This window comes from Cyprinus carpio, chromosome A16, assembly GCF_018340385.1.
Source record: "Cyprinus carpio isolate SPL01 chromosome A16, ASM1834038v1, whole genome shotgun sequence".
Classification (NCBI taxonomy): domain Eukaryota; kingdom Metazoa; phylum Chordata; class Actinopteri; order Cypriniformes; family Cyprinidae; genus Cyprinus; species Cyprinus carpio.
This window is the reverse complement of record NC_056587.1, coordinates 13,268,588-13,340,676: the sequence shown is the minus strand read 5'-3', so window position 1 is coordinate 13,340,676 and position 72,089 is coordinate 13,268,588. Positions and strand designations below refer to the sequence as shown.

The 72,089-nt window shown below is 36.6% G+C and overlaps 2 protein-coding genes and 1 long non-coding RNA gene across 5 annotated transcripts; 1 reads left to right on the top strand and 2 right to left on the bottom strand.

Moving 5' to 3' along the window:
* Positions 1–12,085: 12,085 nt before the first annotated feature.
* Positions 12,086–23,030, top strand: LOC109053008 (F-box/LRR-repeat protein 4-like). Its single transcript, XM_042772796.1, has 9 exons — positions 12,086–12,241; positions 14,066–14,682; positions 15,563–15,899; positions 16,531–16,775; position 16,811; positions 16,870–17,082; positions 18,826–18,897; positions 21,305–21,617; positions 21,758–23,030. The coding sequence occupies exons 2-9, from the start codon at positions 14,177–14,179 to the stop codon at positions 21,919–21,921; spliced, it is 1,851 nt and encodes a 616-aa protein (XP_042628730.1). The 5' UTR covers positions 12,086–12,241; positions 14,066–14,176; the 3' UTR covers positions 21,922–23,030.
* A 2,278-nt stretch (positions 23,031–25,308) lies between these two features.
* LOC109053003 (POU domain, class 3, transcription factor 2-like) lies at positions 25,309–28,660 on the bottom strand. Its single transcript, XM_019070439.2, has one exon. The coding sequence runs from the start codon at positions 28,626–28,628 to the stop codon at positions 27,351–27,353; it is 1,278 nt and encodes a 425-aa protein (XP_018925984.2). The 5' UTR covers positions 28,629–28,660; the 3' UTR covers positions 25,309–27,350.
* A 5,672-nt stretch (positions 28,661–34,332) lies between these two features.
* On the bottom strand, positions 34,333–69,826 carry LOC109062582. Of its 3 annotated transcripts, XR_006162002.1 has the most exons (6): positions 69,047–69,826; positions 62,499–62,641; positions 45,370–45,442; positions 39,484–39,592; positions 36,254–36,373; positions 34,333–34,778 (listed from the first exon to the last, which is right to left on the bottom strand). It is a non-coding gene; the product is annotated as an uncharacterized LOC109062582 (long non-coding RNA). The 3 variants fall into 3 exon arrangements; XR_006162001.1 differs by lacking the exon at positions 34,333–34,778 and having other exon boundaries at positions 35,729–36,373; XR_006162003.1 differs by lacking the exon at positions 34,333–34,778 and having other exon boundaries at positions 35,729–36,349.
* Positions 69,827–72,089: the final 2,263 nt, after the last annotated feature.

Sequence of the window (72,089 nt, the reverse complement as noted above, 5' to 3'; positions counted from 1 at the left end):
TCTTGAGACTCCTATAACTCTCTCTTGTAATCCCAAACACAAATTTGCAATAAACGATTTGTACATCGCCCTTTATTCTTGGCGTAACGCAGAGACAGATTGCACCATAGCTGTCAACTCTCTCACTTCGGTCCTGAGAGACAGAAAAGGTCTGCCCTGAAGCAGCAAGTGTTCCTCCCCACATATAAGCTGCTGCATTGTCACTGTGTACTAAGCCATTCCTCTGAGAGCTTATAATGTTCATTAATCTAATTAAATATGTCTTATTGCCCAAATGAAAGGCTGGAAGCTTTGCTTTAGGATAAGTGTAGAGTAAAACTGGGTCCCAGCAGAGAGGCACACAGTCAAGTCGCACTAACGGTGCTGTGCTTCATTAGGCTCCTAATTACCTATTGTTTCTCAGTAGTTTGTGCTGTTTTAATGAGAATCTACAGGCACTTAGATCTAATCTGAATTTTCTAATCTACTGGTCCATTCCCGGAGAGTCAAAACGTTATTGGTTTATTACTAATCATACTTTTAAATGGTGGAGAAATGACTCCCCCTGGGGCTATCGCAGGGTTTTGAGTGAATAATTGAATTCTTGGCTCCCAGACGCTATACTTGGGTGTGAGTCAGAGATGAGTGCTCAGTGAGTGCTCAGTCAGTCAGTTAAGCGAGAGAATGTGCATGCAGCTTCGGTTATGCTCTTTCGCGCTGGATCAAACCCTCAGAACTCAACTTTTAGGGTCTCCATGGCAACACCTCTCTCTCCTGAGGAGTGGATGTTCAGTGTTTGTAAATAGCTCAAACTAAAGCAAACCTTGTAAACTTTAGCCAGAATGTGTCCAGTAATACTCCTAATCTGTGACAAAGTGATTGTTAATCTTCTTGATGTCCACATCCACATAAACATACTAAAAATAAATTTTGACCTTCTTTCTTTAGTTTACCAACATTCTTCAAAATACCTTCTTTTGTGCTCAACATAATGCTCTCATCAGAAACAGAAGAGTAAATGATGACATAATTTTGGGGTGAATTATCCCGTTAAATTAATAGCAAAAAGGCAGCAACAGATCTTTTCTGTTGTATTGATGCACATGCGAGTGTAAACTTTAAATTCTTTCTCACCTCTGCTGATGTTGGTGATGCTGCAGGGAACATTATGGAATAATGTGCATACATAACTATATTAGCATTTTTAATGACAAAACTGGTTCTAAAAATAGAAAATAAAGAGTGGACCCAAACACCTTACTTGTGAGACATCACAAACATGTGCTATTCTATACGCCAGATGGTCAGAATATACACTCTTTTGGAACTTTCATCTCTTTATTAGTTTATGGTAAACTGTGTGTGTGTTTATCTATTAGCCAGAGTTTGCAGTGCCAAAGTACTCATTTGATATGTGACCTGCCACTAAAGAGTCAGGATATTTATCATCTGCTGAATTGCCTTTGTGTGGTGCGGCAAAATGGCAGCAATACATTCTCAAATGAAACTGCTTGAAGGTTAATGAGTGGCAATTGCCCAGTGAGGACTAAATCTATTAACGTTTCATAGAGGAAATCAATCAACATGACCAACTCTCACTGATTTGTCATTTTGAAGCATTGCCCGTTTGATTTCAACAGCGCATTCTGTTACATGGGATCATCTGTGATGGTTTGATTTGCTCTTCATTAGGGTGATTAATGCTCTTTATTCTGATTTTGGATCAGTAAACAAGCTCTTTCATCCTGTGGTGCTGTATTAGGTCACTTCATCTCCTTGTTTGACGTCTGTCAAAAAGGAAGAAGAATAAGTCTACAACCAGATTAACCTTAGTACTAGACCTTTTACCTCCAACATTGGCAATAATCTATAGTGTTTAATTTTTTCCCTATGTACTCCAGACAAAAATCATCAGTTAATGTAGCAGTTCAAACCACTGAGCCCTCACACACAAACACAGTGGAAATGTGGCGGGAGATTTGAGGGATGACAGAGGAGGAAGATTCTGCAGACTGTGTGATGATGAAGAGCTCTGTGCCGGGAAATCTCCTGTTATCATATGTGCTCAGACTGTGCCTCCCTCTCAGTCTTATACGCTGCGTGTATTATTGATTGATGTGCTGTGTAGCTGGGGTTTCATTTGCCCCGTGGGCTCTTGAGAGTATGTACGGCCAGACATACACTCAATCAACGACTCAAAGCACAGATGGGTGCTGGCTTACAAGATTCGCTCTCTCAGTTTTTTGCTTGTCTTATCTGTCTTTTTGGAAGGAAATTGCTTCACAAATTATTATATATACAGTTCTTGTTTTTCAAATGTGACTGATTGCTGAGCTCTTTTACAGTATAGAAGAAAAAGTATCTGTATTGAAAACTGATCCTGTGGCAGAGTTTTTAAGCTTCCAAAACCTATTTAGCTATACCTATTTTTTTTAGATGTTAATAATTTTATTGAGAAAGAATCTTACAAAACATTTATATTTCAAAGAAATTGCTGTTCTTTTGAACTTTCTATTAACCAAAGAATCCTAAAAGAAAGTACTACAGTTTCCACATAAATATTAAATTAAAATACATAGTACACACAAATATTGAGTAAATTACTTTATTTTAATTATACAAAACTATTTGTTGTATACTTTTAAGTATTTAATAAAATAAAAATAAATAATCTAATTTATCATCAACATTTCTTTCAACTCATCCGCTATCGTTCTCTTTTTAGTATATGTACAATGCTGCCTTATAATTTGGCCAAAACAAGCCATCTTGAGAGGCACCCTTCATGTCTATGATGCCTTAAAATGCTGTCTTCATAGGCACTCTGTAGGTTTTGGAACACAGCAGTTGTAATGTTTGTGCCTAAGAAAATAACACACAGATTCATGCCTTTTCATAGCAGTAAACTGCATCCATCTTTGATTGATGACAGCTTTCAGACACGATGGGCTTGTTTTTTTATCATGCTGGCGCAAAATGACCGGGGACAGAAACAGGCAGAAGAACCACTTCAGTGGCTAATGAGAGGCATTATTCAAACTCCTGCTCATGTCCTGCATCTCTCACAGCCGCTATATTAGTACAGACAAGCAGCCCAGTGACTCTGACAATTAAAGGTATTCATCCATGCTTCATTTTAGTGAAAAAAACCCCACATATAAATAACATGGCAAAATTAGGCGCATAACAGTGCCAGCTGTCATGTAGGCATACCGTTGTGCCATTAGTTTGTCTTTTTGATCAGTTGTCTTTACTGAAAGTAATGGGACACTTAGTAAGACAGGTAACTTTGCTGTGGAAACCGCTGTCGAACTTTACATCTTTTAGCTTTGTGTTCAGGCTGCCTCCGTCACAAGCCATTGACACTGACTGTGTAAGTGCTCTCGAACCATCAGACCAGAACGACTCGAGGTAATGGCAACATGTTCTTGTCTCAACTTTTTGATGGAGTCTCCCTTTTGTGTGTTTATCACTGAGGGAGGATGCATCTGGGGCAGCTGTGGAAAGAGACAGGCCAACACACATGACAGAGAGAGAGAGACAGAGAAGGAATGAATGGAGAGAGCACGACGAGGAGGAGAGAGGAGCCCGTGGTGTTGGAGGGAGCTCATCAGACAGAGCCCTTCTCCATCTGTCACAAATAATTTCTGCTCTGGAAGTAAGGAAAGGCAAAATGTCAAAATATTTGAATACATTCCATGGGAGTGTGTCACGCTTGCAGAGGGAGATACTTGGCAGCAGTGGGGTGGAAAGAGAAAGGGTCGTGCAGTGGATGAATTGGGATTTTATAGCACTGTAAGAACAGTCAATTAAAAATAAGTGATAAATATATGAAATAAATATAAATATATTTGTGACCCATGGTTAGTATGAATAGATAACAATAATTACTAAAATTACTTTCAAGTACCTTAGTTCCAAGTGGCTGATATAGTAAATATTTTAATTCAGTTTCACAATAATACAGTATTCATAGAAGTAACAATTTGGTCAGTGTTAAATTAATTAAAATATAGACTTGTATACTCACCCAGAAAGTGTTACTTTTTACACATAGAATCTCTCAAACAATATTTTCCTTTGCAGTGTTTTTGATGACATTGCATGTCATTTTACACAAAATATTAAGCAGCACAACTCTTTTCAACATAATTAGATAATACCGCTTTTTTCTTAAGCATCAAATAAGCATAAAATAATGCTTTCTGAATGATCGTGTAACGCTGAAGATGGGAATTTTTTATTTATATTTTTTATCAAATTCATTCAGTTTGGTGAATAAAAAACTTCTTTAAATTTAAAAAATCTTACTGCCCCCAAACTTTTGAATGGTAGTGTTTTAATGTCAATGTTTTTTAAAGCAGCAACCTTATTTCTTATCTTTTGAAAAAGTGTGATGAAGTAAAATCGTTGATACTGATTTGAAGGACTAAGCTTTTAATTCAGTTCATTGTATACAACAGCAAAACCCTTGATCTTTCACTAGCTGTCTTTAGCTTTCGTTTGTATACTGCAGGTGTTACAAAATATAATTCATTGCAATTTTTATTTTCATTGTCTTCCATGGATCTGTCCTTTTTTCTCTCTCTCTGAGAAAGTGGGAGAAGAGTATATGTTTCACACTGTGTCCATTATTTCTAGTTATATATTTGTCTAGATTGTTCTTTTTGAAAATTGTAACTTTAAAGCTTTTCTCTAGAGTGAGTTCTAGTTCGTATTGACTGAAGAAGGACCAGGCAGGTGTGAAGGACGCAGGGATTTGATCTCCGTACCTCTGAGGAATAGTGAGATAAGTACTCCCAGAAAAGGTTTTGCGTGCCAAGATTGCAGAATGAAATCATTCAGTGTTTAGGTAACTTGTCCACATTTTTTTTTATCCTTGTTTGTTTTTGACAATGGATCCTTAAAATAAAATCTAAAATACAATCCTATAAAGATAGTAATGTGGTAGATATTACCTCAGTACTGTAAAAATTAGCCTACAATGTTAAAAATAATTATCATAATTTTAACTGTAAAAGACAGTTAAATGGTTACCAATAAGTTACCTTACCATACACAATGAAAAACTTAAATTTAAATTTAAATAAAGGTGGACAATAAAGTCTAATGTAATGTAATGTTTATTGCATTATATTAGTGTTGTGTGTTGCCACAATGGTGTTTTGTATTTGTGTGAACCTCTGTGCACCTTCTATAGGCCTATTAGTATTTAGCAGCTTTTTGAAAATCAACTTGTGATGAACTTTGATTCATCTTTTTGACACCTGTGCTTTTATGGTGGTTGTCGGTATATTATAAAGGCATAAAACAGTCAGGAATTATCTAAAATTAAACCTCTCTTGATTGAAACATTGCCACTTAAAGTCATAATGAGTATTTAAAGTAATAGTTCGCACAAAAATAAATTGCTGAAAATGTACTCAACCTCAGGCCATCCAAGATGTAGATGAGTTTTTTGTTTGTTTGTTTGTTTTTTTGTCGGAACAGATTTGGAAAAATTAAGCATACCAGTGGATCCTCTGCAGTGAATGGGTGCCATCAGAATAAGACTTCACACAGCTGATAAAAACCTCACAATAATCTGCAACTAATCCAGACGACTCCAATCCATTAAATTAATGTCTTGTGAAGAGAAAAGCTGTGTGTTTAATAAACAAATCCATTATTAAGACTTTTTCAACTTTCAACATTTGGATTTTTTCACTGGAGAAAGCATTATTGTAGACTCGTATTTTGGCCAGAAGCAACAGTTTAAAGTTAAAATGTCTTGATGGATTTTTTTCTTACAAACATTCAGCTTTCCTCTTCACAAGACATTAATTGATTTTCTGATTGATTGACTGACAGACACACGCACACAGTATATTAATAAATACATACATATATAAAAACAAATAACACTCTTGTTCTTACTCTGTTGTCAAGTGAAGTTCAAAGTTAAAGACATCAGTGGCCATTTCTCATCATAGTTGTTTTTATAGTTACAGTAGCGTGTTAGTCTATGCCACTAGATCAGTGCAACTCTTGTCTCTGGGCCACTAAAACACTGTGATTAATTATTTCTCTAATCAGAATCACAATGGAATAAAACAATGTTTGTCTGTTTACACTTCTCCCTGGCTGAGCCTGAAATTAGCATGCATTTGATGGCGAAAAAAGGAATCTCTTATCTGGGGGAAGATCAAGGTTATGACTTCCTCAAAGCAGAGTTCCTGAAACCAATTAAACTCAGTGTAGTGAAGTTTAGCTGGAGGACACAGCGCTGTAACAATAGGAGAACGTGATGACAGCCAACACCACTATCTCCCTTCTTTTCCACCCATGCTAATTATATTCACAGATTCTGTCATTTAGACAAAAAGCGAATAACTTTGGTAATCATCATGAAACATTTAAATCACTCCCTGGCCGGTGCAAGATATGTGGGGGTAATCAAATATAATTTTGATAAGCTAAAAATATAAATTAAATGTGAATAATTATAAGCCGTGTTTACAGCTACAATTTGCGGCAGGTATGATCTTCACGGAAAAGCAACGAATATGCCTTTTGAATGCCGCTAGGGATTTGAAAAGAACCAAAACAAAACAGGTGTGTATCATTTTGGATGAGAGGGATCAAAAACAGAAAGTGTTAAAGATGAATAATTCATATGTGCTCTCATGTTCTGAAGTTAAAATGTTCATATTCACACACGTGTGAGCAGTACATGTTAGTTTAACTCAAAGGAAAGCCATTGTGCTACGTTGAGTCATACCCAGTTTTGAGGCACTGGATTTACAAAAGCTTTTTTTTTTCAAGTGTTTCGCCGTCCATTGTTAACGATCAAAGCCATTCTAATTTAGATAATGTTGTTATAGCCACAGGTTCCTCCCCCTACTCTTGCTCCTGTTCAAAAGACTATCATGCCAAAGAGAGCTGGAGTAACTGCTTTTGATTTGAATGTGAAGTGTCATTCAGTTGCGTGGCTGCCGAGCGATTTGCCATGGTGATAGGCCTGCGTTTGAGAACACCTGGCAAGGTGGCAAATGTATTCTAATCTATGTGAATTGTAATGCTCTCACCTGGAGCCAGTGGGCCGGGGTGTGGGTGTGCAAACACAAGTGTGTATGGAAATAATCAGGCATTATTACTAAACACAAACTTGAGTGGATGAATCAGAGCGAGATGCATAGAAAGAAGGTGCAATGGAGAATTTAAGCCGATACTTTGTTTTTTGCGTCTTAAGTAAAAAATGTTTCAAAAAATGATAATGGATCAGCATTGACTAAAACCTTTGAAAGGTTACACAGCCACACGTTTTAAGACTTGAAGTGCATCAAATGTTTGAATGTTACATTATCAGGATGGGAAACAGGAATATTTTTAGCAGGCTTCAATTTTGATTGCTGCGATCCTGAAAATCGTTTCTGTTGTTAAAGGAGTGGGTCTCTAAAGGCAATGAGAGGATGAGAAGAGAAAATCCACAGCCTAGGCTGAAAATGGCAGCATTAAATGGTGTGTCCTCGTATGGAAATACTGAGAGTGATTTATATTTTAACCTTGTACATGTAACCATTATAGTCAATGGCATTCAGCAACCATAATGGTCTGTTATAGAAAAAATAAAAAGTTGTTATCCGGCTGTCTGGGATACTTAATTCTGATTAGTCACTGTAAGGGCATTTTCTGGAAGTGGTGTTTCAAGAACAAGCTTGTACAAAATCAAAAGCTTCATTTCATGTGTATTTTATTTACTAAATAATCATGTAGTAAGAAGTATAATGTGCACTTGGACACTCACTTTATTTATTTATTGGACTGTAATAATCAGGATTTTATTTTATTTTATTTTATTTACCACCTCACTGTACATTATCCCCTACTTAGATTACTGTAAATAAAGTAAATAAAATATTAATTATTTTAGTTTTATTGTAAACTTTTTAAAGGTTAGAGCTGAAGTTAAAAAAAAAATACATTAATTATTCAAGCCAGTATTCATTATCCACAATTATTTTATGTTTCAGAAATGCATGGTGGAAATTGGACACCTAATGCTCAAACAGTATTATATCTCTGAGGGATCCATAAAGGGAGCTTGATTTGTTTCCTCCTTCTTCCCTGTTTGTGTCTGGTTAGCACTGGCCAAGTGGTCTTTGAACGACAGAGAGAGGATAATGTCATAGCAAGTCTTATTTATGACAGCTGATGGAAGGATAGCTGAATTTTTGTTGATGCTGTTGTCTTGTTCCTCTGTGGCTATGAAGAGAGGGATTAAATGGACTGAGGTTTGTTTTTGGTTTTCCCTTGAGGATCCTCAGACTCATCTCTCTCTCTCTCCGTTTCCCCTCCCCGCTGCCTTTCCTTCAAGGAATATGGCCAGGTTCATTATTTAGCTGTGCTCTTTTTGACAGCTGGGTCGGAGGGAGAATAGGGCTTTGGTGTGTGTGTGTGTGTGTGTGTTTGCACGTGGGTATGGAACAGCAGGCTGGAACTGAGGCCTGACAGAAGACAGGAGGCCTGTCGGTGATGCCTGCAGGAGCTGACAGCTGATCACACTGTCAGTCAAGGGAGCTGTCCACGCTGGAGGCTAACAAACTCAACACCGTCAACCTTCTCTTTGTCGTTCAGACCATTCTTCCTGTCAGTCCTTCCACAATCCTCTTTTCTCCCCTTTTTTCTTTCCCGTTTCTAGGAATCCTCCAGATCATTGTTTTTCATGCATCTTTTTCCCATCATCTTCTCCTCTCATCAGATCATCAGCCTGCTCTTCTAACTGTCTTCTCATCAACCGTCTGATTTGTCCTTGTGCATTTGGACCCAAAAGATTTGTGTATTTCCAGGTGAAAACAAAAAAAACAAAACTAATAGATATCACCATACTTCCCCATTTGATTGATTACATTAAGAATTGAACATTTTTTGTATTACAAGTTTTCAGATTTTTTCAAATTAGCAAATTATGCATTATCTTAATAAATATGCACTAATTTACATACATTTCCATAACCGAAATCACAATTAATAAAGCCAGATTTAAAATTCTTGGTTCATTCCCATAAGCAAATGTAATATATAAACATATACCATTATTCAATTTCCATATATGAAATACATTGCCATATGAAAGAAAAACGTATATGAAACCTATTAGAAATTGGAATAATTTCAGATATTAACATGAATATCTAGCTCATATAAATGTGTTTGTTTATGTATGTATAATGCGTTTTTGAACACATACAGTATGTCATTTTCATGTATATGCATCCTAAAACTTGTCAATATATGTTATTATATAAGAAAATATAAAAGAAAGGCATGTATTTATTACAAAAACATATATCAACATACAGTATATATATATATATATATATATATATATATATATATATATATATATATATATATATATATATATATATATGTATATATATATATATGTATATATATATATGTATATATATATATATATATATATATGTATATATATATGTTGTTTAAATAAAGTTGCATATAAATAAAATAAATATTGTTGACATGTAGTTGCTACAAATAATAACAAAAAAAATCATATAGATATTATATATCGCCTTAGGTAACATATATGGCAATATCACGCTTGATATAGGACAATGTTGTATATTATATTTATGTATGGATTTTACTAACAAATTAGAGTTTTACATTAAGTTTTACAGTTTTAATGGAGTTTTAACTCCATAAATCAGAAAATACTGTTAACAGTAAAAAAATCACCATGTTTTTAACAATAAAAAATTGTGTACAATCAGGCAAATGATATCTGAACAAACTACCAATGTGAAAAATTTCAGAATATCGATGGAAAATAAAACTGGAATGTTTGGTATTTGTAAATGCTACTTAAGTGGAGATTTCTGGCTCAGTGTGTCAGAAAAATTTTTTTTTAGAGAAAACCGCTTTTAAATATATGTATTGCAAGTGAAATCTATGGATGCATAAAGTGCAATAAAGAATTTAAAAGTTACCTTTTTTTCACTAGTCTGAAACAACACTAATATTAAAAAGCCTAAAATCTCAAAATTAACCAGTGCATAAATATATATATATATATATATATATATATATATATATATTTGCCTGTAGTGTCTTGTCTTAAATTGTCATCAGTGCATTTGTAATAGAGACTGACAAGGTTTTTACAGTTTTTCATTTTAGTCATAAATTTTAGGCAGACCTCAAAAACTGATGGCAATTATGAAATTCAGTCATTCATAATTCACAAAACATGTATTTTTTAGGGTAAAATAACTAGGCAATCAAAGAAAAACCTGTTATTCAAAATCGGTTGTCTTTTCTATCCGCCATTCAGCACCACTCCTAATGAGAGTTTGGCCTGTGATTGCCTAGTGACACTTCCATAGAGACTCAGTGCTCTTTGTGGTGACAATGGGGCTTCAATTCACCCATGAGACAAACTGACTGGACAAGTCATTCATCGATGCAAATGCCAGCCAAGACGTGGTCATATGCATCTGTTTCCCTCTGTGAGCCCACCACTTGTCCATGATGGACAGCCAGAGGCACGTATTCTTTGGAGCCAAGCCTGCACGGCGCCTTCTATCCACCAGAGAGGCCAGCAGGACAGGTCATGAGGGAATGTGGCCATTTACGATGAAATAAATGTCACAATCGCCACATTCTCAGTCAATTCTAACAGACGAATGTATTATTCAGAACATCAAAACAATGTCTTTCTTCCAGCCTACAAAGGATTCCTTCTCAGTGCCTTTTACATAAGAAAAGGAGTAACCTACAGAATGAGAGGAAAAGTGAGAAATTATTGTGAAATTATAAGTGACCAAAAATTATTTTAGACCTTTGTGTATATGAAGAGTTCAGATGCAAAAGCCTCTAAGTGCCATCTGAAATTTTCTTCTAAAATTAGAATTTTTATCAGGCTCCTATATTTATGTTAGATTATTCCACTTTAATTGCATATAAAAGGACCTATACGTTGCCATTAGAGTAAAATTACTGAACCTAAACATAGGAGCCTGATAAAAAATGCCCATTTTAGATAAAAATTTCAGATGGCTTTTAGAAGCTTTTTCATTCTGAACTCTTCATATATTGTTCATATATTCTTATTTTTTTTTTTTTTTCAAAATAATTGTTTTCCAAAGACTTTGACTACAAGTCATTTTCAGCTGAATGTGGTGAATAATAATAAACTGTAAGTGACATTTAAGAAAAAAAAGAAAACATATTCTCCTTTCTAGTCATAAGTCTGTGAATAATTTATGTGCAGACATGATTAGGCATAATATTTAAAAAATATATATATATATTTTTGGTTAACACAAAACATTGACATCATCTTTTGCAAGTCGCTTCTAAATGTATAGCATCTGCTTTGTAAGGCATTAATGTAAATGTACATGTCACCACTATTTTTGGTAATGTTTTAAGTTAATTTTGACAAGTCAAACTAATCAAACCAATATTCTTTAGATTGATGGCCAACATAACTCATTAGGGTTTCCATAACTTTTTACAGCATTTATTATTCAGATGCCACGCTAAATGATTTTGTGTCCCACCATACTATAATAATGAGAGAATTAGAACCGAATGAGATCATTTATTGCATTTATAGCTTATTTTTTTAATAATACGTTTCCATAATAAACAGAAATAAAAATTGAATAATTTAACCGGGATTAATAATAGCCTGATTACCCAAATATACTGCTGCATATAAAGTTCTAAATGAATGTTTTCCATTTACTGTCTCGCTCTTTGTCAATAGATATTTTTAATCTTCTCTGCACCTTACATGTTTATGTTTATAATAGGCTATCTGTCTCTTTATGAGATTTAATTAGGAAATTGTTATAGAACGCCATATCACAAATCTGTTAAAAAAATCTATCAAACACTGTCCAACCATACCAAATATAGGCTAGGCGTACTGTCTTTATTGTGTTTATAATTTTAACATATTTTTAAATTCAAGATTTTTCTGGTGTTGTGAACAGAGAAGACATGTTTTGTTGTAATTTGTTGTTTAGCTCACAATTCTGGATAGTAATGTTTCAACTTTAATAAAATGTTCTATAAATGACGTGTGGTAGAACTCCACTTCCCACAATGCATTGTGCAGAGGTGAAGCGGATGTTTATATTCCGCGTGAACGGTGAAGAATGTGCGAGCAATGACAGCTGCATTGAGAGATGGATCGAGAACGCAGAACACACTCAGCACAACACTCCAACACACCATTGATTCGTCTGTAAGTTGACATTGTTTTTAAGTCCGTCAGTGCGGTGTGGCATGACAGCCTGCGTTCTTATTTGGCCGATTCATAACCCAGCCTAATGAACTATAGCTCAGCTCGCTAACAGTTCCTCTTTTCTGGTTACATTTTAAACGTTTCGATCACATAAAAAGCCACATAAGGCTGAACGACATGGCGATGATAGAGCTAGCAGCCATCAGCAACAGCTTTCAGACTGACATGACCGGGATAGTTCATAACAAATATGAAAATTCTGTCATTTTCTCATTTTGTGTTTAATAACAGACATAACGTTACAGGTTTTAAACAACATATATATTTTTACTTATCTGACGTAAGCTAAATATTGTTTTTTGGGTGAACTATCCCTTTAACTTGTTATGTTTGTATTTATTCATTGAATGGCTTTCACTATTTTTTATTTACTATTTGGCAGTAATCAGCATGATGTTAGTTTGCTGTTGTCTTAAACCACTAGTATATACTGTGGAAGTAACAGAAATACATATTAACTGGAAAAAAAATCTTATAAATCTCTCTCAGCAGGAAGACTTGAGACAAGAAGTATTCTTTTTTTAGACTTTATGGTTCATGCCAGATTTTTTGCAAGTTCTGGAATACAGTTTATGATATATATTTTACACATTAAAACATGCTGTTTGCATGTCCTTGGATTAAATGAATATTCTGAGTCATATGCAAATTAAACTTTCAGAAAGTAATTTTTACTAACTCATTTTGGAAAAATATGCCAAACAATCTGTACAGAAATACACTTACGAATGGATGTACAAGTGTCAGTGTTGTAAGAAACTGTAGTCTGCCCTGACCCAGATTCCACTCCACAATAGAAGTTTGATCATGCTCAATTCCCAAAATGTCTTAATTATTATAGAAGAGAAGAAAATCAACAGTTATGTTGTTTCTGCACCATTTGGGATAATCACACCCTGAGCAAATGGTGACCAATTGTAGAATGGAAACGGGTGTGGGACACCGAGAACCATCTCAGACAATGGGGTGTTGGAACTTCATCAACAAACAGATCACAGCTGTTACGATAGGAGCAACTTCATTTATATTAAGGGTAGTAAACTCTAATTGTATAAAAGGTTTGAGTTAAGGATGTTCAGAGGTTTATTCTGACTCCAGGTACAAGAAGTACTTTGTCACTGGTATGCTGCAATAAACATCTTCATTGAAATCTTCAACGCCCTCATCATTTTTTCTTATAGTGTTATTTTATTATTATTTTCTAATTATAATTGTATTAATATTTTTAATTAGCTTTTATTATTTTAAGTTTTCACTTTAATTTTAGTTGCATTTTTAGTAATTTTATGTGCTTTTGACTTTTTTTGTATTGAAGTTTTTTTTTTCATTTCAGTTTTAGTTTAAACTTAGTTAGTTGCCACGGCAACATTTCTAATTTTCGTTTAGTTTGTTTAATATGTATGTTTTAATTCAGCTCTGTTTTAAATGATTTTGCAGTTTTAGTTAACAATAATGACTCTGCTGTCAATGCATCTATCTGTATTTGTTTTTCTGCGAGAAATTATTTTTCTGAGAGTTTAGCTTGTATTTAAACCAGAATGTTTCCTTTAGCGTTTAAAACATATAAGGTACTCTATGTATATTGTTCATATATCTATTCTTATGTAAATTGTCATTGAATGCATTTATGAATAATATACACTATTGAATTTAACTTGTGTTTCATAAATGAAGCCCATAAAATTACTTATCTTCCTTCATATTTCAGGGTTCTCACAGTCTTGTGTGATTTTTTGTTTGTGTGTGTCTCTCTATAACCCACAGGTCATGCATGCTGTTTGGCCTATAGCCTGTTCTGTGTAGAGCCTATCGTGCTGCAGTGCAGGGAAGAGAAAAGGGCTGTGCTTCCTGACTCAAACCCAGTCCTGCTGCTCCATGTTTCCTATGCTAACCCTTCTGAGCATGTTTTACTATATCTGTCTGCGGCGGCGCTCCAGGAGTGGTACACGGAGCGAGGCGTTGGGTAGCCGGCGGGCGGTGGAGCTGGGCCAGCGTTCAGCGCTGCCCGTCACTGTTGAGGTCGAGCAGTATGGCAAAGAGGTCCTGGACTTCAGTTCTCACTATGGCAGTGAGAACAGCATGTCCTATACCATGTGGAACCTGGCGGGAGTGCCTAACGTCTATCCCAGCTCAGGAGACTTCACCCAGACGGCTGTGTTTCGCACATATGGAAGCTGGTGGGAGCAGTGCACCAGCTCTGCTACCCCGTTCCGTCGTACGCCGCCCAATTTCCACAGCCTGGACTACCTAGAACTGGCCTTCGAGGAGCCGGTCTATCCCACAGCTGTGGAGGTGCTTGAGACCTACCACCCCGGGGCCATTGTCAAGATCCTAGCATGCTCGCTCAACCCTTTCTCCCAGAATCCTCCAGCTGATGTGAGGTAAAATGTTATATGTGTGTGAGCGAATGATCTGAATTTGTAATCAAAAGGTTGTAGGTACTAATCCCACAAAACGTGATCCATGGCATTTAGCCCCTGGTTGCCCTGCCAGTTACTATAAGCTAGAGCAGCGGTTCTCAATTCCAGAACGTATATGTTCCTTTCAAAGTGTAATGAAGTCTGCGAGACTTGAATTTAAATTGTATTTATTTACAGAGGTATATGATGTCACACTTGTCTATGTGTGAAGACATTGCGCAGCGTAAATCTGTGAATGAATGTTCCCGAAGTGAAGTAAACTTCAACTGATTTCCTCTGCTCAGGGAGTAGGGAGCAATGAACACTGTGTAGGGACCATGTCAATCGGAACACAGTTCACGCACAGAGCTCACTTCTAACGAGCTGATTATCTGAATCAGGTGTCTTAACAAAGAGAGACATACAAAATGTGCAGAGCAGGGGATCGCGAGGACTGGAATTGAGAACTGCTGAGCTAGAGAATTCATCTTTTATATGTTTATTTATTATTATTATTAGGCTATGTTAACCATTTATTAGTCGTTAGTAGTCTATTAACAAATATTGGCTTATCTGAAGAGTACATTATCCCAAATGAAAAATCACACTCCAGTAAAGCTTGTTCAGATATATTTCACTCAGTAAATGTTCGTGTTTTTGCTTATTTTAACAAAATCCATTAATTCTAATTCATTGTAATGCATCAGTAGGACAATCACATTTTTATTCCTTAACTATGCAATTTCATAACCAATATTACTAAAATAGCACCCCTTTAAATTGATCACATTTTGTTGCTTTGCGGCCTGAAAATGCCATTGTTTGTGTTTTGAGTATGATCATGTTGTTGCATTTTTTGCAGGTGGGAGGTTCTATGGGCTGGCAAGCCCAACAAAGCTCTGACCCCTCAAGCTCGCCAGTTCTCCCCCAGCATCAGGCAGATTAGTTTTGCCAGCAACCTGTTGCGTCTGGAGGTGAACAGCACTCTGTTGGATTACTACACTGAGCTGGATGCAGTGATCCTGCGAGGTGTTCGGGAGAGACCCATTCTGGCCCTCTATAAGATCCCTGTCATCGACATCAACGATCTGAGTGACAGTGAAGAGGAGATCAGTGATGCAGGAGGCCTCTGCTGCAGGTCGGGTGGAGAAAACAGGCACAACCTGGGGAACGGCTACTTTGATAGGCTCCCTTATGAGGTTAGCATCGGAAACTCTCACTGTAATTACCAGTGGTGATGCCTGTGAGTTTTGGAATGCTTAGGAATATATAGTTTGTGCCATCTACATGATTAAAAAACATAATATGTAGGCCAGATAGCAAAGATTGTTATCAAGAATTGTGGAAAACAGCACATGTTGGACCACAGAATGTTGAAATCTTCTATATACCAGACGGATATTGAAAAGGAATACTTGGGATTTGGTCTAGTTCCTCAAGCCCCAACTTGTGTGGTTGCAGTAGGTCTTTTTCAGATAATTAGAGACAATTTTATTGTAATTTAAAAATACCTTTCCAATTCGTAACCCCTCATTACCTGCATGCAGCTCAGATCTCTTGTCCAAACCACTGCCAACCTCACAGTCTCGTTACAGCAAACACGAAACATAATCTGGCCATTATCTGCTAACTGATATCCAGCTTCACACTTATACTATTGTTCACTCTTCCCAACAGTGCACGTAAGAAAAAACATAATCAGTGCCTTCACAAACGTCTTGAAAATCTTAGTGTCTCTGTCTTTACAAGTAACTGTTTTGATACACAAGAAGAATATTTAGCATGCCATGTTTTGGTCTGAGGGTCTCTGTTTGTTTGTGTTCACTTTAGCTAATCCAGCTGATTGTGAGTCATCTGTCGGTTCCGGACCTGTGCCGACTGGCTCAGAGCTGCAAGCTCTTTCACAAACACTGCTGTGACCCACTGCAGTACATCCAGCTCAGCCTGCAGCCGTACTGGGCCCGGCTCACAGACGCCTCTCTGAGCCACCTGCAGAGCCGCTGCACCCTCCTGCAGAGACTAAACATGTCTTGGACGGGCAACCGTGGAGCTGTGACGGCCGCTGGATTCTGCAGGTAATGGCGAGAGTCTCTTATCCAGATATTTAAAGTGTTTTGATCCACCAAATGTGCCGTAATAGTCCCTCCATCTCTGTCTTTTTTCCTCAAGTTTATGAAGGCCTGTGGGCTGAGTCTGGTGTGCTTGGAGCTGTCGTGCTGTCATTTCCTGAATGAAGCATGTTTAGAAGTGATCGCCCAGACGTGTCAGTGCCTCCAGGAGCTTAATTTGGCTTCCTGTGACCGTCTGCAACCTCAGGCCTTCAATCTCATCACCAAACTCCCTAATCTACGCAGGCTCGTGCTGTATCGCACAAAAGTTGAGGTGAGAGCAGGACTGAGATAATGCTAATTACTGATTTTCATGTAAAATTCTGATTTTTATGTAAAAAGCTTTTGGGAAATATAGGTTATTGATAAAAACAAAACTATTATTTTTTATGCATTTTTAATTTGTGATTACATTTCATTTGAATTTTCAGATTTTTAACCAAAAATTTAGTCATTATTATAGTTCAACAGTAATAGACAGGAAAATAATAATCTGTGATGCACATTTCCTGAAAAATTAGACAAATTAAAATTCTGCTGTAAAGCAGCATATAAATAACAGACAATGATGTCATTATTCAGCACAAATCAGTTCAGTGTTCATACATTTCAGTTCAGTAAGTGTAAAAATTCATCAGTTATGAAACAAGTACAATTCAGCAATAGACCTTAGTCAGGTTTAAACTTTACGTAGATGAAAATGAGGCTGTAAGGGTGAGAATTACTCACACTTTATAAAGGTCCTTCAAAACTGTTTTGTGGAGTTTTTGTCTACTTTAAAGGTTTTTTTTTTTCAGTGGCTGAACAGTCAGAACATTGTTAAACAACTGAACAGTCCATTGAACACATTATATGTCTGTCCCTCACAGTGGGAGGGTCCACTGTGAGGGACAGCCAATCACAACATTTTATTTCCCTGCTGCAGTACAACAAACATAAATACACAAGAAACAGAAGCTGTCCCTCTTTTCAGTTCCATACAGATTAGATTCTAGTCAGATCAGTTCCATACATGATTAAAGTGAAAGATTTGGGGGGGGATAATGATGGTTTTTAACATCAAAGCAGAAATTGCTAATTACTGATCCATGAAATATTATGTCCCCCCAAAGGTTGTGTGCTTTATCATGCATCTCTTTTGTTTATTTTACCTTTGTTTTATACTACATCATTAAAAAAGCAAGTTATCTTGGGAGTTGCTATTTTAAGCTGTTATAGTTACCTGTCCTTCTAATTATACAGCATCAAGCCTTGTAAGTCTTGCATACTGGTATTATCACCTTTAAATCAGTTCTTCATGCCGATACAGGCCCAAGCGTTCCACTAATATAGGGTCGTCCCGTCCCTCTGTGTGTGGTTAACTGTGAATCAGCATTTGTACTTGTATTAGTGCCACATCCAACAGGTATAACGTTTCTGTAGCTTTTCTGTAGTGATGGTGACTGCACGTAAACATACACACCAACACACAGGCGGCAGGCTGTGTCTGTAGCAAACCCACCTCTCTGTCATCATAGCTGTAAATAAAATGTCTTCTAGGGAACCTAATGGTGTAAACTAAATAACAATGGAAATATACACAGAACTAACTCAAAGAGAACTGTCAATCTTCAGATGGTTGAGTTTCATTTCACGTGACTGTTTTTGAAGCCAACACAATAATGAAAACAATGACTATATTCTCTTAGTGGTGCTCTCATGACACTTCAGCTTTTTAAATCAAAACCAACCCATTTTTTTTCTGTGAAACATCATATCACTCTACCTCCGATACGAGTTTCAACCATGTGCACCAGACCGTGAGGTCATATAATAGTTTTATTTTGATAGTTCTATTTAGAAGAGTATTGAATAGCAGAGTTAAATGTGTTGTCATCTATAATTTGTGATATCGAATGTGCATTCCTTTGTCTCCTGTAACTCCACTAGCATCTGAATAGAAGGTTATGTTATTCTCTCATTAGTGTTGTGTGTTAATCATCACCGTTTTCTCCATTTTATTTCTTTCCACATGCAGCAATCAGCCATATTGAGCATCCTCACATTCTGCCCAGAGCTCAGGCACCTTAACCTGGGAAGCTGTGTCATGGTGAGTCCACTGGACAGTGGAACTGATGTGTAATTGGTTTATGGCTAAAGCCAAGTTTGCAAATGACAGTGGCATCCATTAAAAATAATGGTCAACATAAAAAGGCTTTTGAAAATAATGTTTTAGCATTATGAGAATAAAGTCTTCCTTGTGTCCACCTTATTTATTTTTTTGTAATGAATGAGTGGGCATGACTATGTTTAACTTTGTTTAACTCTAATCATGATGATCACATTCAACATCTTACATTAAAGTCTTCACCCATTACAGTAGCAGCCATTTTGTACAGTGCAGTTTTCCAGTTTTTTCGCTGCTTCTCCTATAAATTTTGTCCAATTCTTATAAAAATTGGCTCATATGATCTTTGGACTGAGCCACAAAGAAGTGACTGAACAGATTTTTTTTATTCATCTTTGTTCAAAAGTTATTACATCACAAAATCAAGGAAGTCAGCCAAAAATTGGTTAAGAGGCTGTATCTCGTCAATCAACACAAAACTTGCTGTGCTTCATCAAGACTGTGGTCTGAGGATGCATGCTTAATTTGGGAATAGCACAACCTATGGCTCATGAGATATGGAAAAGGGCTATTTTTGCTAATAACTTTTGAACGGTTTGTCAGAAAATCATGATCTTGGTGTTGATGGATTCCTTTTTGCCATGCAGAATCCATAGAAACCGGTTTTGAATTTTGTCATAAATTGTGATGTCTTTTAAATGAGTAGACATATCGGCACAAAATTTGGTAGGCTTCATCGTCAGCATGTCCTGAAGGTACCTGAGAAGTTTTAACACAGCGCCACTTTGTGTTCCAGAGATTGGATTGTGTTCCATTGTCTGTTTTTCTCTGTGTCATTACCTTCCTTGGTTTATGCTGATTCTGACGATATCTCATTTGTCATTTTCCATCAATGTGCCTGTCCGCCATATTGAAATAAATGAAAAAAAATTAATCACTCCTCCTACAAACTTTGTCCAATTTTCCCCAAAATTGGCACAGATGATCTTTGGACCGAGCCGCACAGAAATGACCTCTCTGAATTTGACCATGCCAAAGTTTGTGGTGTTACGCTAATTAATTTAGCATGCTAATTGGTTAGGTTAATCATAAGCTACATTAAGTTAGCTTAGCATGCTCATGTCAGTAACATGCTAAGTTATGCTTTTGGGTGTTCATTTTCACACTGAAAGCTCTCCTTAGCAGCCTATTTCACGTCAACAAGTTGTAAAGTCACATACCCTGGACCTTTCAGGTCTTGGGTATGAGTCCTGTGTGGACCATGCCCAAAACCGCATTGTGCGAGAAATTGTGACTTTTCAAGAAAAATCTTATTTGAATACAAAACACTGTTCATCTATGTACAAATTCTTAATTTTGAGTAAATTCTCCACCTTCCCACTAGTTCAGCGAGATGAGTGACAGGCTCCAGACCCTGAGGTCACTGGGTTCCAGCCCAATGTGTGTTAACGTTTTGAAATTGTGTGTGATTTTTATAATCATGAACAAACAGGTTTATACCACAAATAGTTTTACTGTTTAGTTCACTTCTCGATATTCTAGATTACCTGTAGTGGCTAATGAACTGAAAGGTTTTTTTTTAGGAAAAATCTTACATCCACTTTAAAAATAAGGTGTACTTGATTTTATTTACTCAGTTGTATGACTTTAACCTTATAATTTGACTTTACTCTTGTCATTTATTATTCTATTTTAATCTCATAATGTTACACATTTATTCTCAAAACATGTATTTTTGAAATCTTGTTTTGAGAGTTTTAAAATCTTTTTTTTTTTATATATATGGCACTAAAATGCTATTGTTACATACCAGCCATACTACACAGTATGCAAGTTAAGGTTTAGTGTAGCTAAAAAAGTAATAATAATAATAATACATTGAAAATAGTGTATCAAAGGGACTCAAATGGTGTACTTTTTTTATGTTAAAGTAGGCATCCATGCATGTTTATTGGGATATTATTGCCCACAACCCCTGATACACAAGATTAGTTGCATCAGAGTGCAATTTTATGATCTGAAAAATAAAGGTTCCAAAAGGGAGTTTTCGCAACATGCCATAGATGCCATAGAAGAGAACCCATTTTGGGTTCCCCAAAGAAGCTTTCGGTGAAATTTCTTAGAACCATTTTTTGCTTAGTGTAAAGAACATTTAAAAAATCAAAAGAACCTTTTTCCTTTTCAGTTTTCCATTTCAAAGTGGCCTAATCCATTTGAATTTACCCTACCTCTTGTATTTGGTATGAGGTATGCAAATCGGTATGTTCCATTTCAGCTACAGGAACATTGGTTTGTCTGATTGTTCATCTTCATATGGTCATAGAATAGCTTAGAGACAGTTAATTATCGATGAGTGGTTCACTGTAGCTACATGGTGATTTCATCACAGATTGAGGACTATGATGTGGTGGCGAGCATGCTGAGCACACGCTGCCGTTCTCTGCGCTCCCTCGACCTGTGGCGCTGCAGGAACCTAAGTGAGCGCGGTCTGGCAGAGCTGGTTTCAGGCTGCAGGCTCCTGGAAGAGCTGGACCTGGGTTGGTGCTCCACGCTTCAGAGCAGCTCCGGCTGCTTCCAGCACTTGGCCCGCAGTTTGCCCCGCCTACGAAAGCTCTTCCTCACTGCCAACCGCACCGTGTGCGACTCTGACCTGGAGGAGCTGGCCGCCAACTGCAGCGCTTTGGAGCACCTTGATATACTGGGTGAGATAATTGCTGTTGTTTCTTTTTTGTTGTTGTTGAATTTAAATTGATCTAAGATATAAGGACTCAAACCTGAAAAACATTTTGGGTGAATGATCCCTCTTGAATGATCTCTTTTATTTTTTTTATTTTTTAATTAGGCACGCGGATGGTGAGCCCTGTCTCCCTGCGGAAATTACTGCAGTGTTGTCCTCGGCTAAAGCTGTTGGATGTGTCCTTCTGCTCGCAGATTGACTCTCGCTTCATCCAGGAGCTCAGTGGCCTTTTCCCAAATGTGTCCATCAAGAAGAGTTTCACTCAGTAAAACTCGATGGGTCCCGAGCAGGAGCAGCTTTACAGGATGGTCTTTAAGACCCTGGGGAGGATGGTGGTGCATGGTGCTGTGAACTTGCTGCCTTGAACTGCACAGAGCTGTGAACTGCTGGTTCGAAGATGTTATAGATGTTTCACTCGCTCTTAGTTTGAATTGTCTCACTATGTATTGAATCTCACACATTTCATCAGACCTCAGTTTTTGATCTTAATCTCAGGGTTTTATTTTTGTCTTCAGAGAGAGACGTTTGTAGTATGCTGTACTACAGCCAAATGGTTTTGTTTTAAACATACTTATTCAAGTGTTTCAGCACCAATGTTTTATTTGCTTTGTTAAATGTTGTCAAATCAATGTTAAATGTTGTGAAATAGTTTACTATGATTATTTATTGATTGATTCAGGGCCACATTGACTTGAATCGTGGGCACAGAAATCTTTTGTGGCAATACCTTGTTTGTGTGAAACTTTGCCCATATCTTGAGTCAATCCTGTTATGCACATGTATGTACACAATAGGGCAAATACCAAAATATAAGCTTTTCTATATTGCAAAACTTGACGTTTCCTTTTACAAAGGCGCATGCTATCCAGTAGATGAAATATCTTTGTGCCTTAGTTTTAAAGTTTGCTGGTTGTCTATATTGTGCTATGCTAAATTGTGATTTGCTTAAAATCACCCTAAACCAAAGGGTTTTTCTTTTTTCTTAATACACTTTAATTTTGAAAAACACGGATGGCAATGTACTTTATTATTTAAAGGTGTACAACTATTCAAGACAAAACAAGGATAAAATGTTTAGTGCTTTTGGTAAAAGTTTTTTAAGTGCCATATATATTAAAGAAAAAAAGGTTTTCAATTTGACTTGTGCTTTACTAGCAGTCTAATAAGCACACCCTGTAAACAAACTCTAAAGTTAATTAGAAACAACCTAATGTTAAATAGATTGTATTTATGTTAAATTGTACAGTAGCTACAGTGAATTACTTGTTGTCATTTTGGATATTGTATTAAATTTGTGCCGTTTGGAAGCAGGAGGCATCATGTCAGATCTGAGAGTTACAGTCGAGGTCTTGGTTCAATAAAGTGAGGCTTAATATTTTGTGTGCTTGTCTTTTGTTAGATTATAAAATAATTGATCTTATCACTAGTGCAAGTGGTTGGTCTTTATTATCTCCACCTGTGAGATTCAATAATTTGGTCAAGCTGAGAGTCAGAAACTTCCCTGGTCTTAATCCCTCCGAGTTTAACGGTGTATTAATAATGCATCTGGCAGTGACAGTCTCATTGGACTAACAGCAATGTAATGAATTGTTTATGTCTACTTTAATGATGGACTCAGGAGCTCTAACGTGCCCTGAGGACCTGGAGGGATGCAGTTAATTAGATGAAACGATTTCTTGATTTCTATACAGAAAACTGTCATTACAACCTTGTAAATAGATCAACAGCAGAAAGCATAATAACACTGTCTGCCTCTGCTTATAGACCCTGTAATTTAGAAGTGGCACTGCACTCCTACTACAATGGTTTTAGCATCAATATGCATTTGACCATTTCTCTGTTTTATACCTTTTGTAACAGAATCTAGTTTGAGGAGTCTTATCAACGCCTCACATAATGCATACGTTTCCTGATATAAACAAGTTTTAAACAAAAGAAAGCCTAAATATTTAAACATGTAATGCATAATTTTGCAGTTATAGTTTTAACCTTGAGTATATTATTTTCACAACATGAATTTTCTAATATAAAAACTTGACCCATCATAGATTATGATGCACTTTTCTAAGCCTAATCAAATTTTATAGGTTTTTTTTTTTTCAAAGCAATATACTACAGGTTGTGCTCTACAGGTTACCTCTATATTCATATTAATTTCTAATTGTTCATTTATATAATTATAAAAACGAGAAAATTAAAATACAGTATACACAGTAATTGATTAAGAGCAAAAAACTTCTATAGCATTCTTTAGAAAATGCAAGAGGTCCCATGCACAAGCTGCTTAATATAATTTAATATTAAAAAACAAAATCATTTCATTCATAGTTTAAGAAGAACTTTTAAAAATGGAGTCTGCAATATATAAAGGTTTTTTTTTTTTTTTTTTTTTTTTTGATGATGAAAGATAAGCTGGTGGACATTTAAAATGTATTCAAAATACAATTTCAGTGTTCATGTTCATTGTGGGTCTTATACCTCAGCAAAACTATCCATAGTTCAGAAAGAAAATTAAAAGTTCAGAAAATTCTCAAACGCTTCTGGTATTTTCAACCAAAATAGCCTGTTTTGGGGGGAAACTAGGAATAACTATGATTCATTATGATCCGTGGTATGTGTAACATTAAACTGTCCAAATTAACATGGAAGCATATTGAAATCAGAGAGCACCGAAGAAAACCGCGGAATGCTGAGATACAAATCGCCATGTGCTGCTGTTGTTACTTTAGGTGTTTTAGAATAAAACCTCACTAGATGGCACTAGAGGATAAGGATGACCGTTTCACACGGTATTAATAGCTGAACTCTTGACAAAACGTCCTGTTTTCCCAAATATGGAGAAAATGTTATCACTTTTAGTTCACTATCACTAATCGACACAATTATGAAAGCTATTACGAAGACGACAAGATGTTTCACATTATATGTAAAATAGATTTTTATGGTTTATTGTTGTCAAATGATATTAAAATTTAAATGACTGAAACCTGATTAACTCTATTCATTGCAAAACATCCGTAATAAATTAATGCCATAAAAGAAGGCCTATACTGAGGCCCACGTTTTGATGCCACAAACTAAGCGACACCTATATTAATAGTAGTCTACTTCATCTATAGCCTAACTGGTTCTTTATAAAATCTACGAAATTTAAATCGAACTAGATTTAGATGTTCTAAACACTGGCCGAGCATTTTTATACTGCCTTTACCACAAAAACAGAGGGCTGTGTTAAACGCAGAAATTCAGCAAAGTTTTCAGCAACACATCTCAGTAAATATCCTCAATATCTCAGGGTATAACTATATCTTATATATATATATTTTTTTTTTCTATTTCAAGTAAAATAAACAAAATTTCTCGGTTTGCGTTTGTTGTGGCTTACTAATTTAACGCACTCAATTTCATTTGAGATTGCGCTGACGTAGGCTATCAAACCATTTGAACGTACAGTGCAGTTTTACTAATTCTGTTTCACATTTTCAAATTTCGTTTAAAAACTTCACCGAGACGACAATAAATACAAGCTTTGTCTGCATATTGTTTCCTACCGACGACATAAAATATTAGGTTTGATTCTTCGATTTAGAGTAAAATAAAATAAAATAAATAAATAAATAAAAATACATACAAACATCATATACTCCAAAAGCAAATTTCTATCACAACCTCTGCGCATTTTATTATACCCACAAAATCATCCAGTTCAACGTTTGATGGAGTCTTTCTGACAAGAGTAAATAAACAACAAATAAATAGCTCCCAGTATTTGTAGAATTACATGACAGTTTGATCAATTAACCTATGTAAAATGTTTCTTTTGAAAAACAAAAAAGTAGAACAATAATAACAGATGTCCCTGGAATTTCTGTGGAATAGATTTACACCAAAATATGAATTAAAATATAAGCAAAATAATACAAGAAGAAAATAATAATAATAATAATTTCTGATTGTTGTACTGTATTTACACATAGTGACGTATGGCAAGCTCCTGGGACAAATCTTCCCATTTTTCCAATCTTCCAGTGTTTACATTTTCAGTAAATCATCACTGCATCGTGTCCCTATAAATCCGAACCGAAACCAACAAAATGAACAACTATATAGCATAATAAAACAAACAGAACAAAAACAGTTAAATCCAAAGTCCAAGTATCCTTTTACTGTATAGCTCTGATGTTGGGTAAACGTGGAGAATATTTAATAATAATAGCTTAATAATAATAATAATAATAATGATAATAATAATAATAGTAATTAGTGCTCGTGTTTCAAATTGATATGCTTGATAAATTATGGAAATATATAATACACAAAACGCTATGTCATATGAAACAATGAAGAATCGTTTGACTTTAAATGAAAATATTGCAGGTCACATCACTTGCTTTTCTCATTCTCCACGATACTGTGTAAATAATTTCTATTTCAAAATAATTAAAAAAGACATTCAAATGTTTGAGATATATAATATTGAATTCGTTGGGTAGAAAATAGTGCTAACATTGTTTACTATACATAAACATATAGTAAAGTCAGCTCATAATTTATAAAAAAGCAGCTGAATGTGGGTTAAAAAGCAACTGACTTCCGTAGGAGATAGCACGCAATATTCGGCTAACTGGCTATAAATATAAAGGCAAAATATACCGTGACTCTAATGTTAAACAAATAAGACAAACATAAAATAAACAAAACCTCTAAAATCTTTTCCAAATTCTAAATAATACGAAAAAGTGCTCAAGTGAGAGAATAACGTAGCTATGTTCTTTAAAAATTATACAATATTTACAGCACTGTGTGGAGTCCTGTGAAACAATTGTATTTTATGGTAATATGACTAGATCGAAGGAAATGCCAGGTTTCTATCACTAGCCCTTCGGTGACGTGTCTGCAGCTCGATGCTGGAAGTTTTTATTTCTTTTCAATTCAGACCCATACATATTGATAAATCCAAAAAAAAAAAAAAAAAAAAAGGAGACCAGAATCAATTGGATGAGACTAATTTCTTGGCGCCAAGACTACAACATCTGTTTAGTGTGACCTTGCATTTCACTGTCTCCATGAGTTGGAGAACTGATACATAACCATGCTGTATTTAAATAATAATAATAATAATAATAATAATAATAATAATAATAATAATAATAATTTTAAAGGCCTTTTGATCCCAAGGAAATGGAAGAATACTGTGGGTGGATGCATGTCACACTGATGTTGTTTTCAATCGAATCGATGTTCATCCTCAGTCTCCCACAACAAAAGTAAAAATGGCGTGTACTTGTCAAATGCTGCAGCACAAGTCACTTTTCAGTCTAATCTCGCAAAAGAAAAAAACCGCAGTGAATGGGTCTAGATGTAAACAACTGGCGTTTGAGTATGACATTTTCGCTCGTCTCAAAGTGTTTGATAAATAGTAGGGTTACACCTTAAAACTGCGTCTTTTCACAGTGCTGGGTATTCACAGAACAACCGTTCTCTTTGCTCGCGCGGGAAACGCACGGTCCCCTCTGTTGCAGCAGTACGAATTTTGAGTAACATTGAAGACGGATATAATCTGCTCTCCCGCCTCAGTAGTCTAAACCGCAGCTGCTTTCACTTTGGATAGCTCCAATGTGAACATAATCATAAATGAAGACTGAGGCAGTCAGTATGATAAGATATGTCCTTGATTTTGTATTGTTTTTGTCTTTTCTCACTGAACTGGCGTCTGAACCCCGTGATGCGGCGGCGTGTCTCCGTATACGTCCTCGGTACCCGGTAGAGGTCCGCCGGGAGGAGTCATCCGTTTCTCTTTCTGTCTTCTGTTACAAAACCAAACCCTCACTACCTCTTTTTCCAACTGCAAACTGTCCGCCAGCGAAGTAATTTCCGACGCGGCTGGCTTTGGGCACTTAAGGAAATGGCTCTCCAAAGCCCCTTTGACGCTTACCTCGATGGAAGTCCTCTTTTTCCGTTTCCTCCCCTGCGCAGCAATCTTGTCCAAGCTCGTGGGGCTGCCAGATGTGGAGTCTGCCTCCTCCAACCACTTGTTCAACAAAGGCTTGAGCTTGCACATGTTTTTGAAGCTGAGTTGCAGGGCCTCAAACCTGCATATCGTGGTCTGCGAAAACACATTTCCATAGAGCGTTCCCAAAGCTAGTCCGACGTCCGCCTGCGTGAAGCCCAGCTTGATCCTTCGCTGCTTGAACTGTTTCGCAAACTGCTCCAAGTCGTCCGAGGTCGGCGTGTCCTCGTCCGAGTGGTCTTGGTGACTCTGGTGCGACTGGTGTTGGTGCTGGGACGGTGGATGGCCGTGGTCGCTGAGATGCGGGCTGTGGTGGTCCTCGTGCGCGTCGCGCATGCTGTGGTGGTGGATGCCCTGGCCGCTACCCGGGATGAGACCGTTCAAGCTGAACCCGGGCTGCGAGTAAATAAGGCTCTGTCCATTCGAGGTGGCCATGCTGGGGATGTGAGCCGCCGTCGTTGTTCTCCATGCCCTTGAATCGTGATGGTTCCCGTGTGTCTGATGTACCAGATGGGGTGGCCGCGACTGATGTTGTAAATTGTTGGAATTGTGCATCTCGTCCCGGGGGCTCTGCACCGCTGGCTTGATGTCCTGCTCGCCGAGGGGACTGGACGACCACGGACCTCCTTCTCCGTGTGACAAGGCTGTTATCCACTGGTGCGCATGGCTGAGCGGGTGACTGTTGCTCTGCAGTGAGTAGTCACTCTGCAACAGGGTTTGCGCGTCCCTGTAAGCCGTGGCTTGCTGCATGCTCCCAGGCTCCGAGTGTACAATAGATGGGCTGGAGGTGAGGATATTGTAATGATTGGATGCTGTAGTCGCCATGACTCTCGGAGCCGGACTGATCGCTCCTATTAAAGGAACCTTGCATTTGACAGTTACTCTTTTGCCACAGGCGTCTCCCAGGCTCTTTGCCAACTGGACGCAGCAGCGCGCACCTGCGCTCCACCCCTCGACGACACTCATTGGATGGAAAGGGATGATGGACGCGTTTTTTGGATGCAGCCTTCATTTCATTGGATGCTGGAGAGTCTTAACAAACACTGCCTCTTTCCCTCAAAAGAACTCAGTGTCCTGGAGCACCTCTGAAATGTGAGGGACCGACGGGCCATCAAGACCGGAGCAAAGAACATCAAAGGTTATGATTTTTATAACTTGGAGAGAAATTCATTTCAAACTTGTCTGTTATGGAATTTGCGATTTTGTGTATGTGTGTATGTAGGCTATGTGTCTTATTTAATAGAATTCATGCAATAAATGAAAACAATTTTATATGATGTCATTTCATATATTTATTTATTACAGGTTCGGGGTTTCATTTGTCAAATAAGGGAACCTATCTAATCTTTCTAGCGTGATGTTTACTGGCCTAACTATGAAAAAGTATTTGGACACAGTCAACTTTACGGACTTTACGGAGAATTAAATTAAAGTGTATTAAATATATAAGCTTTAGCCCAGATATTAACTCATTTGTTTAAAATATCTTTTGTCTCATTCAGGTGTTTGATTTTGAAGAACTGCCACAAACAAACAAACCAGGGCTTTAATGAATAGCTATGTTTGCTGGCCATCCCATGCAATAACTTTGGTGATGAATGAAATCATGCTGTGTCTGGAGCAGTTAGTGTTACAATAAAAAAATGTAACTTCACAAAAGAAAGAAAGAAAAAAAAAAAAAAACGGAAAAAGAAACACAAACAATTATTTTGAGGCAGATATTTCATTTAACATTTTAACATTTATTACTTTAAATAGGCCTACATATTAATGTACCTTACATCAGTTTTAAAGTGATGCTAGGAAAGAGAAACGTGATGTTATATTATGTTGTCATTTTTCTCTTTCAGAAATAAAGAGCAGAAAATATGTTGGTTGTAGCCTATATATAAACTGTACTTTACCACCTCTGTAAAGCATAAACAAATAAAAGTATATATAAGTGTGACGCGTACTAAAAACTAAGTAAAAGACAGCTTCAGTTAATAAGCTCAATAAATAAATAAACAAATAAAACAAAACAACCTTCCATTTTTTGACCGAAAGAAGGCGAATACTCATAGGCTAATATAAATGTTTAGGTATAAATTGCGTGTACCCTATCTGATCCCACATAAAGCATAGTAATGCCGATTTGAGTCAAAGAGAAGTTATAATTCACAGACAGAAGCACGTTTTGCATAGCAGCTTTCTGAAACATGCCTTTATTATGCGGGAAGTGCAGTATTTTACTTTATCTCATTTAATTACAAATATAATTATAAAAACAACTATTACCCCAAACGCGGCATTTTACATTTATAGTTACACTTGTCTTTTAATTAAAAACTGCCTTATAAATCTTTAAAAAATAGCCTATCTATTTTTTTTTTCTCTGGGTTTGCACGGTGTACAAGTCAAAGGAATATTTCAGAGGCAAAACAGTGGGCCGTTTGGGACCGCAGGTGTCTAAAGCTGACCAGCTGGCTTCTCTGTGAGCCTCTGTAAAGAAAAGCACACGACATTGTCCGAGGAGGGGGAACATTTTTTCAGCAGCGCTGCTGGTTGCTATAGAGAGCAGTAAATTAAACAACGCCTCACACGTCACCAGTATCGCCTCCTCTGGAAGGCCCAGAACGGATAATGGACAAAAGACAAAAAGAAACAAGAAAGACAGAGAGAGATCAGCTGATTTTAAGGAACTATTTAAAGGCAGTAAATAAAGTGTAATTTGCACAACTAATGAACTTTGAAGCAGGGCGTACAGCACCGTCCAATTACGCGTCACTGAACAACAACCTACATAATAAAACAAGGTACAAATACCAATAAAGTACACAATGTAAGCCTTCAATAATAATCAGCACATTTACCTTAAACTATTATAACTCGTTTAGCCTATATCAATAAAAATCTAATTAAAACAGCCTTTTTTTAAACTGCTATTGAAAAGAACATCAATAGTTCTGGGTATATATCCAGATTCATATGTTTATGAAATGTCAGGAAAATAGTTTTTGTGTTTGTGATTATTATGGACATACAAAGATTCATTTTGTTTGAACTGATTCAATTTATTTGTTTCCAGATGGGAAGGCCTGTAAGCCTTAAGTTCTTGCTGTAGGCTGCAGTGAGGTCTCTATGACTAATTAGTTTTACAATTTTCCATATACAAAAAAAATAAAAAATTAAAAAAAAAGAAAAGAAAAAAGAGGAAGAAGAAGAAGCAAAAGAGGTAGATAAAAAAAAAGTATATATAAAAAATCCCGAGGAAGCCACTAATCAGTTAACAGGTAAAAGACACAAAAAAATATCCAAGGATGGCCTAATTGGGGGTTAAAGGGCGTTCCAAAAATGAAAAGAAGAAAACAGAAAACTTTAAAGACACGTTCCGGAAATTCATCCGCGTAATAATGAACATCATTGTGGCGTAACAGTGAAATCACCCAAATCAAAAGAACATTTATGGCAATTAAGGTTGTAATTCAGAGAATTACCACAACGCCACAGAAGCTTAAATAGTCGTGTTGGGAGAAAACCAAAGCACATTACTTTAATGGTATAATATGCAAACTATGGCTCGTTCAATTACATGGCTTAACAACCCATAAATGATGCGAGTCTTGTTATTTGGACTGTGGGGTCTATGGTAATTCATTTGGAAGGGCCAGCGCTCTCTCAAATACAGTGAAATCTATTTCTGAGCTCTGGGAACCGCTGCCAAACTACATTTAAGGGAATAAAATTAATGACAGAGAATCTGAGCGTTAAATTAACAGTAATTATATGACCCGCATGCTGTAAAGATTCCATTTTTTATGGTCTAATTAGGTAACTGTCTCCCCATACATCAACATATTTCCCTCTGTGGATTTTCACACAAGATCCCGGTCATGTTCAAATAGCCTACTGATTGAAAATAATTAATTACATTTTACAAAGACATGCTTTAAATCACACAAAAATCAAACTCTTCTCATAGTTACGCTAATCAATGACGATCTGATCTGGGGTGGCCATATGCACCGTTCATACGGGACACGTCCTGGCCAGGATGTTAATATTGCCTAAAACATCCAAAGCAGTTTGGCCAATAACATGCAGGTATTGTACATAATCGACCAATCGTGGGGCTGCGCGTGAGAAGGTAGATCTACAGGGAACGATCAAAGCGATGCAGATATGCGCACGTGTTTGTTTATTCGTTTGACTTGAAGCGTCACTGCGCATCAATCATAAAAAGACACCAAAGTAGGTGCGAGAGCGATTTGAAAGCATAAGGAGCTGTCTCATCTGCTCTCTATAGCTCTCATGAATGTCACACAAGGATAGACCTGCACTGCATGTGAAAAAAAAAAAATTAACATGCAGAAAAAAAGATTACCACAAAGTCTTGCATTACAAGCATATAAGAATTTGGGGGCAAGGGGTGTCAAGTGGTCTTATCTGAGCGTGTACTTTAACTGTTGCCAAACAGACGCCAAAAAATCGCGATTGCTAAACCAGGTAACCATAGCAACAGCACACCAGTCACACATATTCATATTACAAATCAAAACTTCAGTGTTTTGTTTACTAAGTATTTTCGATAAGTGGCGTTTAGCTGCTCGCGGGAGAGAACACCGACAGAGTGCGCCCTGAAAACTACCTACCCTACCTTAATTTACATTAAGTTTAAAAATCATTTAAAACCCTTAAATTGCTGGTCACCTTAAAGTCAGTGTATAAGTCGCACACTGAAAGCCGGGTTGCACTTTCCAGTATTCCAGAAAAAAAATGTGAATTAGCTATTAATTATAAAAAGAACAGTGCGCGTGTGTAGGATTGGTGGATGGGGAGAACCATCTTTGTCAGTGGGGGAGTATCCATACAGCTCTTGTTGAGCAGGTCTTGCACCGAGAATCTAGTAATACCATGCAATTAATCCACACAAAGACATCGTTAAATCTGTCCCTCACTACAATTGGCTACCGATTGTCTGCATTCATTGTGGGGGGCGCAAGAGACCACCCCTGTGAGGCAAAGTGGAGACCTGTTATGCGATCCATCCACGCAACAAAAGTGACTCGAACATCTTCAGAGACTCTGAATCATTCCACTTGAACAAGATCTGTCGGAAAGATGTGGGATTTTTTCTCCCCACAGAAGAGCCAGGATCAAATGGCACAACCTACGAGATGAAGAAAAAATATCTAATGTGCTTTATTTACTCTTACTCCAGAATAAATACCGTTGCCAAATAACAGACCGACTGCCTGGATTAATTTAATTCAAGCACTTAAACCTTTAATCACTTCAACATGTTTTCCAGTGAACAACAGGTTGCGGACGAAACCAAATGTTAAGGATTGCAAAATATCGCGCTTGCAATATTTCATTAGTCTACATTTTTTTCATAACGTTTTGAGACTGTGGTTTAAGATATTAAACAGATTTTATTATGTTTTGCTAATTAAAATATTTGTTATTTGTATTTTCATTAAAATAAATTAACAGCACTTATATAAACTCATATAAGACATTTAGTCACGTCAGTCTTCGAATAAAGCTAAGTAACCAGTAATAATAATAACAATAGTAACACCTAAGCAAACTTCATGCATCCAGACCAATAGTAGTCAGTATAAAGGTTAAAACCATAAGTCCTACTAGGATGAACAACAGACAGCTAAATGTAAATAACAACTTAATGAGAGCAGAGCACCTTTAGGGCTGCCTAGTGAAATTTGCAGTTTTATTTAAAGATATTGAAACATACAATCCTAAAAAAAATAAAAAAAAAATAAAAAAATTCTCAAGTGGCAAAAAGTTACTTCACAAACAATACATGTCTTTTCTATAGGTGCATCTTGTTATCTTTACAAAATGAGAGTTGATTAGCAGCACAAACTTGGGGACATTTATAATGAGCCCAAACTCATAATTTAAGGCATTGTAGGCAGGCTGCCTACCTGAGCTACCGGGCCTACAGATCTGTATAGAGATGTGAATGAGCTGCTAGTCCCATCCCTCATGTGCAGCTCGATTAGCCCCACGTGTCTTGTTCTTCATATGTGGAAGTGCAGCAGATGGTCGGAGATTCACCGTGTTACGAGGCTGCAGCGTAATGTAACGCTGTTCTAATTGAAACATCAATATTGCAGCAGAACCCCGCAGTGGAACAACACTGCAAATTTGGACAAAAATTACAGATGAAAGTTCTCTTGGAAATTACATCTGGGAACGTGTAAATCACCTTATGATCCTAAATGTAGCATGGATTGCATATGTAAGCATGGGTTACCAGCCTGCCCAAGACCATAAAATAGTCATCATGGCCTGGAATGTTTCTAATAGTGTAACACTTAGTATAATAATAGTATAATAGCACAAAGAAGAGAAAAATACATTAGATAGATTAGTGACATACAGTAAGGAGTTATTTTTTGATGTTCAGTAAAAGAGATTTAATCTATGTAGGTCTTAAAGGGCTAGTTCACCCACAAATAAATATTCTGTCATCATTTACTCATGTCATACCACATGTCATTCCCAAACTTTATTCCCAACCCAATCTTTAATCATTAGTCTTGTGAAGAGATACAATTGACACATTTTATTTGTTAATTTGTAAGGTTTTACATCAATAAATTATACATTTGTAAGTTCAGACTCTTCAACTCACTCTTCATCTCATGCACACACGCATAAGCAAACAAATCCACACATGCAAATAGTTGTTCACTAAAGTTTGACCTTTTGGATAAGTTTCCACTGTAGCTGAGACTTGAGACCAGTTGATCTCAATTGTTGCTTGATGTTTACTGTAGGATTTTGAGTGTCAGCCCTATATATGGTGTTCAAGTCATGATTTGAATGCATTTCTTTGATCCCTGAGGACAAAACTGGAAGGTATTTGAATATGGAAAATAAGATTTAAGAATTTGTAACAAATCAAATGCTGCACAGTGAAATAATGGCCTATTTGACATTTCTGTTTGAAACTCCAGACACCCCTCCACCAAGAATGGACCAATGTCCACCCCAAAATGGTAAAGGTTCTTTGCACATTAATGGATAAACACAAAGGACATCATTTGTAGGCCAAGTCTTGTCTGAGCCCTCTCCTCAGCCGCGGTCAACGAATCCAATACAGCCCTAAGGAAAATAACCAAAGCTCAGCGTTTGGACTGAGGTTGGAAGGTCTATTTGCCTCTCCGTCAAGCATCGATTTATCCTACTCTCCAATTTATTTCTCCTTCTCATTCCTGCGATCCATAAGGCTCCTGCCTCTGGGGGAAGAACCAGAGGAGAGATGGCAAACAGCCTCCCAACACATTCAAAACATGATATACTGCCTTCCACATCATAAACCGATATGTATGTTTACTTCACAGAGAAGAAAACATCTCCGAAAGTGCCTGAGATGGACTATGTCTAATGTTACCCAGACCGCCATGAATTATAAGGAGCTGTACATGGGTTTTGCTGATTTATATATTGATAAAGATGTTGCCAATATTACTGTACTGTGAACCATCGTGGGATTTCCTTGATCCTCATAATGCAATGCCAATCAACATAAATCTTGCATGACAGTTATACTGAAGAAAACAATCAATAAAAAATTCAGAGACATGGCTCTGCATGTTCCAATATATTGTGCAGTCTTTCATATTTGCAAGATGACCAGAGTTCAAATCTACCTGGGGTAATTTCCCTATTCCATTTCCCCTTTTTTTCCTTTTGGTTTTCTGTCACATTTCATGTCCTGTCAATAGAAGTTACATAAATAAATAATAAGAACAGTCGACAAAAAAGAAATAGGTACACTAATGTTCAAAAGTAGGGACTGGTGAGATTTTAAATGTTTTTGAAAAATATTTTCTTATGCTTACCAAGACTGTCACGATCATTCAAAAAATAAAATAAATAAATAAATAAACAAATATTATATTTTAACATTTCTTATTATTATTATCAATGTTAAAACCAGTTGTGCTGCTTAATATTTTTGTGGATTTTTTTCAGGATTCTCTGATGAAGAGAAAGTTCAAAAGAACAGAATTTATTTAAATAGAATCTTTAATATTTACTGTCACTTTTGATCAATTTAACACATCCTTGCTGAATCAAAGTATGCATGTCTTTAAAAATTCTTACTGACCCCAGACGGTAGTGTATAAGCAAAAAAACAAACAAACACAAAAACTAGCCACGAATAATACTACACAAACTGTAAGCCATCACTCTAAATTAAAGTACAAACGGAGTGCCATTATATGTATTTTAGTTATTTACTGCTATCATTATGAAAATAATTTTGAACGCATATCATTTATGCTGCTGCTGCAGGCCAATAGAGTCCTGTATATATGCTGTATTCATTACCCAACAAGCAAGAAACCAGATGAGAGTCCTGATGTCCAGATCTACAGTAAAAACAAGCAGCTACCATTCCTATGATAATCCTTCACCACAGAGTCCTATGAGAGGCTTGACATGTTTCTATACCTGAAATCGATAAATGTTGATCTGTTCAGGGGAAATTGAAATCTATAGGAAATTAGATTTTTTCAATGATTTATTGGAATACTAAATCCCTCAGTGCAACCCAGGCTGTTGTACTGTACCTTCAGTGTTACATTGGGGCTGCTGAGATGTTGTCCGGGCAAACCCTCTTGTGTCACAGGCCAGTCAGTTATGGCGGGAAATGGTTTCTCATGACCCTGAGAGAGAGAGAGAGTCGCCCTCTGAAAAAGCAAAATGAAATGAAAATACAGAACAATCCACAAAAAGCGCAAACCCCAAAAAGGAGACCAAGACAAGCAAATGAGAGGAGATTTGAGGCCTAGAAACTTTGATTCAGAGGACGAAAGGAGGCAACAATTCTATCCTCACTCGCTTTGTCCACATTTAATTGCTTTTTTTTTTTTTTTTGAACAGACGTGAAGTGAAAAAAACAAGACAACAAACCCCTCCTTTCAAACATAGCAGCGGCAGCAGCTAATGGAGGGGGTGTAATTGTGAATGAAGGCATTCATCTGGAGATGCGGCTGGTAAATTGCTGCAGACAATGCATAGCGCAAGGATGCTCAGATCGCCGGTGTTTAGAGACGCTGGGGTAATTGCCCCTCCGCAGAGATGGAGGGAAATGAGCGGGAGAGAAAGAAGGAAATGGCAAGAAAGAAGGAAGGTGGAGAAAAGTGGATATCAGAGATGGGGATGGCGAGGACAAGTCTAGAGACTGAAAAGAAGAATGTGGAAGGAGAGGGAAAGAGGAAAGCAAGTGTGTGCTTACATGGAGAGAAGATGATGTGGGGGAGGGTGACGACTGCAGTCAAATAGGTTCTCAGCACTGCACTTTGGAGAAGAAATAGCCGTCAACCCAAAGAAAATGGTATGAAGGCAACACTGTGCACTCAAGTGCAAAATGTCCTCGGATGCTCGCTACAGAGAAGTATATCAGAAGTCTAGACATTAACATTTAAAGAAAATATCCAAGGTCACAAACTCGGGAAGAAATCGTAGTTGCACGCAAACAGACGTACACAGCAAGGGCTGAAAAGGAGAAAACAACAGCAAGCACTCACAGACAAAACACATCTGTCAACAGAACAGCATCCTCACTAGAGAGAAACATCAGGGAGCAACAATTCAATTAAATGGTAAATGGTAAATGGACTGCATTTATATAGCGCTTTCAACAGACCCATGGCCATCCAAAGCGCTTTACAAGTTGCCTCACATTCACCCATTCACTCACTCATTCATACACCGACGGCAATGGCAATTAAACACATCATCCTGGTTAAATTACGGCTACATAATCACTGCAATTCACCATTGCCTAGAATTACAAATTCACAACACAATGGGCTGAAACGCAGCAAGACACACAGGACCATTGATAGCTTTGGCAGGAACGAGATGGTGTGTTTTGATACACCGAGCTGCTTGCAGCAATTAAAGTCTGAGGCTGCGTGAGGAGGAGTTTTGAAGTTGAAGTTATGTTTTCATCATAAACAGGCACTAAATACCTCTATCTGCATTTAATTAGCCAATATATAAAGGTGTTCTGTTTGTAGGCCTGTAATGTGGAAGAGAATTTGTATTTTCAAGCCCTTGGGAATTCCCCCAGGAAAAAAATATGGGGTTTTAAGAATGATGGTTTTGGATTTATAAGTAAAATAAAACCTGTGGTTATCATTACTGGAAGAGATATGTAAGTTTTGCCCCAAAACACAAACATTAGTTGCTAAATAACCACTACAACTACCATGTGGTCTACTGTTAAAAAGTTTGGGGTCAGTAAGATCTTTTTGAAAGAAACATTTTTTTTTTTTTATTCAGCAAGGATGCCAAGGATTCCAATAAATTCAGCACTTTCTATTCATCAACAAATCCTGAAAAAAAGTAACCAAGAAGTGACTATGTTTCTTCAGCACCAAATTAGCATTTTAGATGATTTGATTGTGATGATGTGACACTGAAGACTTAAGTAAATGCTGAAAATTTTGCTCGCCATCCTAGAAATACATTACATTTTAAAATAAACTCAAATAGAACACCGTTATTTTAAACTGTAATAATATTTCACAATAATACTGCTTGTAATAAATGCAGCCTTGGTAAGCATGAGACTTTTTTCAAAAACATAAAAAAAAAATCGTAAACTTACCAAACCCAAACTTTTAAACAGCAGTATTCAGTGTTCAGTGTAGAACAAAGCAGGAAAGTTTCTTCAAAAGATGTTAAATTACTCATAAATTCAAAGCCAGATTTCTAAAAAAAAAAAAAAAAAGTGAAGATTCCACCCATGGCACATTAGCCTGACACAATGACATCATGAATTCAATTATGTGTGCAAGGACTGAAAACATAATATCAAAGCCAGAAACACATATGCTATGACACAAGTCTGACTTGTGATATTTCCTGACCCCCTTCCCCCATCATTTCCTGTCCATGCTATTCTACTCCACTCAATTATAAAATGTAATGAAAGGTGTGATAGTGAATGAATGTTGAAGGTGAAAGTCTATTTAAAAACTGTTAAAAGCAAAAGTTGGCTTTTTGTTTTACCTTTTTGTGTAGAACAGAAAAAAGTTTTCATAGAGCAGAACTACAGCCTTTGTTTGACATTTACTGTGTCATTTTAATGCTTTGAAATATCTGTTTATAATAGTACATTTAAATTTACAGCTATTTAATGACTTTAGTGTTGTTAGGCTTGATATGTATAGGTGCTATTTTTAGTAACAACTTTGAACGTAGTTCTTCCAAATCATATTTCACTTTATGAAACTGAAACTATAAGAATAAAATAAGCTATAGTAAACCTAATTTTTTATTTTAAATGGTCTTGTGTGTGTATTTGTGTGGTAAGATGGTTGGCAGATGGACAAGCGGTGTGAACTGTGCTAATGCTCTGCTGAGTGTCTGTGTCTCACCCCTAAATACTGTCCCTTCCTCGGCATTGTGGTTAACAAGACGGTAGCAGGCGCGGCACGGCCGACACACACCGCTGACACGAGACGGTCGGGGTCAGCAGGGGTCACGCAGTAATTACACATATAACTCCCTCTGTGAGCAGCAGGCCGGTTGAGCTTACAGCCACTGGCTACTGTGACACACACGCTCTCACGCAGGGCACCATATAGTGCTGACACACGCTGAGAGTGGCCAGTGCTTATGAGGCACACACGGTGAGAAAGTGATTACAAGGCAGGAGGAGACAACAAAGCAAGCAGAGATGAAGAGGTGCTGAAAAGTGTAATTATTAGCAGTACACACCAGTAGGGTGGAGGTCTGTGTGACTCTGCGGTCCCAAACAAGCTCTGAGACATTCTCGAAAACAAACCTGAAGCCTCTTTAGCCTTGAGACTTTCTTGAAGGTTTCTTCTTGTTTGTGCTGCCTCCTCAATGTGGTCTCACTCGCAGGCTGTTATTGTACACTTGTTATCTGCCACCTGTAGAAAAACACCAAAAAATGCCACGTCTATTATTTTCCAGCTATACATAATGACTACTGCAACTTAAATTTTATTCAAAGTATACATTTTATTAGCTCATGCTTTATTTGGGATTCGAACCCATGACCTTGAAGTTGTTATAAGGCTATTACATTAACATTTACATTTATGCATTTGGCAGATGCTTTTATCCAAAACGACTTGCATTGCATTCAAGGTACACATTTTATCAGTACATGCATTCCCTGGGAATGGAACCCATGAACTACTGAGTAATAGCAAAAGGTCATGGGTTCGAATCCCTGGGATTGTATTAGGTGATGACATGTATGCCTTCAAATGAAAATCTTTTTGATAGAAGCATCTACCAAATGCATAAATGTAAATCCAAGTAGGATATGTTCCTGGATCAACATCCTGAATTAAGCATCCCTCTTATAATGGTAGTTGATGATGAGTTAGGGTTAGTACTATGTTTGAACATAAATGTTGCTCCAGGACCAACAAAACATGTTGATCCAGGAACATGTCTTTCTTGGCTAAATCACTGCCACCAGATGGGTAAAACTGTGGGTGGTGTAGTGTTAATGACAAACACTAGTTACCAAAAAAGTAGCAGGTTTGATTCCCGCAAAGAGCAGCCTATGTGCTATCACCATTGTGCCATTGAGCACGGCACTTAACCCCGGGTTGCTCCAGTGGGACTATTCCTGACATGAGTGTATAGCTACTGTGAGTCGCTTTGGATAAAAGCATCTTCTAAATGAAGGGAAGCATTATATTTTATATATAATGACTTAGTTTTATATATTGTTTTAACAGAATAGGGCACTAGAATGCCTCATAAATCTGCAGAGCAGAACATTTTAAGATGGTTGTAATGCGCAAGTAACACCGCATGTTCTAAGAAGGATCAGGTCAGAGGATCCCACAGCTGAGCACAGCATCGATTTGTTGTGGGTAAATAAACCACTGGACGCCACTGGTGGATCAATACCCTTCCTAACCTAACCAAGAGAGAAGCCTCTCATATAGCAATGCTGTTCACTTCCTTTAGCATTTACAGTGTTTGTTGAAAATTGTAAAAACTGGGACTTCAATATATATATATATATATATATATATATATATATATATATATATATATATATATATATATATATATATATATATATATATATATATATATATATTTAGTTGTTTTTAATACTTTTTATAGCATATACAGTTTGGAGATTGTAAGATTATTTTTAATATTTTCGAAATAAGTCTTATGCATTTAAAAAAAATCAAAAATACAATAAAAACAGCAATATTGTGAAATACAATTTAAAATAACTGTTTTCTATTTTTAATATATTTAAAAATGTATTAATTTATGAGTAATTTATTCCTGTGATGGCAAAGCGGAATTTTCAGCAACCATTATTCCAGTCTTCATTGTCACATGATCCTTCAGAAATCATTCAATATGCTGATTTACTGCTCAAAAAACATTAATTAGTACTTACACAGTTGAAAACATTTACTTTGATTACATCAACTTTTGCATGCTTGCTGAATAAAAGTATAATTAAAAAAAAAAAAAAACTCAAACTTTTGAATGGTACTACCTATATACAAACTTGCAACACAATTGCAGAGTCTGAAAAGGGCCCAGTTTAGACTGCAGACGTGATGACTCTTTTAATTATTTCTAGAACTGTTTCTCATTCTCAGACATGAAATATGATGTGGAATATGAGTTTATCACTCAACATGAGCAATATAATATTATGTGTAGCAGAGCTCTACATCTAAAGGCACTCAGAGAACGACAGAACACAGTAGCCACGGGGTCTGAAATAGATGAAAGCAAAGGTGTTTTCATAAATGAGAACACAGGCATGTTCATGGAGCGACAGAGAGATTGCAGGAGATGGATAGCACTACAGCAGGAACGAGTGAGATTAGGGAGAGGACAGATTGGAGTAGATAGATGAGGAGAGCTGTGTGGAGTTCAGGCAGAAATGAAAGAGATATCATAAGAGAGAAATAGATGGTAAGGTAGAGGTGGAGAGAAAGAGGACGTATTAGGCGAGATGGTCATACAGTGAGCGGCAGACGAGAAAGGAGGCAGTAGAGGTGGGCCGGTGGGGTGTGCCAGCAGGGCTCTTGCTGGGTGTACATATGTAGAGCAGCAGGGGAGCAGTAGTGTGGACGACTGTAGTGCTGGCTAAACCCCAGCTTTCCCTTTCTCCCTCTATTGCATCAGTCACTCTCTGCAGGGCTACATTTCTTACTCGTCTTTATCTCTAGAACTGGATAAATTGTGTGGGGTACTGGCGTGGTAAGCTGATGATTTTGTAAGTTTGCCCACTTACAAAGAAATGAAGGGTCTGTAAATTTTATGGTAGGTTTATTTTAACAGGTAAAGACAGAATATCAACCAAAAAATCCAGACAAAACATATTATATAAATGTTAGAAATTGATTTGCATTTTAGTGAGTGAGTAAGTATTTGACCCCCTATCATTTTTTATTTTTTTTTTTTCCCACAGATTGGTTATGTGCCCATGTGGAACACAGATTAGTCCTGCCACTTTAAGAAGTTACTCCTAATGTCAGCTCATTAAGACACCTCTCCACACAATCTGTATCTTCCATTCCAACCTCTCCCACCACCATGGGCAAGACCAAAGAGCTGTCAAAGGATGTCAGAGACAAGATTGTAGATCTTCCAGAAGGCTGGAATGGGCTACAAGGCAATCAGCAAGAAGCAAGAACCATCAATTGGCCTTGGTCTGGAGCTTTGTACAAGATCTTGCCTCATGGGGTAATGATGATCATGAGAAAGGTGAGGGATCAGCCTCAAACTACAGAGGAGGAGCTTGTTAATTATCTTAAAGCAGTTGGGACCATAGTCACCAAGCAAAACATTGGTAACACACTACGCTGCAATTGACTGAAATCCTGCAGCGCCCGCAAGGTCCCCCTGCTCAAGAAGGCACATGTACAGTTCTGTTTAAAGTTTGCCAAGGAACATCTAAATGATTCAGAGAATGCTTGGGAGAAAGTCTTTTTTCTGGATTTTTTGGTTGATATTCTGTCTCTATACGTTAAAATAAACCTACCATAAAAATTACAGACCCTTAATTTCTTTGTAAGTGGGCAAACTTTCAAAATCAGCAGTGGATCAAATAAATATTTTTTTCCCACTGTATGACAGACTTTTGTATGGAAGTCTGTTTATGCCACAGAATAATAATAAAAAAAAGATCATTGTGAAGTTTATATCTCACAATTCTGACTTTTTTCATCAATTTTTTATTTATTTTTTTCACAGAATTGCAAGATATAAATTTAGAATGGGGAGATTACTCGAAATTCTGAGAAGGAATGTCAGAATTATGAGATATAAACACATTATAGACATTTGCGGGGAGGACAAAAATGGACAAGATTTGAAAGCTGACACTTTGTTTCTTACCAAAAGTACCCGTGTCAGTGTCCTCTTTGCTCCGCGATGTATTTTTCACTGTGTGAGAGCATGATGTGTGGCATGAGAGCGCCATGGCTTGTCGGACGTAGCAACTGTTACTAAGGTGGTCTTTGTGAAGGGTCAATTGCAAGAAAAAAGTCAGAATTGTGGGATAAAAAGTCACAATTACCTTTTTTTTATTTTGTTGCAGAACCGGGCTTCTTACAAAAGTCTTAAAAAAAAAAAAAAACAGAATTGCGAGATTTAAACTGAAAATGACTGAATTTGGGCTTTCATACTTTCACACCCCGACACATCAACTGTACAATTCATATCAAATAAATAAATAAACCACAGCCAATATCCCTAAACTCATTAGGTATGCAAATACATGCAAAAATATGCACCTTTACAAATCCACTTTGGGCCAGTGTGTGCTTTCCCATTTGTGTGTGTGTGTGAGTGTGTGAGTGAGGGAGAGAATTCTCCTTTCGGTATACTGGAGATCATATGGGTATTCCCTCCCTTCGTCTTGGCAATGCTGCTCATGTGATGGTGACGTTGTTTGTGTGTAAATACGGTTGCTGTCAGTCACAGACTAGCCCGTGTGGGCCTCACGCTTTAGGCTTCACATTATTGAGTCTCGCAGGCCGGGATCCCTTGGAGTCTACCTAGGATTCCATGTAAACACAGCAGGATGCTGGAACACTGGCTCAGAGCCCAGTCTTGTAGGTATGGTTCTGTATCGAGAGTGGGGCTTTACAGTGAGGGGCTGATGGGGAAGAAATAAGGGGTTGAGAGTTCATTAAAACCTGTTAATGATGTATTTATCTGACTGGAATTTGGTAAAAATGGTCTTAAAGGGATAGTTTATCTGAAAATAAATATTCTGTTATTATGTACTCATTCCGATGTTGTTGCAAAAACAAATGCTATGTTATTATCATTTATTATATACATTTAAGTGTAATTCATTTTGTTTTGTACTTTTGACATTTTTATTAGATTTTATATTTTTTTTTTTTACCCTTAATTTATTTTTAATTTTTAATTCATTTCAAGTTTTAGTTTAGTATTTTTTTTTTTTACCTCAACCTAAATGTATTTTATTTCAGTTAGCTGGCAAAATTTCAAATTTTCATTAAAGAGATATTGTAAAAATACATGTATTGTATTTCAGCTTTATTCCAATTAACAATAACAATTTTTAATAGCTTTAGTTAACAATAACAATACTGCCATATGACTGACTTTCTTTCTTCTGTGGAACACAAAAGGTGAAATTTTAAATAATGTGCTCGTCGATCTTGATACAATTGCAATAAATAAGGACTAAACATAAAAATAATCAAAAAAGAGTGGGAGTGCTATATATATATATATATATATATATATATATATATATATATATATATATATAATGGAGAGAAATGAGAATGGAAACCTGTAAATGGTTGGTGGTTCACAGAAAACAGAGGTCTGAAGATGGAAGATGGAAGTGTATGAAATATATACATACACATAAACTTTCACTTGCATACATTCATACACACTTGTTTCTCTATATACAACAGTGACTTTATATATCATTTGATCCTGATGTTGCCTCCATCTATTTGGTAATAAACAGAAAAACTGAATTTTCATTAGACATTTCACAGCAAAGGAGAGAGAAAGAGGGAAAAAAGATACCAAATGTAAAAGCAAGAGAGACAGAGGTTTTATCCAGAGAGAGAGGGGATCAGGACATACAGAGAGACATAGTTCCTAATATCTCACATGACTCCAGCTCACAACAGCTTTTGTGGATGCTTGCAGAAAGCAGAATAATAATACATAAAATAAAGTAAGTAATAATAAAGAACTGACCCTCCAAATTTTACAGAGTGTACAGGAGGTATCTTTGAATAGGCTGCTCATAAAGTGGTAAAAACTTAATTAATTTGTTCATGGGCTGTAATGATGTGTGCCATTGGAAAGTAGTGTTATATGCTGCTTTACTTGGATGAAATTGTTCAATCCTAATATGGCAGAAAGCAACATTTGCTATTGGTCAGTAGCATTTTTTGAGGTGGAGCTTATTGAAGGGTCAAATGCACAGCTGCTAGACTGTGCTTTCTAGTGTGTGTGTGTGTGTGTGTGTTTAACCAACAAACGAGTGAGTTACAGGATGTAAAGACAAATCCCCACAGTTTACTAGTGGTTTCCATAGAGATGCATTCATCATTCAAAGCCTGATAAAATAACTAATGAATTTGACACAAAAACAGTCAAACACCGACCTCCAGAAGAGAAAGAGCACACACACACTGACCTGCACATGCTCCTGCACAGGTTTTTCTGTCAGCTACAAGTCTCCAAGTTAATAGTAAAACCCTTTCCACCACCTGAAACAAAAATACATACTTTCTCTTTATCACATGGGGAAGACTGGGGTTAGTTGTCACAATTTTACATCAGTGGAAAAAAAAACAGTAATACTGTGAAATATTACTACAATTTAAAATACCTGTTTTCTATTTTAACATATTTTAAAATGTAATTTATTCCTGTGATGGCAAAAAGAAATCTTCAGCATCCAATACATTTCATACTGATATCAGTTGTGCTGCTTAATATTTATGTTGAAACCATGATTTTTTTTTCCGCAGAATTTATTTTAAATAGAAATCTTGTGTAACATTATAATGTCTTTTAATGTTACTTTTTATCAACTAATGCATCCTTGCAGAATAGTAAAAAAAATAAAAAAAATAAACCAAATTTAAACAATTCAATATTGTTTTACACCAACACATTTGTAATAAGTGAATTTTATAAACTGAAGTCAAAGGATACATTTTTAACAAAAGATTAAATAAATTTGACTCGAAACTCTAAGTTACTGAGATACAACCCCTTCTAGTCCCGGTCTATTCTATAACCCATGTAAGAAACACAAATTATGCCACTATCTTTTACTGTCTTTTACTCTTCTACTTCTACATTTTTTCTGTGCACCAACCAGCAACTTCAGAGCCTGTTGAAACATCAGGCCTGCACATAACAAACCAAAAATACACCTATAAACTTTAGGACTGGGAAAACAGAGAGATTGAGGAAGACAGCAAAGCTAAACAGGTATCGATAATTCAATTGTGTGTTTGTTATTGGACTTGACTGTAGCTTTTCCTGCGTATGCATACAGCTCCACAAGCATCTCTCTCAATATGTCTATAAATAAATCAACATGTTAGCATGTCTGTACTCTCTAAGATGTGAATATGTACATATGAGAATCAGTTTGCTGAAAGGCCTCCTGACTGATATTCTGTCACATCTAATGGCACTATATGAAGCGGCAACAAGTCATTTGCAGAGATGATGTTGTCCTTTGACACAATCACTTCCTATTCTGTCCGGCAGAGAGGGGAGGCGTTTGCAGTGGGTAATTGCATTGAGAATTGATTTTAAGCAATGTGCCGTCTCATGGGCTGTAATCAAGCACCATTATTCACTGTTAACTAAAGCGCTCCACGCAGGTCAACACAAAGACACGACTCCTGTTAAACAGCCCAGCTCCCTGTGCACTCTCATTAACACACTTACATACACACATGCACAAACACACTTGAAGAATGACTAAGAGCTCTCACACAACACAGGGAGGTAACGTTTGAATAAAATACCCACAAACGTACGCCAAGAATATGAAGTGATTAAGCTGAAATCAGGCCTCTCGTGAGCTCTTATCGGCTGGAAATGAATTGGCTCATTTGCAGTATAGTGTGAAAAGAGAATGTTTGTTGTGGCTTTTAGTAGGAGCTTACTGAAAGGATTCCAGATTCATGTCAACTTATATCAACAGAACTGTTACGGTGACCTACATCTTTCATCAATCAGAGCTTTTGATTGGCTTAGAGGGGCTTGTTAACAACCAACTATATCACAGCAGTAAGGTCAAAAAGGTCTAGGTTCATTCATCAGGTTGAAAGGGAATATTAAAACTATGCTGTCACATATGCGTTTTTTTTTTTAAAATATCGCATCAGAATCGAGTGATGGACACGACAAATTTTGAATAAAAATCCCTTAATTCATAAAAAAGTTTTTACGTTTGCTTGAGGTGGTTTTTGACTTGTGCGAAAAAGGGTTAATGGGAATAAAAGGAGATGGAAACGCATTTGCCGAGCATCAAAAAAGTCATGTGACTGCGCTATGGGACGGCAAAACCTAACCAGTGGACCAGTCTCGTTCCTCAGCATCTGAAATGTTATGGTCATTTTGAAATGTCTGAGCAAAGTCTGTCATCAACGTATTTCTGTACAAATGCCTCCCAGAACACGACTGTGTTCCCCAAACAGCAGCATCCACCTCCAAAAACAATGACCACATTTATTTAGTTTTGTCTGCTTTTTTACTTACTTATTATAAGTAATTTATTATATAGGCCTGTGAATATTATTATATTCAGGAGTTTCTCCTACTTTTCTTAGTGCTATATAGCCAAGTGCCAGTTCTACCAGAAAGTGATGATTTTGTTCTCTTTGACTAGTTGGATGGAAACTGTGTTTATTCACAAATGTTTTATGTGATATTTCAATTTTGCACATTAGTTAAATTTGCATCTTTGGATGGAAACCCAGCTACTGATTAAAAGTATTGAATTAGATATTTTGGATGTAAACTAGGCTAGCTGCATCTGCTATTAAATGTCCAGGGTCTACATTTATTAATACAGATCACTCCATGCCTGTAAATGTGCTTGGGCATCTGATTGATGGAGAGGAAAGTAGAGAGAGCAGAAGGAACAATGCTTGTTAAGAGAAGAGAAGCTTTTCCTTTACTATTGATGGTGTGTGTAAAAAGCCTGGAGACCAAGCTGTTCAGATAAAATAAAAATGGAAAGACTGAATAAGTGACCTGCAAATACTATGGTATATGTGGAATCTGTTTAAAATTAAATTGGTTTTGTGCAGTATTTCCAAAAGGCTTTGGACACTTTTGTTTGCAAGCACTCAACACAGTAAAAAAGAGATCTGTATTTTACACAGTGCTGATGCATATCACCAACATCCAGTTCATCTGGGATTACATGAAGAAACAGAAAAAACTGAGACAGACTAAATAAAGAAGAACTGTGCCAAGACACTTCAAGAATCCTACCTGCAAAGCTACCTGAAAAACTATGAATGCAAATGTTGGTCACACCAAATGTTGATATGATTTAGTTAATTAAGTTAATTGATAAATAAAATCTATTTATGACATTATCTTTGAAAACATCCTCACTTTACATTATTTTTACACTAGTGCCTAAAACTTTTTACAGTATTGTAGCTTTGCAGGAAGGTTTCTTCAAGCTTCTTGGAGACGTTGCCACATATATATAGTCTTAGGGACATTAGTATTTTCACCCCAAAGAATGGTGTTCGGCCGGTTATTTCTATCTTTTGCTGTAGTGTGTCAGTAGGAAATATCGGTTTACATTTTCAAACATTCCTTTTGCCATTAATTGTAATAATCCAATTTTTTTTTTCTATGCACAAGGAATCTGACAGCAGCCAGTGCTTCACGCAGAGGTCTGATCTCAACATCATCCAGTCTGTCTGGAATGACATGAAGAAACAGAACATACTGAGATAGACTAAATCCAGAAGAATCTAAGATGCTTGAAAAAACCTACCGGCAAAGCTACAGTACTGTGAAATTTTTAGGAACTTGTGTAAAAATGCTGGATGATGGTGAGATCAGACCTCTGTGTGGAGCACTGGCTGTTGTCAGAGTCCTTGTGCATACAAAAAATTCACTGGATTATTACAATTATTGGCAAAAGGAATGTTATTTCCTACTGACACACTACAGCAAAAGATAGAAATAACAGGCTTTAAACTAGTTGGGTGTTTGGGTGTTTTTTTGTTGGTGAAAATACTAATGACCTAAGACTTTTGCACAGTACTGTATGTCACCATATACTGTATATATATATATATATATATATATATATATATATATACAGTACAGGTCAAAAGTTTGGAAACAAACATTACTATTTTTAATGTTTTTGAAAGAAGTCTCTTCTGCTCATCAAGCCTGCATTTATTTGATCAAAAATACAGAAAAAACAGTAATATTGTGAAATATTATTACAACTTAAAATAATAGTTTACTATTTGAATATACTTTAAAAAAATAATTTATTCCTGTGATGCAAAGCTGAATTTTCAGCATCATTACTTCAGCCTTCAGTGTCACATGTAACATCCAGTCTATCACATGATCATTTAGAAATCATTCTAATATTCTGATTTATTATGAGTGTTGGAAACAGTTCTGCTGTCTAATATATTTGATGAATAAAAGGTTAAAAAAACTGCATTTAATTCAAAATAAAAAAAAAATTCTAATAATATATATTCTAATAATATATTTTCTTTACTATCACTTTTTATCAATTTAACACATCCTTGCTGAATAAAAGTATTGATTTTATTTAAAAAAAAAAAGAAAGAAAAAAAATTACTGACCCCGAATTACTGACCAGTAGTGATATTGTTATTACAAAATATTTATATTTTAAAAACATAGCTTCTTTTTTTTTTTTTTCATCAAAGTATCCTAAAAAAGTATCACATGTTCTGAAAAAAATATTAAGCAGCAGAAACTGTTTCCAACTTTGATAATGAATCATCATATTAGAATGATTTCTAAAGGATCATGTGATAATGATCCTAAAAATTCAGCTTTGCATCACAGAAATAAATGATAATTTAAAGTGTAATACATTTAAAAACAATTATTTTAAATTGTAATAATATATCACAATATTACAATTTTTTTTCTGTATTTTTGATCAAATAAATGCAGGCTTGATGAGCAGAAGAAACTTCTTTCAAAAACATTAAAAATAGTAATGTTTCCAAACTTTTGACCTGTACTGTATATATATATACAATTTCAAACTAACTCAAAAATTTTAGTTGAACATACAGGTAGTATATTTACAAAAATGTAGTTGGAATGAAGGATGAAATTGGTTAAATTAATTTGATGAGTTAAAGTAATGGAAAAACATATGTTGCCAATTATTGACCGTATGAATGTACAGGGAGAGAGAGGTCTAAAGAAAAAGAAAGAGAGGAGCCAAGTGAGTTGGTGACTGACAGCAGTAGTGTTGTGTGTACCCAGCATGCAGCTTGTAAAGCTCCGACCTCCTGCCTTCCCACGTATCGCATCTGCGGCCCGACGCTCTCTGCCTCCTCTTTTAGCCTCTCACTGACCAGTTCTTTGAAAAATTTCTCTCTTTCTCTCCCCCTTTCTTCTCTCTCTCGTCCCCTGGCTCCTCCCTTACGCTCCGCAGGCCTTTTCTTCCCCCAACTGTCTGGGGACCCTTTCACTTTTTGTCCCTCCCTGACCTCCCCTGGACCACATTCTGTGTTGTTATACACACCATCTGCTTTGGGAGGGGGAGCGGCGAGCCTTTCCGAGCCACGTAAAACAGTCAGTGTGTCGACCATCCTTCCACCTCATCCATAGTGTCCCTTGGATTTCAATGTGAACAACAAGCCTGGCCCTTAGAACAGCTTAGAGAGGGCGATTAAAGGTGGACTCATCTCAAACTCACACCCCTCGGGCTGCAGTGGTATGTCCCGCTAATTCCCTGATAGAAGTCTCTTTTAAGAGGCACTCAAGCCGCACTAAGCAGCTGCCTGCGAGTTAGGTCATTTTCCCAGGAGTGGGACAGTGGGCTTTGGCAGGACCTCAAAAAAAAGAACACCATCTGTTATTGGACTGAAAAGGTTGGTGACACCTTCTGTGGTACCAACAACCCCTAATTAAGCGAAGGGGAATGCAGGCGCAAGCTGCGAGCCGACTGGCCGGCTATTGTTATTAAAAAATATTTATATTTTAAAAACAGCCTTACACATTGCCCTGGTGACAAGCCAAGACCATTCCTCATCTGTCCCCCTCTCCCCATGCGAATGTGTCCATCGGTGTGCCTCTCTAGTGCTGACGCTAGCTGCGCTTTCCACCTACAGTATAACAAACAAAGCAACAAAGTCAAAGAGATTTAAAAGAACAGATTTTTATGCTGACACTCCAAAAAGACAGTTATGAGAGACAAACTTTGATTAAATTTTGAGAGAGGAGTCAAGGGACTCTTTTCCGACTAATACAGAGGCGACAGACACCATTACATCTCTTGTAATAATAAAGCCCCCTTAATATTTAGACATTGGTCTCTTTGGATTTTCATGTAGTTTACTGTGGCTTTGAATATTTATCATACTTGGATTTTGATGTGTGGGCTCTAATAATAGTAAAATATTATATATTACAAATTCAACTGAGTTCATGATTTCCAAGAACATTGTAAACAACACCATCTTGTCATTACAGTCTGTTTTTGTAAGTGTACAGCAGTATAGCTCTATTTCATCTTTGTGACTAATAAGTGTGATTAAGTAATTAAGACAAAAGGTCTTAATTAAACACTCACACTGGGACCTTGAAGGCGTTGGCACTTCAGAGACTGAATTTTGGTGCTCGCTCTTGCTGGTTTAATGCTTTAATGGCATCCTTTAAACAAACAAACAAACAAACAAACAAAAAAAACACATAGACCAAAATACTCGCCTTGCAAGCTGAATCTAACCATGTGTGGTGCTTCAGATATTTGATAACACACTGCAACATTAACAATGCTGAAGATAAATCACACTGCAATGCATTGGGACTCTTTGCTGGGCTGAAGAACAAATCAGTTTATTTGACAAATGACCATTGGCTTTCAAACAGCGCAGAGGAAACAGAGGTGGTGCTAAAAACATCCCACTGAAATGTCAAAGCAAATGATATTGCGTGAAGTAAAAGGTCTTAATGAAAAAGCTGGCGGGGGGAGATGACAGTTTTGGCATGACTGGTGATATAGTGCCTCACACCTGCACTCGGATCAGTGGATTGAGCTGAAAGTGACTCCATTATAGGGACTGTCAACGTATCGCTGCTCACTCTCAGTCAGCTCTTGATTGCACAGCTGAAGTTGGTTCAAAAATGGCTGTCTGACCACTTAATGAAAAGCAAGAACCCTTATACAATATTTGTTTTGGGAATCACAGTATGACAAGCAGATACATCTTGGTGCTTTTAAAAAAATGTCACACAACATGACGTTGAAGTCATCATTTTGCATTGAAGTGCCATGAAGAGGCATTAAATATCACAAACACAACACAATCTAGAATAAATTAGCAAGATATTTAAAAATATTACATATTTGTAAATATTTTAAATATTTAAAATGTATATATTTTAATATACTGCATATATATAAAATACTGTAAGTATTAATATAAATTAAGTTTTGTATGTACAGCATGTATTAAAATACTAAACAAATTGATATAATAATAATAATAATAATAATAATAATAATAATAACAACAGAAAAGTATAAAAATAAAATTATTCTGGGAATTTTTTTTTAAATATCTAGATTTCTGTACAATAAACATGAAACGTATATAATACCATCTAGTGCAAATAAACAAAACATTTAAATATATTTTAAATTTATATATTTTTTAATACACAGTTATCATATGCTTAAATGAATATAGTTTAATATGTATATATTAAAATATTAAATATTAAACATTTTAACAAACACTTGCCATAGACATGTACAGTCCACAAGCTACCAAGTAGATAATAGAAAAACAGTGCAGTTTCTGCTCTATTAGAAACTCTTGCAAAGATCCTTACAGGGATAATAAGAAGATGAGATTGGATCAGAGGACTTTTGGCTGTCCCATAGGGCATCGAGGTCCATTACATGAGACAAGTGACACCTGACAAGCCTCTCCTGTTGGGGAAGCCTGACCAATCTTATTGGGTCATTTTTCAGCATGTCTCTCTCAGTAGTGCAGGCGCAACTGTAGGGGAGCCATACATCCAAGGCTCTGTGTCAGCTAATTGTGTGATAACATAAATTAACTAGAGAAGAGAAAAAAGGGAACTTTATTTATGAATTTCGTGGATTTCTTTATCCCTCCAGCAAAACATCAAAATTGCTACTTAGCATGAATTATACATTAGTGGAGGTTGAGAAGAGGGGCCCTTTCTCCCCTGCGGGGGTGGGGGTGGCGAAGCGGCTGCCCGTGCGTGTGCCAGCTTAAAAACCCCTGCAGAGAGGACCCCGCCCCTCCGCAGGAAGTGCAGCGCTCCACTTCTCCCATCCCTCTGGGCAAAGTGGCGTGTCATTGAGACACAGACACATGCATCCCAGTTTATCTGCCAGCCTGTCAATCAAGAGCATGCAGAGACTGATGCACATGCACAACCGATGCAAACACACCAAAGAACGTCCACAACAAGAAAACGTGTATATGCACACATGCAATAGACATAAGCACTCACACACACAAACCGACCAGCACACACTTGTTTATAGCATAAAAGATTAGAGCTGTGCACAGATGTGCAAAGAAAAATCACAAATGTGACCTTTCTCATACTTCATTCATTTCTCTTAAACAGCAATGAGATTAAATGGAGAGCAAATGGAGACTTTGCTAAAGTAGACTGCTTCTCAGATTTTTTCTCAAGAGAGAAAGATTTTCAGAATAGAACTCATAAAACTGTGAGCTGCTCTGCCAAGATACAAAAGTCTGCAGTTGAAAGTTAAATATGAATTCAAATATTTCTCACTAATTTCTTCAAGACCTAATGATCTGCTGGACCACATTGGTTAATACTGTATGTCAAACCTGATTAGCATTTGTGAGTATTTGTACAGTACATTATGTTTACATTTGGATATATGCTAAAATCTACAATATGAATGTATAGACAACATCTAAAACCCAAAAGTATTCATGTACAAACAGCTTCAGAAACGTAAACATCTTTATGTATTATGAATATACTATATAGTTACATTGTATTATTATATAGTAAATTTGATTGTACAAAACCTCCAGTGTCAGTCAGTTCCACTTATTTTAGCCACCCAAAAACATCATGCTGCTTGATATTGCAGACTGGTGTTTGTAATCATATATATATTTTTTTTATTAATTATCATAAACATACTGGTTTTGTTCACATATAAAATTCTCAAGTTTTAGATGCTGTCAATACATGAATAATACACATTTTGGTGTTTTACATGGTACATCGTGTGATCGAATGATCACATTGGTACATCAACAGTGGTTCAATGTGTCTACTTTCTGTGTATAGTTATCCTAAAGAATGGCAGGAGAAACATCTACACTGCAGAAAATTATTTTCTTACTTTAGTATTTTGTCTGGTTTTCCAGTACAAATACCTAAATAAAAAAGACAAAATATTAAGTCTTGTTCTCTGAAAAATGTAACAAAATAGTGAGTTTTGCATAAAATAAGAAAAAAAATGTCTGCCAATATGGCAAGAAAAATAAACTTAATTCAGTTTTTTCAAGACTTAATATAAAACCATGAAATGTGTCTAGATTTAAGAATACTTTACTGAAAAACAGGACAAAATACCAATTTTTTTTTTTTGCAGTGTAATAAGTATGAAGATGAAGTTACTTATATAAAGCACAGATAAAGTTTTATGTTAGTATAAAACTACAAAAGAGCCATCAGTGAGAAATACAATTTGCCTTTGTGTAAATCTGTGCAGCTTATCCAGCACCTCCTAAACAAAGAGAGAAAGCCAAAGACTTGCCAAGTTCAAAGTTCAGCGTCAAGCTGCCGTGATCACATTTAACCTCTAAATATGCTCCAAACACAATATTTGGTCCAAAAGCAATGGGTGTCCTTTCATATGGATAATTACCATAAACTGTCACAATAACACTCATATCCAAGACAAACTCCCACACTGCTCTAAAGAAACTCTCAGTCTGACATATAAAAAAACAAGTTTCTCTCTCACACACATTCTTAGTCTAGCACCTTCCTACACTGCTCTTTAAAAGCGAGCATTTATGACTTAACCATTAATGGTGGAGGCACATTTATGTTTGTTTTCCATCACCTCTATCCTGTGCCACTCAGAGCCACAGGATCAGGTTAGAGAGGCAGTTGTGCTCTCCCTGTCCCACGCCATATCTTTAATTAGCTCGATTCTCTCTAGTAAAACACATACAATCTGCCAGTTCAAAGTAATTGGCTCAGAGAGAGAAAGTGAGGGAAAAAAAGGATTCCTTTAATTAATTTATCTGCCCGCAAGAGCAACCCGGAGAGCAGCCGCAGGCCAGTTTACAACCCCGTCAGGGTGCTCTCGCTCACACATACACAACAACACCACCTGAGAATATATGGCCTTGTGAGTGAGGAGAGGAAATCTGAGAATACATTAAAGGAAGGCACTTAACCTCTCTCTCTCACACACACAAAACATTCACAGTATATAGCAGCTTTGATTGGATGTTCATTTGCAGTATTTGGTTTCAAAACAGTGCACGCACCTGTATTGACTGACAGCTTGTTTGAATTTGCTATTCATTCAGCCAGAAATATTTATACGGACATATTTTAAAGAGACACATTTTGTGTTTCTCCCAGTCTAAAACTAATATTCCCTGTTGTTTTTAGCACACAGCGAACACACAGTCAGAGCATTAGCGTATGCAGACACACACAAATACACACACACCATAAAATGCATTGTAAACATTTGAAGAATATGAATAATGCCATAATTATCAGATAATGTGAGAGAGAAGTCATGTATCACTTTGAAAATCCCAAATTCTCACCCAAGAAGCCAAAATGTATGAACCCTAAAAAGACATATCAAGTGTACAAACTGGCAAACAAGCCTCATAAACATCTCCAGTGCCAGGCAGACACACAAACGCACACACACACACACTGCACAGTTGCCAATGTGTGGTGGCACCGCTCTGACACAGTAGATCTCCTAACACCCTCTCATTATCCAATCAGAGCTCTGAGCAGTTCGGTGACAGACAGTGTGTGAAACTGCCATTCTTCAGAAGCCAAAGGAGGATGTCTGCCATCTCTCCTGCTGCAGGGGCGATGTGATTGGGCCATTGCTGTGATTGGCAGTGTTGGTTATCTAACAGGCTCATGACTGCAAATGAAGGCGGGATGTCTTGGACAGTGATTGACGGATCAAAGGAAGGAGTTAGACTGGAGTTTGATATGTCTTCTGTTATAAAATTATTTCTTTATGTCTTATTGGTGAAAATGTAAGGTAAATGTGCCGGCATGCCGGTTTTTATCCACATTAGGGTTTTTCGGAATTGTTATTCAGATACATGATCACCGATATTGATTACTGATTGCATTAAAATAAAAATAATACACATTAAATTTATCAAAAGTGACAGACTTTTACAATTGTTAAAAAAACAATTTCAAATGCTGTTCATTTAAGCTTTTTATTCATCAAAGAATACTGTAAAAAAGTATCATGGTTTCCACAAAAATATTAACTAGCACAATTGTTTTGATAAATGATAAAAAATAATAAATGCTCCTGAGCACCAAATCAGCATATTATTGATTTGTGAAGGATCATGTGACACTGAAGACTGTAGTAATGGCTGCTGAAAATTCAGCTTTGATTTCACAGGAATAAATTACATTTTAAAATATATTAAAATAGAAAACAAATACTTTAAATTATAATATTTCATAATAGCCTTGGTAAATATTAGAGACTTTTTTTTTTTTTTAAAGTAAAAAATCTCGAATGGAAGATATATATACACACACACACACACACACACACACACATACACACACACACACACACACACACACACATACATACTTGACAAAAGTACAATAATTCTGAAATTCTAAATGCAAAGAGTAAAATAATTTTAATTTCATGTTATATTGATATTAATATAATAAATGTCAATTTAAATAATTGAAAATGCTTACACTATACGAAATACAAATTAGATTAATTCAATAAAACCATGCTTTTATCATACATGCCCTAAGCATACACAATATTCACATTCACTTACTCACATGCAGCTACTACAGTCACAGACACACACACACACTCCTGCACACAAAGGCGTTTCTTCGGTCTCCATGTTGGCTCAGGTTCATGTTGGCTGTGGTTTAGCCTCCATTGTGGCTCTGTTCCAGAGCCCTCTGTGTCTCAGTTTCAGGGTGCTGGGTTGCTGGCAAAGGCCCACGCGGACACTCTGCTCACAGTGGAGCCCTTTGTGTGAGGTGCCATTCCTGTTTTGTTTTCCTATTCCGGTCGTAATTAAACCACCTACAGTGCCTCAACGGCTACAAATTGGGCAGCGAACAAGGGAGCAGGAAAAGATAAATGGCTCCAGGCATCTAAAACTCGGACAGGACTGATGGCATCCGACTGGGCCCGACCTCAGAAAGGTTAAAGACATGTTCGCTTAGAGAGCAATCAATTACCATGCCGGCAAAGCCACTCTCATGGAGCAAAACGTGGCCAATCTTCAGAAATGCCACTAATTTGTGGACAAATGACTGAAATGACAAAGTTATCAAGCTCCAACTGCTTCGTGGTGGAGAGCTTAGTGAAATCCAGTTCATTCCTCTCCCTATTTGCTCTTTCTTGTCTACCATTTCCCCCTACCTCTCTTAATTCTTTTTCCTGTATTTGTCCTTGTTGGCTTGGCGGAGCCTCTCAGCTGTTCTGCTGTGTTTGTAATTACCATTTCATTAAGGACAACAGTTTTGGGGGTAGAGGCACCGTTTCAACTGGGTCTAGTGGGAGAAGTGCATGCCAAATTCAGTGCATGAAAGGCAATTATCCCTCTACGCCACCAATTCACCATTTTGTACTTGGCGAGTCAACGACATTGATCAGAATTATTATAAATTCTGCTGAGTACATATCCTGATATCAATAGTCATTCCCTGGATGGTTTAGCAGCTACATGCTAAAAATATTAGCAAGGGTGTGAAGAGGAATAAGAAAAATGGAAAGCAGACACACAGCCAACTCACAACAGTTATAGTTTCTGTTACAACTAACCTACTGGCATAACTAGATTTTGGCATTTCTCAGGCATTTGGGGGTGCTTTTACAACATTTTACAAAAGATGTTTTTTGTTAAACAAGAACTACTGAAGATTTTCATAATTCAAAAGTATATAATTATTACAGTGTAAACATAAGTAAAGTTTTTCAATAAATTACACTACTGGTCAAATTTTTAAATATTTTTTATGTTGTTGAAAGAAGTTGTTTGCTGCTTAATATTTTGTGGAAACCGTAACACACTTCTGTTCAATTGTTTGGGGTAAGATCCCAAAGAAATTAATGAATTAAATTTACACTTTTATTCAGCAAGGATTCAATAAATTGATCAGAAGTGATAGTACAGACATTTATAATGTTACAAAAGATTTTTATTTCAAATAAATGCTGTTCTTTTGAGCTTTCTATTAAGCAGACATTTCTTTCCATTAAGTAGAAACATTTTGTAGTTAAAAACTGTTTTCAACATTGATAATAGCATGAACAATTATTAATTGAGTACCAATACTTGATAACTTAGCACCAAATCAACAAATTAGAATGATTTGTGAAGGATCATGTGAATATCACAGAAATAAATTCAATTTTAAAGTATATTAAAATAAAAAAACAGTTATTTTAAATTGCAAAAAAATCACATTATGTTGTTGTTGTTGTTGTTTTTTACTGTATCAGATGAGAATGTCACCCCCCCCCCCCCCCCCCACCACCAAATTAAGACAGCCATGTTGAGAATAAGAGACTTCTTTAAAAAAATAAAGACAATTCTTACCAACCCATTTTTTTCGGTAGTGTATACACATTTACATTATTAAATCATAATTTCAATCCTATTGCATACTAAATGTAAATTGCATGACTAAACTATCATGTCTCACAGTAAATGGAAGAAGTTATAGGAATTTCCCCAATAACTTCTCAAAAAAGTGTCCCATGAGTCTAAGGCACAAGTGGTGTAGTACTAGTTATGCTGTACATTTTAGGGAAAATAAGTAATATGAGCAAATGTAATAGTGATGTTTAACTTAGCAAAACCCATTAGTAAAATCAAGACAGCAAGCAAGACTACTAATTCAACATAGTTCTATGCTAGAACATTATTAATAAGAAAATATTTATATTGTTTTGTTTATGCATGTTTGTGAGTATGTGTGTGTGTGTGTGTGTGTGTGTTTTATGGAAAAAAAGGAAAGGGAGGGGGCTGAGCTATAGTGACAAGACTCTGTACTTGTCTGTTGGAGACTGCCGCAGCTCATCTAATTGCATGTCTAGTCTGAATGATGGGGCACTTAATTCTTACACATTCCACACAATTGCCTTCCACTAACACAGGCCTTGGAATAGAGGCAGAGAGAGAGTGTGAACAAACATGAGCATATGGTGAGATATAGAGGTATAAATAGGTTTTCCCAGCTATGGTCAAAGAGATTATGCAGCAGCTTAATGGACAATGTTTCCATCCTGAGAAATGCAAAACAGTTACATAGGTGAGGCATTCCTGGCACCTCAAACCAAAGAATGGTTTGGGGCCCTCAGTGGGACGACCCTGAGATCATCTTCTCCAACTTCAGCAAGGAGGAGTGTAACGAGTCCAAGCTAATATATTCACCAGCCAGGATTAATTCAACCAAAGCACTTAATTACTCTAATTGATTTTTATTAGCACCAATTAGAGTAGGACACTGGGGGAAAAACAAGGTCCTGATTCCTGTAAGCAGGGGAGGTGAGAAACAAGGTAAAAGGACAGACACTTGATAGCTAGATTAAACGTGGTCCATTTATAATGATATGCATAGGATGATCCAACATATATACCACAATTTCTGAAACGATTTCTCAAGTCTATATGTACAAAAAATAAATAAAAATAAACAAATAAAATAAAATAAAAATATTGAATGCATCATAATATCAAGTTCATCTTAACTTCAACTCCACATAATAGAATAGGCATAAATATTTATTTTTGGAGTAGCACAAATACATATTTTTCCTTTTTCTTAAGGAAATCATCATCACAATATTGTGATTTCTCTAGTTATGTTTTTAATAAACAATATTGGATTTTTGGTAACACTTTATAATAAGGGTTTATTTGTTAACTATATTTAATGCATTTAGTAACATAAATACTGTAATAAATGTATTGTTCATTGTTTGTTCATGTTAGTTAATACATTAACTAACATTAACTAATGGAACCTTATTGTAAAGCGCTACCATAAAAATACAACTGTTCATAGTCAGTCCATGTTAACTCAGGTCCATTAACTAACATTAATAATTGCAACTTTTCATTTTAATAATCTATTAATAAATGTTGGAATCAACATTACTGAAGATTTATAGTATTAATCTTATTATTATTTAGTATTGTTAGTATTAATCTTTGTATGCTTTAGTATTTTTCATTGTTTTGTTTGTTTTTTTTGTTAACTAATGTAGTTAAGTTATGTTAACAAATAGAACCTTATTGTAAAGCGTTACTATATTTTTTCATGTACTGTATGAGTGCAAAAATTATGCATGCTCTTCATTTGGTGTATGCCTAAGAACATTTCCACATCAGTTTTTGCTTTTATAAATCCTTATTTTTTTCCCTCACTTTTGCCGATGATACTCAGCTCTATATTTCTTCGTGGCCCGGCAAAACATACCAATTTGAAAAACTAGCAGAATGCATAGTCGATATAAAAAACTGAATGACAAGTAATTTCTTACTGCTAAATTCTGAAAAAACAGAGGTGTTAATTATAGGACCTAAAAACTCTGCATGTAATAACCTAGAACGCTGTCTAAGACTTGACAGCTGCTCTGTCAATTCTCCGTCATCATCATCCACCTATTAAACATCGTACAGATTTTAAAATCTTGCTTATTATTTATAAAGCCCTGAATGGTTTAGCTCATTATTTTTTGGGGGTGTTGTTGTTATTTTATTGTTCTACGTGTGCTCTATTTTTTTAAATCTGTGGATATGTTATTATATAGATTGTATATATAAACTGTGGGTGGCAGATTCTTTTCCTATTAGCACCCAAACTCTGGAATAGCCTACCTAACATTGTTCGGGAGGCAGACACACTCTTGCAGTTTAAATCTAGATTAAAGACCCATCTCTTTAACCTGGTTTACACATAACACACTAATATGCTTCTAATATACAAATCCGATTTTTAGGCTGCATTATTTAGGTCAACCGGAACTGGGAACACTTCCCATAACACCCAATGTACTTGCTACATCGTTAGAAGAATGGCATCTACGCTAATATTAGTCTGTTTCTCTCTTATACCAAGGTCACCGTAGCCACCAGATCCAGTACGTATCCAGACCAGATGGTGGATCAACACATAGAAAGGACCTCTACAGCCCTGAAAGACAGTGGAGACCAGGACATCTAGCCCCAGATACAGAATCCCTGTAAAGACCTTGTCTCAGATGACCACTGGGACAAGACCACAGGAACCAGTTGAGTCCTCTGCACAATCTGACTTTGCTGCAGCCTGGAATTGAACTGCTGGTTTCGTCTGGCCACCCGACTGAGCCTGGTTTCTCCCAAGGTTTTTTCTCCATTCTGTCACCGATGGAGTTTTGGTTCCTTTCCGCTGTCGCCTCTGGCTTGCTTAGTTGGGGACACTTAATTTCCAGCGATATCATTGACTTGATTGCAAATGATTGCAAAGATACTATTTAAACTGAACTGAGCTGGATAATGACATCACTGAATTCAATGATGAACTACCTTTAACTGAAAAATGAGTGTTTACTATTGTCATTGTGCATTATTGACACACTATTTTCCTAATTAATGTTGTTCAGTTGCTTTGACACAATCTGTATTGTTAAAAGCGCTATATAAATAAAGGTGACTTGACTTGACTTGACATAAGATGAAATCCGTGGAATTTAGAATCAAATCCATTCGCATGTATGTTTTATGAATCAGACTGCTGGTCTTTGGTAAACTAAATCTCCCATGACAACACAAACAGGAGTCACACAATAATGGTCTCTCTTCAACCTGAATATTATCTGGTCCTCTAGCATACAGTATATTAGTGTTTTGTTTATTATTAACTAACCTGGAGGCATCTGGGTGGGTTTTAAATGACTTTACTTGCAACCAACATCCCTTTCCCCACTGACTCAGGATATTATTCTTCTTTGCATGGTTTCTCTCTCTCTCTTTGTCTGCATAAAAAAGAAAGTCTTATGGAAAATAATAAATGATCCGTGGCTGCATTAACAGGGATGTAAATCGTTCTGCAATTATGTTTTAATAGCCTTTTAAGAGAATGAGTAATTGGGGGTGATATTACTGGGGTTGATTACACTAACCCATCTCATTCACTCTCTGTCAGGCTGCTGGTCAGCGTGTGTGTGTGTGTGTGTGTGTGTGTGTGTGTGTGTGTGTGACGCTGTGCTGTTGTTGTGTGTACCCTTTGACTCACAGTCAGTCATAGCTGTGTAAGGGCCAGTCTGGAAGTGTTCAAGAGCAGGACGACCTGGTCTCTGATCAGTGAGGATGTATTTATATTCTCAGACCCTCACAGATCTTCACTGGAGTCCTGACTGATGAGAAGGAACATGCTTGCTGTGGGGGAAAGAGAACAAGAGACAGAGAGCACTGATGAAAGGAAGTTAGAGGCTAGTTCCTTTACTTTACATTACTAGTTCACTATTTAGTTCCTCTCTTCTGGTCTATGTATCCCTGCCTCTGCTGAATTAAAAAAAAAAATCCCCCCGGGTGATACTACCCCACCAACCATCAACAGAACATATAAAATACCAAACATCTAAATATAACTTTTATTGAGTAAAATACTGCAACCTGACAATACAAACAACAATAAAATCAGAAATGGACTTTAACTGTCGGCACTCCCGGTGAATAGAAACCATCTTGGTTTTGTGATCCTGGTTCACATGCCTTAATCCATGCAGGTCTTTTCATAAAGTCAGCTTGCGCCATTTGTGTATTTCAGAGTGACAGTATGAGATTGATACACAATGTTTTTGCTGAAAACTCACTCTTACTGACTGTGACAATGCAGATATGGTATATAATAAATTGAAGCATAAATGTACTATGAGACTGAATGCAAGAGTTTACCGTCACTGTAATGTGGAAATTATGATCACACAATATTGACTGATGGATCGGCAGAGAATTTTTCTGTGAGTCATTAAGAAATTATGGGTCTATTCTATTTAAAGAAATACGAGGTAAACATGTGAATACACAATGTGTGCACTTTTGGAGTTTACAGTTTGTATGTTGTGTAGCGAAGCACTGATCAAAAATAAATGGAAGCAAATGTGAATGAATATGTACAGGTTTGCGTCTTGTTATTCTATTCAAAATATCATTAACTCCCGGTTGATTTAACTCCTGGATGATCCCGCTTGCTGAAACCACACATTAGACACACTTGTGATTATTTATTTATGTATTTTTTTGTCTTGAAAAAGGCGGTTGCTAACAAGTGGCTAAATGGAACTGCAGAGATTGTTGGGGACATTTAACATCATCACACCGAACAGGTAAACTCACTTTTACTTCTGGCAATTGTATTTAGTCTTCAAAATTCATAAAAGTTGTGTTTATTTGTGAAGATTATCATAAGGAACAAAAAATGAAAAATTATAAACTTTTGTTGGTCACAGAGCCAATCACAATTCAAAAGCCAGTGGAAAAATACTATTGGCTATACTTCCATGATGGGAAAACTAAAATATGTCATCTAGTGCAATCTAACAAATGTGATTTCAATGTAAACACATTTATGCCTTTTAAAATGCTCTTTTTAAATATGTATTAATTTTGTGGAAAATATTCTGCTTTAGATGTAGCTTCCTTTGCAATAGAGCTATATATTTTCATGTATAAACTGTGTGAAAAATAGTGATACTATAAAGACAGCATATTATCTGCAAAATAAAACAACTTACTTTTAAACTGTTGCAGAAAATATTGACTTTATATTAACTTTTTCTCTTTTTTCTACCCACTATTAGAGCAATATTAGATGTACAAACCTGAAGTGAAACATTTGTGATTCAGATTTATTGGTTATGATTTGCAAACAATATTTTGTCACAAAGCTGATTTTACAGACAACTTTGGCAGCTCAAAAATATATACATTTTATAAAATATAAATATGTTTTTTGATCAATGGACCCACTAGAACCTTGCAGACAGAATCTTTACATTCACCCTGTGACAAATTATTTTGGCTCAATTGTGATCTGATTATTTTATTTACTAGATTATCCTGGTTAGCATTTTTTGTCTAGTATTTTACATTAAACAGAATCAGCTGCTAATGGCATTTAATTAATGTATAATCAGTATGTGATACATTTAAGAACCTGCCTATAATGTTCTTTGAACAGGCGAAGCAAGTCAGCTGACTGTCCTTCACTGGTCTAACACATGCTTACCTCTCTTGCTTTTCCTCTGTTGTATTGGTTTCACTCTTTGCTTCTCCTAGAGCTTCTGTACTCCAAGAATAGCGTTTTACTGGATCAAAAATTTACGAGCAATTAAAAGGTAGCTGACGTGGGGCATCCATCAGCTCCGCGTGCAGCTGCCAGGCAAGGTGAAGGGGTGACAGTAAAGCACACGCTATATACTTTTATATCTGTTTTCTCTCTAAAGAGGGAAGGTTATGGCAAAAAATGATACTTTATGGGCCGCAGTTTGGCTGTGATATAGACATCTTTCCCCATACAGTTTAAGCGGCTGAGAGGGAGCATGCCAGGAAAATTCAACGTCTGTTTGAAGTGTTGCTTTTTGAGTTGTTTGTATTATAACAGGAAGTACCTATAGATCAAGAGAAGATCGGGGTCAATGTCCGAAATACTTCACATTAAAAAATATCTGAGCAATTCGAGGGCAAAGAAATGGTGTGAAATAAAAAGTGCTGTCATCAATGCTACCCTGACCTGGATGATCCATAACAACACACTGAACCAAAGCCAAAAAACAATAACATACATCTAATAAGATAATGTATTGCAACTATTTAACTCAAATACACATTTAAAATGTACATTATCTATCTCTCTCTCTCAAGCGCTCACTCTCTCTGGATGCTTTAGGGAAGATTGGACTCATTTGCTTTCTTAATTACATTGTAATGTACATTTAATTTGCAAACGGCGGCAATTAATTATTTTGATACAGAACAAAATGCTGTAAATATAAACATTTTAATAGTACTTCATGAATCGTGCACCATTTTTCAAAAGAGTCATTGGCATTTCACTTCATTTTTTATCTGCCTTTTTTTTCTTTCTCTAAATATCCCACCCCACTGCTTTCACATTCTCCTTGATATTCATTTTGTCTTTTCAAGAAAGGACAGGCTGCTTTGATCTTTCTTTTCTCCAATTTCTGTACACTTCTGACACCATAATTGCCGTGGTTTCACCTATTCTATCAAAAGAGATTAAATGAAATTAAGCTTGTTTGTACGTGCTGTTCTTTCCACCGCTTTACATTCTTTGGTTTCTAGGTCAAGAAAGAGTTGTAGCTGGGCCTTGTGTGCACTTTTTTGTTTTTCTTCAGCTGAAGAAGTGACTGTATCTCTCTCTCTTTCTGATCTGAATCTGAAATGCTTTAGGGTCATTTTGTCTGAGGAGGTATGGGAGGCAGTGTGGAGGCAGTAATAATAATAATTCAGTTTAGGCAAAAATTCATGTGAGAGGAAGCAGTGCCTCCATGTCACTGCAATTGGCTGATCACCACATCAATACGATAATTCCTACCAGTCAAACAGTCCACAAACTGGTCTGAATGGGTCAAGCTGAAACAAATGGAAAGCCTGTTTTATGAAGTAAACAACTCCTCTCTCTGACCCAACCACATTCATTCGGTTTTAAATGAAAATATAAGTTCAAAAAATTATGCCACTAATAATAATTATCATAATAATAATAATAATTGTTCCAACACAGAAAGTGTGTCCAGTGTAACTTGTTTTAGTGAATCAAAACACTGAATATAATTCGACCTCCAAAATGAATGACTCTAATTGATTCTTTTTATTAATCAAATACAACTCAACCAGTGTAGTCTGATTCCCAAATTAAAGCCAGTTCTTTTTAGTGAATCAAACACATCCAGCTTACATCTGTGAGCCTTAAATCAGTTACTGACTTGTTGTTCATATGACAACATTAAAGTACTAAAAGAAACACTAATAGAATTGTTTGGAGGAATTAAAATCATAGGCATTAAAAACTTTACGTTTCACAGCCCTAATAATGACACTCAAACAACAAAAGCAATTTTTTTCCCAAATGGAGCCAAAATTTGAATTTAATTAAAAACTTTACGTTTCACAGCCAGATATATAAAATATGACAAAATATATATATATATATATAAATTAATGTAGAAAGGAGACTTGGCCCATGATGTCTTCCACATGCCACTGCAGTGAAGGGAATGAAGATTTGAGCAAATGAAATTATTAGTGGATGAGTGTGCGCGCACCTGTGATCAGAAAAGAACTATGACAAAACCCTAAACCCTAAAGCCCTCACTCTCTTTTTCTCATGTTTTTGGCAGGGACGATTCACTGACATCACAGCAGGCCTAGCAACAGGCAATAAATTATGAGTGACAAGTATTTGGACCAATAAAAAGGCTGCCATATTTCCTGGGCAGTAAATCTGGTTCCAGATTGCAGCGGCGTGTGTCGGCTGACGTGTTTATAGTCGCAGGGAGATGGGAGCTAGGGGTTCGCCCCTCCACATCAATGCCTTTAGAACACACTCTCCTCTGAGGTCACAAACACGCACGTACACACAAGGGATGCTGGGATACGCAGCCATTCTTTTTTAACAAAAACGCCTCGCAGTCACCATGCCCCTCCTTGCAGCTAAGCCATCTGTCCTTCAGCCAGGCAACAGCCCAAATGTATAAACACCACTAACCCACTAGCATATTTTTTGTCTGGCTATTTTAAGTTCCCTCTTAATCTTATCAACCAGACTGCTATCAGCTGAGTGCAAAAGTAGCCATTTATCACCAATCAAATACCACTTATCTTTAACTACTACACTAAAATCAGCTAGACAGAATCCAATATTTCACAACCTTGCTATACAGGTATTTGATAATTTGGCAGAAAATGACACATCGCGTACTTCTACATCACTTTAATTGCGCTAGCAATTTCCAATCTTCCATCATCCATCCCAAACAGGCTTGATAAAATGTCTTATATCCTGCCACTAGACTGCGAGCGTGTATCCATGACATTATCACCTCCATATAATTAGCACAATCTGCATGGGAAAGCAATGTGATTGAGGCTTTAGCGGGCCTCTGCTACATCAGACAACATTGACATATTTCAGGAAAGGTGCTGTTTTTTCGGAATCATCCTAATCTGATTAATCTATTATTTGAGCCCAACTCACTACTTACTAATGATTCTATTACATGATTCTGTATTTAGAAAAAAAGGATGAGAGGGAGTGAGAAAGAAAATCACTCACTGTATGCTGGAGGAAAGTCCATAGCGCTAAAAACCCAGTGTCTTGGCAGTGTGACATTGTAAAAGCACTGTAAAAATGTAAAAGTGTTTATGTGATGCCTTGAACAATGTGTGCTTAAAATGCCCTTCATTTTGACTTCCTTGAAACCTATGTTATGTGAGCACTCTAGTTATTCTCTTACTATAGTAAATCAATGTTAGTAAATGTGCTTGGATGTGCACACATGCCCTTGTAATCTCAACCGATAAAAAAAAAAAGTAGCAAAAGAATGCCTTTGCATCAGAACATATAGTTGGGTTCAAAAGTCAGACCATATTAGAAATGTGAGATTCCATTTAAACATGGAAATAGGTTTTAGGAATTTGATTAATCTAAAACATTTTTAGCTCACTAATCAAATGTAAGCAGTTTTATAACATTGATCATGTGACTTTTGTACAGACAGTAAGATCTTGTTCCAGTGAAGATCAAGATGCTCTTTTGATCACCCTTAAATCAGACTAAAGAAAATGACCATCATATTTTAAACAAAGGAGTTTATGCAGCTGTGTGTTGTGTGCTGCTGTCTGTAAAGCAAAAGGATGACAAACCACAAAATTCTGAAATGTAATTTTTCAATTACAACTTATCACTGAAATTGTTAATGCAGAGAATATAAATTGTATTTTTAAAATTGCATTTTTTTTAATTAATATGTCAATTTATTGAATAAACCGTTAAACTTATTGACGAAAAATGCAAAATAGAAACTTTTTTTTTAATGATTTCAGTCTTTTGGACTCTGTAAGAGCCATAAATAGCAAAGAGGTTTATACTATTTTTCTGGATATCGAGAGTGTATATGTGTATATTTTTACGCATTAATATATATTTTGAATATTTATACCATATCATATAACCTTAGTCAAATTCAGATGTAATATGTATGTGTGAGTAACCAGTAACCTTCTGAACTAAAAGAAGAAGGGGTTGGTACAAGACAGTCTGCTGAAATCGTTAAAATCACATTTAATTTGAAGCTTGATCAAAGATCAAACAGTTTTTAACTTTGGATTTTGTTTTTGTAACCCGATAAATGAAAAGTAAACTGTTGCCCTGCAAGTTTATGGTTTTGCGCGCCAAATCCTTTTTGCATGACCCACTGTGGAAATTATGGAGAATTGTATGTGTCTTAGATTTCCATTATAGACACAACTCTATCATAATTATATGAACACCAAATGGGGTGCTAATTATGGATCTGGGCTGGTAAACCAAGGCAAAATCATCTTCAAATGCAATGTCTTTCCAGCCATATAGAAGTCTGCAATTTACTTTAGCTAAGATGTCTGTTAAAATCAACTAAATACAACTAACTGTACAGGTCAATACGACAAGGTATCTTTCCCAAAGCCTGCTGAGATTCAATACCACCTGCTGTATAGTAGGTCTAATTGTTCAATATTCTGTAAAGTGCATTGTAGGTGCACTGTGCCATGATGTACCTGTCATGGATGTGGTAGTCTGCTCCTTTTATTGGGTCAGGATCAGGCACAGTCATTGCTGTCTTAACAATCAAACGCCTCTCCATGCCAGTCAATAGCCATGGAACAAAGAAAGAAAAAGGAGAGTGAGAGAACGTCAGGGCCGACTGTTACTCAAAGCCTGGCAGCCTAATTCTATTTCAATAACCTAGTCATTTGTGCTTTTCATACATATACTTACAAAGTTTTACACTCGAGTCGGCCTACAGAGAGCGAGATACTTTATACGGACCCGTGTGTAGAGGTAACATGCTATTTTCTCTCTTTCTTTCTTTCTTGACATTCACTTCATTTAAAACATGCTTTTGCAGTCCAATCAGGCTTAAATAATAGCTCTGAAAACCGTCAATTTAACCAAGAATATTCACGACATTACAAAGCCTGACGGAATGAATGAGGCAGCTTCCCTCCGCAGAGTAGAGAGGGAATGTGGTGGACCCGAGGTCGTGTCAAGCAATATATTGATGGAATCCAATTAAGACCTTTAAACTGCGGAGAGAGCTTGAAAGATAGTTGACAAGTTTTGTATAACAAAAGAATGGAGGCTAGTCAAGGAGAGGTTTCGCTGCATATTTATTTATAAAACGATAAAAAATGGGCTTTTGCTTTATTCACTCATTATTTCTTGAACAGTCTTTCAACAAAAACGGACCAGCCATTTTCTACATTGTATTTTCCCCCCGTTCAGGTACGAACGGCAGACTAAAATGCTATTAAGTGTATACTACAGCCAAAGTATGTAAGAATGAGGTGTTGTGGATATAATGTTTTTTTGGTTTTGTGATTTTGGGTGTTTTTTTTGTTTTTTTTATTATAAATCCTTTATTATTGGGTGTTGTTGAGGATAATACCTGAGTGGCTGCTTGTACCATCCTGATCGAGACAATTCACAGACAGTAGACAGTTTGACCCTGAAGAGAAAGCCTTGCTATATGGGCTAGAACACAATAGCACGTAGAGAGCAGTCATAAAGGTTTGTGAACCGTGCCCAATAGATCCATAACCACAGCTAGACACACAACCATAAGATTAGCTAAGCATATTAGGAAACATTCAAATCAGGTAGTTCTCCAAAAGCAAAACAAAACAAGCCAGAATTGCTTTCATTATTAGTTTGAAATGTACAAAAATAAGACAACACAGACAATTATTTCAAGGTGCAGAAGAGGGGGATGGGCGCTGTACTTTTGAACCACATGCTATATTAGATACCACATCCGTTCATGTACATGCTCCTCTCAAGATCCCATTAGAACTGGATACCTCCCCCACCCCAAAGCGAAATCAGAGAAAGCCCCTTCGGTCCTGGCTGGTTTGCATAAAGCAAACAAAATTAAATTTGCTTTGCTAAATCAAAGCTCGTATGGTATTCCAAGCCACTCTCTCTGGGACAAATTACTTCAAACGGCCTCCTTTGTATCATAACAGAGAAGGAGAAAAAAAGAGGAAGAGAAGAAGAGAAAATCAGCCCAATCAGCACGTCTCTGAAACTCTCAACACAGGAATTAATTATTGAACCCTGGTGTGAGTTAGGCTGTCTCCTAGCAGAAGCGCGACACAGATCTATTTATTTGCAAAAATAATTTTTCGCTCTTGAAAATACACTGTTGCCAACTATATGCTACTGTCTTTTCCTTATAAATAGAAAACAAGAAATGGCTCCTAGGAAGAACTTCTAGACCCCATTTACACCTGGTATCTGATCACAGGTGGAAAACACTAAATATAAGTGTAAACAGTTCAAAAAATTTTTGAGTTTTTTTACCACACCTGAAAGACTCCACCTCTCAAATTTGTGGAGTCAGAGGAGATGCATATTTAAGACACATTACTGCCAGGTGTAAATGGCAATGTGTGTCAGCTGACCACATATGATCATCTTAAAGGGACAGTTCACCCTAAAATGAAAATTCTGTCCTCATTTACTCGCCCTTATGTGGTTCCAGACCTGTATGACTTACATTCTTCTGTGGAACATTAAAGAAGAAATTTTGTGAAATGTCTCAATATTTTTTATCAATACAATGGAAGTCAACCAACATTCTTCAAATATCTTCTTTTGTGTTCTGCAGAAGAAAGACATACAGGTTTCGAACAACATGAGAGTGAGTAAACACAGTATGACAGAATTTCTGGGTGAACTATCTATTGAATACCAAGTGGAAACCGGACCCTAAAGAGATTCTAACTGGTTGTCTTATGCTAACATGACATGGCCGTACAGCTAGAGGTAGCTAGCCCTGATCTGACCCTGATCCGGCCTGACCGAGCATCAGAAAACCTCTTCTTCGGTTTTTCCAAATCAACTGTTTACAAATCCCCGGTTAATAGGATCACCCCTCATTGACTTCAGCTCTCAGATATGGCTGATGGAATCTATTAGCTGCATGACAGTCAGCTCGCTGGAAAGATCAATATCCCCAGGCTCTTACGGCTCCGCTGTGTGCCGTTTCTCCTCGTCAGCTCTGGTTTGAACCTTAAGGTTTCCTCTGTGTGTCCGGGTGTCTTTTATGACATGAAAGTATTAATGACTAACTCTAGTACAGTATGTAGGATGAGCGCAACCATCTCTCCCTGTCTTTTCCTCTTCTAAATGCCCCCATCCCCCCCCCCCCCCGCCTCCACCTTCTCCTTGTGCATGCATACGTGTCTGTAGATGGTGTTACTGTGTTTCCAATTAAGTTGAACTGTGGGCAGATCAATGAGGCTCGAGTGAGTGTGTGCGAGCGTGTGTGTAAAATGAGCAGCTCTGGGCCCTGCGAGCATGCAGAGAACTAATTTATTGAAGCGGGGTAACGCTACAACCAGAGAAGGAGGGGTTGGTGTGGGATGGTGATGGTGAGTGGGGGGTATTGCACTCCATTATATTACAGTACATTTAAAGAAACAGAAATCACACTTGCCTATTTCACCATTTAAATTAGCAGCCTTCTTCATTCTTAACACTCTGTCAAACATTTCAGGTCACTGCTTTTCCTGCACATGAACAATGCAATATTAATAC

Coding starts and splice junctions, on each gene's coding strand:
- LOC109053008 (XM_042772796.1), top strand. CDS start 14,177: ATGTTTCCTATGCTAACCCTTCTGAGCATGTTTTACTATATCTGTCTG. Junction 15,900..16,530: donor TTGATAGGCTCCCTTATGAG/GTTAGCATCGGA, acceptor TGTTCACTTTAG/CTAATCCAGCTGATTGTGAG. Junction 18,898..21,304: donor ACCTGGGAAGCTGTGTCATG/GTGAGTCCACTG, acceptor ATTTCATCACAG/ATTGAGGACTATGATGTGGT.
- LOC109053003 (XM_019070439.2), bottom strand. CDS start 28,628: ATGAGTGTCGTCGAGGGGTGGAGCGCAGGTGCGCGCTGCTGCGTCCAG.